General features: G+C 32.8%; 1 protein-coding gene and 4 pseudogenes across 1 annotated transcript; all 5 read right to left on the bottom strand.

Annotated features, from left to right (window-relative positions):
- Positions 1-1,701: 1,701 nt before the first annotated feature.
- LOC120162931 (senescence-specific cysteine protease SAG39-like) lies at positions 1,702-2,812 on the bottom strand. Its single transcript, XM_039172976.1, has 2 exons — positions 2,380-2,812; positions 1,702-2,305 (listed from the first exon to the last, which is right to left on the bottom strand). Exons 1-2 carry the CDS (start codon positions 2,810-2,812, stop codon positions 1,713-1,715), a joined length of 1,026 nt encoding a protein of 341 aa, XP_039028907.1. The 3' UTR covers positions 1,702-1,712.
- An 18,070-nt stretch (positions 2,813-20,882) lies between these two features.
- On the bottom strand, positions 20,883-28,676 carry LOC120162930 (annotated as a pseudogene).
- Positions 28,677-45,087: 16,411 nt separating this feature from the next.
- Positions 45,088-50,316, bottom strand: LOC120162929 (annotated as a pseudogene).
- A 116-nt stretch (positions 50,317-50,432) lies between these two features.
- LOC120162940 lies at positions 50,433-51,679 on the bottom strand (annotated as a pseudogene).
- A 9,396-nt stretch (positions 51,680-61,075) lies between these two features.
- On the bottom strand, positions 61,076-67,845 carry LOC120162928 (annotated as a pseudogene).
- Positions 67,846-72,089: the final 4,244 nt, after the last annotated feature.

The raw sequence follows: 72,089 nt of genomic DNA, 5'->3' as shown, positions 1-72,089 counted from the left end.
GAATCATGGCTGAAGACATGGGCATGACGATGTCTGACGTGGTAGATTCTGGCAATCCAATCAACAAGAGTTTCAAGAAGACAATCTAGTCGGCAGTTTCTAGAAGAATTTCAGACGATTATGTTGGAATTATTTGAAATTTAAAATACTTTGGGGTTGTTTTTATTTTTAATTCTATTATCTTAGGATTTTTTTTTATTTATTTGTTATCTTTAGGGCTTTAAAAAGACTATAAATACCCCTTTAAGGTGTTGACTAAAATAGATACCTTATCACACCCATGTGATTGATTTGCATTTTCTCCTAACACTATTGCATATCCCTACAGTTCAGTAATCATTTTTAAGGTCACATAATTTCAACAATGCATATCCCCATGTTATTCTTTCAGGTAGCTAAAACGATTCCAACAATTTTTCCATCTTCAAGAAGATTTCCTCGAGTAATTCCAATACTGCTCCTCAAGTAACCTGAAAAGCTCGTCGTCAAGAATCTCAAACAAGAACCATCGGCCTCCCGTACTTTTTATCTTTGGTTCTCCAAGACCCCATCTATGTAACCTCTCCATCACACTATCAGGACCACATACAGTCGCCATTGTGCCGATTAGACACTTATTCATCCTTCACAAGGTCTCTTTCTATACGTGACCCTGGAATTTTTTTGAAGCCTTCCTGTTCAGATTACTTTGATCTCCAATACCATTTTTATACTACTTCCACATTCCTAAATGACTATTTCCATAATTGGTTTCCTCCATTTTTTTGGGTGTCTGTTGTTATACCTTATTATTCCTCCGATTGATCGTTACTTTCTTTCATGTTATTCTGGATTTTCCTCCAATAGGATGTTCTTCCCTTGAACATTGCAAACGAGACAAATAAGACCATTCAAGCTGAACCCATTCAATCTTTCAATGGCTCTAAAGGCATCTTGTTTGTTGGAGAATCTCACAAAACCAAATTGCTTTCCTTTTCTATCCAACTTCTTTACTACAACTGAATCCACCACAACCCGTCTACAAAAAAGTTTCGCGCAAACCAGTTCCTCTCGGCGATAAGTTACTCATGTGCAGAGTGATTGTTCCTCTCTTAGAACACTCACGGTGCTCCATTAGATTATAGTTACACATAAACTAGCATGGTTTTCCCCTTTTTTTTCTTTGCTTGTTAATTCATCAAGACAAGTAATACTTAATTGTGATAAAAGGAGAAACATCATTTTCATTTGATGGTGCATCAGTTTTATTCTCATATTTAGTACAGGTGTTACAACATATTCTATATATCTCATATTATAGTTAATGTCAGGAAAAAATACAAGTAAAAATGACAAAGAGATGGCTTGTCCCTTTGGATTTTTGTTTTGTTTCCTTGTTTTAATGAGTATTTTTATATTATATAGTGTTTATATGATAACCACGATATTGATAGTAAAGATGTATGAATCTTTCCTTAAGTTAATGTGTCTCGTCATCATTTCGTTAAGGTGGGATAGTCAAGGGTGGAGTAATGATATTTGATTTTTTTAGGGTTGGATGACAAAGAGGAAAGCTTACACGAATTTTGTACTAATTGTGTAATTTACTCAATTTGAAAGAAACTAATTTTCAATTTAACAAGTAATTATTTAGTTTGAAATTTTAGATGCAGTACATTCATATATATGACATGAGGATAGGAATGGGCGATTATATATAGCGTAAGTTTTGTTTATGCCGTGGGGTACGATGCTTGCATTGCTATGCCACAAAGACCTTCCTTTGCATCAACATCCCTTTGCATCCTAATGTACCCTTGTTCACCCCAGCTACTGCCCCACGAGTTCTTCACCAACCAATACTTAGTCCCATCGTCATCCTCTCCATATCCAACGGCGGTCACTCCGTGATCGAGTTGCGTGCCACAGGATCCCGTAAATACACCACTGGAGTAGAACTGGAAGTCGAACCCCCCGGCATCGATGGCAACCGAAACGGGTTGGTTCGCAACGGCCTTCTGCAGTGCATCTTCACTATTGGCGGGCACATCTTGGAAGCCATTTATGGTAGCTGCATGGTTGGCTTCTTCGTTGGTATTGCAAGTGCCATCAACTCCCTTGTAGGGGTAGTTGGATTCGGTTGTTAGGCCTTTGTTCTTTAGGATGAACTGGAAGGCATCGTCCATTAAACCACCTTGGCAGCCTTGATCCTCACCTTTGGTGTCGCAGTCGACCAGTTCTTGCTCAGACAAGGAAATCAACGTACCTTTTGTTAGCTTAGTAACCCCTTCCATGGCTGCCACAGCTGAAAACGCCCAACAGCATCCTGTGAATTAGATCAACACAATTAGAACATTAGCAAAAGCAAAACAATGGTTAATATTTCAGATTAGAGCAGACCGCATTGGCCTTGGTCTTTGATAGGTGTCACAGCCCCTTTGTTTCTCCAATCCACAGAAGAAGGCAATGCGGTGACGTTTTCGTATTTGAAAGTAGTAGCCTTGTTGGAACACATATGGCCCTTGAACCCATTTCGAGAAGCAGTGAACTCTTCATTTGTTAGATCTGCGAACTGATTGACAGCAAGCTTGTAAGGCTTGTTATTGGCGTTGTTGAAAGAGTCAATGAGCTCCACGTTTTGTTTGAAAATGTTGAAACGCTTTTGCCTCTCATTGTTGTCACTGTAAACTCGTTCAAATTGGGACATCCATTGTCTATGCCTTTCGTACATTGATGCATCTTCAAGACTAGTGCGGGAGGTGGCTTCACACACTAAGTTGGCCCCCAATAATACTATCAAGGCCAAATATGTGAATTGGAATTTGGAACCCATTTTTCTATGAAAATTGATGGATGAATGAGGAAAATGATGATGAATTCTTCCTCTTATATACTCCATTTCCCTCCCTCTATCTCCCTGCCCTGCAAGCAAAGTCTTTGAAAATTTAACTCACTGTGATGATTTCTTATACACTCCAAAACTTGGGTCAAATTATGCTTTTTGTCCCTCTACTTATCATGTACATATTTGAGCTGCGGTGCTTGTATAAATTCAGTCGTAGACTTGTAGTTTATCGTATTACTGCAGCAGCAAAATGGGAAATTGGGAGGAGTCTGGTTTTGTATTCAAATACCCTCCCCTGCATCAATCAAACCAAACTAAAATGCTATCTCACCGTGCCGTTTCCTTCATACATCAAATTCCTTTTAAATTGACTTTCTGCCAAGCTAGAATTAGAGTAATCAGCTAGGGGAGGGTTATAATGGGTGAAAAATATGGGAAATTTTCTTTAAGCTCCTTAAAAGGTTTTGAAATTTTCAATTTTGTAACACCCAAAACCTTACTCCAAAGAATCTAACGGATCCAAACTATTATATTGGTCATTAGAACGACTAACTTATAGAATTATTTCCACATTTTAAAACAATTTAAAACTCGAAAGATTGTATCAAAATATAAATGCATAGATAAACCAAAACAACTATTGTGGGTTATTTAAATAGAACTATGACATTTACCTAAAATATGAAATAGTAAAAACTTTAATAGAATTTACAAATCAAAGGTTAATACAATTACACATGTCCACTTGAGAAAGTAAAGGTAATATATAAATAGTCAAAGTTGAAACTCATTCGGTGATGCTACTATTCGTACTTTATCACATAAGCTATGAACCTACGCATGAAGAATAACTCTGAATATTAAGTTTTGTTGAGCTCAATAATACACAATTACTCTATTATACCACATGGGAATGATAATCTCAACAAACATGCAAAAGAAGACAATTATATTAACACAATTACCATATTTCTACAATCATGCATTTTGAATTACCGAAAGTCATATCAATACAATAAAATCCATTCATCAAAAGATCAATTCAATGCTCATTATTGACACTCACATCTTTGCAACGAATATCAAACCACTTATATACATAGTTTGACATTAAATATTTTATCATTTCGAGCTAACCAGATACTCCTTCATGCAACAACAATTGGAATGAGTCAAAGTTTTCTCGTCAAACTTGACCAAGAGGTGCTAAGATAAAAAGATAGTAAATAAGCAATCACAAGAGGATTGAGCTAAGTTGCATTCCACCAGATGCAAAAATTCTTTCAAAAACAACAAATGATCTGCAATTTACAAATAAATTATTAGCACTCTCTTCACCCACCCCACACCAAGGGCAACTATCGTTTGGATAATCTAGCTTCACCCTTCTTATCATAAGGAAATCTTTAGTCGGAACTCTATTTATCTTCAGCATCCAAAGAAAATTCTTAACCTTTGGAGGAACTTTCATTACCAGATTTTATCAAAATCAAAATTTGGTTCTTCTATCTCTATGTTCAATAAAATTTTTGATTGCCTTCCAACTGAAAAACGACCGACACGATCATATATCCATATTATTCATTTCCCTAGAATAGAATGGATCAACCTTATTTGGACGTCCATTAAGCATATTATTTGTTTGATCATTCCCAACAATGTCATCCCAGCTAGGCCTAGCTATCGATTTTGGTCTTTTAGTTGTAATAGCCTGTTCTACCTCATTGATATGCTCCTCAAGATTTTGAATTCTTGGTAGATACCATCTCAACCGATTGAACATCGAGCCTAATACACAATAACTCTTCCCCTAATGAGTCTATTCTTTTCTCTTTCCATATCTACATCATCGTTATGGGACATTCCCCTACTCAATGTATTAATATTTTCAATTATCCCAAGGAGATTGTCTCTTGATCTAATCGATTTCTCTCTGACCAGAACCCGCCGTCAACTCTGTTTAGCTTACCATTATCACTAAACATGTTTTGTTCTTAAACTTAATTCATGTACTTGCTTGTTTGTTCCCACATACAATTGTTGTTAGACAAAATGTTAATCCGATATAAAAATAATAATAATAATAAACATATATTATTATTGAATCTAACAGATGAAAATAAATAAAGAATTTAAATAGAGGAATGTAGACACGAAGTTAATGAGTAGAGTAAGATAAACGAAGAATGATTTTTTGTTGAGGCAAATATGAACAGTTTCCTTAAGACAGATTCGTCCTCTCCTTGGTACTTTGAGTAAAGTTGAACGCCGGTCTCGCAGGATACAACAACAAATGATCACAACAATATGCACAATTTGTAGTGATCATTCGAAAACAATTTTGCCATTCTTTATCACAGGAAATAACAAATTTGGAAGGAACTTTCTAAGTGTTTTCCTAATTCAACAATGTGAATTGTGTCTCAAGGTTGTCACTAGGATTTGTGCCTTAACTAGCCTATTTATAGAGGGAGAAATGGATTGAAGGGTTAAGACCTTTCGGTGAAAGGGCTTAACCTTTATATGAAAGGATTTAATCTTGTTGAATAGGTATGATTGAATGGATGTAACATTAAACCAAAAAATTAAGTTCATTCACCAAGATAAATGACTTATTATTAATTAGTTATAAATAACATTAATTCATTAAACTATTTTTCCAACAATCCCCTACATGAATGAACTTAAAGGTTCAAACACTGACTCGATATGTTGATAGATTCTACGTTTGATATTTGCATAGGATAGGTAGACATCCCCCTTTGAACCTTCCCTTGTGAAAATATGTTGATCTTACTGTTTGTCCAGTAGACGTGATGTCCTTCAATTTTCCTTTTGTTTGTGTAAGAGATGACATACCACACAGAAATATCTCACTAATAAGAATTTGGTTCTCATGGTTATGTCCATATAGCCGTGGAGATCTCCTGGTTTTGCAAGAGTTTAGAAAACTATGCCCCACTAGTCTCTTTGAAGCGGCTCAACTTCACTCTCACATAGGCAACTTATGTTGTACGGCTCAACGAAACACATAGTGGTCATTAAAAGCATTGCTTAACATTTTCCACATTTAGTCATTGTTTTCATCATAGGGATGGACTTTGGATAAGAACCCATACAGTGACCTAACAAGGTCTATGTAAGTAGGTTGTCCCAATTGAACCTAGATCTTGGCATCTCCAGTCAACTAGGTTGGGTATTCCTTCACATAGCGCCTTAAATATTTATGTGCTTGGGTCACTTCCTTTCTATCTTTATCAACTTGATCTCGATTCAACTCATTGGATAGCAGATCCACAATATTATCTTTTGATCTTAAAAAATCAATGAAGATTACTCTAATTCAGCTCAGTTATCTAAAGGTATTATGTCGACGACTAATGTGTCTCGACATGTCAGTATAAATTATACAAGACACCCTACACTTTTATGTAGTTGTAGTAAGGTTTTCTTCTATTCCATTTCCATAACTCATATGATGTCTTGTCCATTTTCTTGTGCGTTACCTTATTTAAAGGTAATTTGCTGATAAAATAGTTTCTCCCACATATTTTGTGACAACTCAGAACATGACCAAATGTCATTCTTAATTCTTTAATAGTCTTATGGATACTATATACTTAATACAATGTATCCGACAATCCATTCAAATATAGTTCCTCCATCGAAAGTCAAAATCTTTCCAAATTTTCAACAACGGTGGATATGGAAACAACGTTTTCTCATCCTCTCTAATAATAGGAGGATCATCATATATTTGACCATATTTTGATCAAAGCATCAGCTAGTTTGATTCTGTGTTACCATGACCAACGTTCACTAATTAAGTTTGCTTTAGAAGTCGAAAACTATATAACAGTTATATCACAGTGATCGAAGTTAAACAACTATGATTTTTCATGAACAAAGTTATCTAATTAAACAATTGTTTACGTTGCTCCATGTCCAAGAATCATGCAAAATGCATTAAACAGATTCTAGAAATTTTAATTCAAAATTAGTGAGGAAAAAAAACTCACTTCATTAATGATTGGAGCATTAATGTACATATTAGTTGACCGCCTGGGAGCCTTTCACGTTGAATGCCCTTTCCCTTGTAAAATATAATCTTCAATAAGTGGGGATATACCATTAGAATTTGCAGAGCCACCTGAACTTTTAAATTGTAGATTCACTCTCCAATATGCATAAGACGAGGCAAATTGCACTCTAACTTGCAAAATTGCTTTTGGGGTTAATGTTAACTTCAGTTACCATATTCAACATGATCAAATTTAACAACATCTTATGTTGTCATGTCTTAAAATCATATTCATAGAATTTCAAAGACTTCTCGTTGTAGCTCTCGACCACCGGAAACTGTTGTATTTTGATTCGAAGTCACAATATTGTTTCAGTACCTTATTTATTGCAATGAATTTTAGTCAAAAACTAAAATTTAACAATTGAATAATTTCTATTAAATAGAGAAAATTTAGTAAAACTAAAATCTGAAATAAAAATTCAAAATCAACACTATTCTGTTGAATCCGTTAAACGTCAGGATTTAGTAAAACTAAAATCCAAGATAACAATGGAATTAAAACCCAAAATAGTAGTATAATCTCAATGTATAAATATTATAAAAGATATTGAATGGATACGCATACCTTTTCGATTTCTTGATCGAAAGTCACCTTTCATTACCGAAAAATAAAACATACGAGCTTTATCAAGTTACACCAAGGCTTGTCCTTAATATTGAGACTTGCATTATGTTTCATCCTAAACCTGAAAAGATTTTTCAAAAGGTTTCATATGTACCTTATCATCGATTCATCAAGTATTTAACCATCAACAGGCGAAACAATTAAAAAAAATTCTGCACGGGATGCAAATTGAAATTACTTTTAGAATATACTTTGACATGCAACCTGCAAAGGTATACCAACGTGTCTTATCATTGCACAAGGGTTATTGAACATAAACACATATGCCTTTGCAATTTAGTGATTCATGCAAAAGCAATATCATTTGCAAGTTTTCCACGTAAGTTATCCATGTAAACTAGAAGTTCTGCCAATTCACTCGACCTAGGTCTTCAAGGTTGGTTTCAATGATGACGCTCGAAGACTCGACATAACAATGGAATATCTAGTTTGAATTCCAATGTTGTTGCAAACCGTGCTAACCAACAATTCCGAATGAGTTGTAAATGTCTCCCTCTAATGTTTATTTTGATTTAATAAATCATTCGCTCATATATCTTGGATTAGAATAAAAAAATCGTATAATCTATCTTAATATTGTTAGATAAAATATTAAACCGAGATAAAATAATAATAATAATAATAATAAGCATATATTATTATTGAATCGAACGAACAAAAATAAGTAAAGAATCAAAATAGAGGAACATGATTTGTTTAATCGTATATAGACACGAAGTCGAATGAATAGAGTAAGATAAACCGAAGAAGAAGTTTTTGTTGAAGCATGGATGAACAGTTTCCTTAAGACAAATTCATCCTCTCCTAGGTGCTTTAAGCAACGCTGAACGTCGATCTCCCAAGATACAACAACAAACAATCACAACAATAAGAACAACTGTAATGATCAGTCGAACACAATCTTGTCTTTCTTTATCACCGGAAAGAACGAATTTGAAAGGAACTTCCTAAGTGTTTTCCAGATTTAACATTGTGAATTGTGTCTCAAGGTTGTCTCTAGGTTTTGTGGCTTAACTAAGTCCTTTCATTTAGTGCTTTCAGGCTTGCTTGGGTGCCAAAATGTCCATGGGTTATTCCGAGGCATCTAAGGCTGCACATGTTCCACGGTGACCCTAGATTCTTTTTGAAGCCTTCATGTTCAGATTGCTTTGATCTCTAATATCATTTTTATACTCACTACAGTAAAATGAGTTTATAGCCACATTTTTAAAACAAAAGAAACAAAATAACAAATTTCACGACGTTTTGATAGAAACACATTAATTTTATGCATATCGGGGTGTTTTAAACAAAAACACCGACACAGACTCAAACTTTAGTGGCGTTTTATAAAAAAGTCGCTATAGACAAGTACTTTAGTGGCGTTTCTATATAAACGCCGCTAAAGACTCGTACATTAGTTTCGTTTGTATACAAATGCTAGTAAAGACTCATAATTTAGTGGCGTTTTTATACAAACTCCGAAATAGGAAACATATATAATGGCATTTTTGAAAAAACGTTGTAAGAGATTCATATTGTAATGGCATTTTTTGAATAAATGTCACAATTTATCAGTACAATAGAGGCGATTGTATACAAATGCCGCTAAAGACTCATAGTTTAGTGGCATTTTTATATAAATGTCGCTATAGACTCGTACATTAGTGGCGTTTTTATACAAACGTCGCTATAGAATCGTACTTTAGTGGCGTTTATGTTTACAAATGTCGTAAGTTTACAATTTCTAAGTCTCGCACCCTTTAACCCTTTTTCATTTTTCTCCTTGACCTATTTTTTTTCATTCCCGTCGTTTACCCAAACTCGCCCCATTAACCCTTTTTCATTTTTTCCCCTTGACCTATTTTTTCATTCCCTCCGTTTACCCAAACTCATTTGTTGCTGCTTCTCCAATGGAGGGCTTTTCTTCTTAGTCCTTCGATCATCATCAAACAGCATCTGGCGCTTTAAAGTTTTTATACAACCTTCCCTCTCGGGCCACTTCTCCACCATCATCTCCTTCAATATGGTTTTTACCCATTTCTTCGCACTCGCTTATTTAATGAATTTCATTTCTTTTTAAAATGTTTTGGATCTTAATACTTTGATCAAATGTGAAATTTTAAGAATTATTTGTCTGTGAAATTCATTTTCTTATAATACTAAGGGTCCGTTTGTTTCACGTAAAACATTTTCCGGAACACGTTTTCCTCACTTTTCAGTGTTTGGTTAGAGGAAAACAAATTGGTCAATGTAAAACATTTTCTTGGTCAACAGAATTTCCTTTACATTTTCTGGAAAATGACTTACTGTTTAATTTTTCGTAAGTCATTTTTCCAAACTTTTCACTTCAAAGCATAAATACACTAAATAATATTATTTTATAAATTTAATATTAATATGATATTTTAGTATCATTTTAATAAAAATATTAATTATTAACATAATTAAAATATATTTATTAATATTTTTAATAATTTAATATAATAATAATATTATACAATAATATACTCAATTATATTATAATAATATATGATACTATTATATTCTTATTTTAATAATATATAAAAAATTATTAATAAAAGTTATATTATTTATTAATTTCTTATAAGTATTATTATTGAATTATTAATAGTGAATAATTTATTTATGTATTTAATATTAACATAATAGTCTAATAATATTATAAAAATTCCTTAAAATATATTTATTAATAATTTTAAAATATAATATAATACTTTTATTTTTATAGATATTCAATATAATTAATAGTATTTTTATTTTACTAGAATATAGAGAGTTAATATTTTTATTAATAAAATTATAGAAATAATATTTTAATAATAATATTAGTATTAAATAAATTATTCTAATATTTTTACAATAATAATTTTAAGTTTTTATAATAAATAATATTATTATAAAATGTTTTCAGTGAAACAAACAAACCCTAATTAAATAGAAGAGACAAAAAAAAAAAAAAACCTCGTCTCTTCCCTACAGGGCAGGCAACTTGGAGTTAATAATCTTTGTGGAGCCCACATCGAAGCTGAAGCATCTTGGAAAGTGGCCAGAGGTAATGGGAGTGGAGACGTTGGAAACCATCGAGAGGTAAAACAACGAATCTAAGTTGTTAGGTTCCACAACTGATATTAGCCCAATGCCTGGTACATATCAACTGCTAGATACGCTCGTCTCTGGCGAATTTAAGCCACTGTTTGCTAACGCATGGCGTCATTGCTAGAGTCATCGTTCAACATGTTTCAAGACCTCGTACAACATTTTTTCATATAAAATCATCAACCATGTTTCTTCTTCTTTTATTTTCTTCATTTTTAGTTGGGGGAACTGAGCAATTGGGGAACATCATTTCATTGGCTGAAGTTGAAACCTTGATTTTGGGTTTGTTTGAATGGATTTGTGTCTCAAGGATTTAATCTTTTCATGAAGAGAATTGTTGAATAGGTATGATTGAATGGATGTATCATTAAACCAAAAATTAAGTTCATTCACCAAGTGAAATGACTTATTATTAATTAGTTCTAAATAACATTAATTCATTCAACTATTTTTCCAACAATCCCCTACGTGAATGAACTTGATGGTTCAAGACTGACTCGATATGTTGATAGATTCTACATTTGATATTTGCATATGATAGGTAGACGTCCACTTTTGAACCTTCCCTTGTGAAAATATGTTTATCTTACTAGTTGTCCAGTAGACGTGATGTCCTTCAATTGTCATTTTGTTTGTGTAAGAGATGACATACCACATAGAAATATCTCATTAATAAGAATTTGGTTCTCATGGTTATGTCCATAGAGCCGTGGAGATCTCATGGTTTTGCAAGAGTTTATAAAACTATGCCCCACTAGTCTCTTTGAAGCGGCTCAACTTCACTCTCACATAGGCGACTTATGTTGTACGGCTTAACGAAACACATAGTTTTCATTAAAAGCATTGCTTAACATTTTCAACATTTTAGTCATTGTTTTCATCATAGGGATGGACTTGGGATAAGAACCCATACAGTGACCTAACAAGCTCTATGTAAGTAGGTTGTCCCAATTGAACCTAGATCTTGGCATCTCCAGTCAACTAGGTTGGGTATTCCTTCACATAGCGCCTTAAATATTTATGTTCTTGGGTCACTTCCTTTAGATCTTTATCAACTTGATCTCGATTCAACTCATTGGATAGCAGATCCGCAATATTATCTTTTGATCTTAAAAAACCAATGAAGATAAGTCTAATTGAGCTCAGTTATCTAAAGGTATTATGTCGACAACTCATGTGTCTCGACATGTCATTATACATTATACAAGACACCCTACACTTTTATGTAGTTGTAGTAAGGTTTTCTTCTATTCCATTTCCTTAACTCATATGATGTCTTGTCCCTTTTCTTGTACGTTACCTTATTTAAAGGTAATTTGCTGATAAAACAGTTTCTCCCACATATTTTGTGACAACTCAGAACATGACCAAATGTCATTCTTAATTCTTTAGTAGTCTTATGGATACTATATACTTAATACAATGTATCCGATAATCCATTCAAAATATAGTTCCTCCATCGAAAGTCAAAATCTTTCCAAATTTTCAACAACGGTGGATATGGAAACAACGTTTTCTCATCCTTTCTAATAATAGGAGGATCATCATATATTTGACCATATTTTGATCAAAGCAAAGCATTGCTTAACATTTTCCACATTTTAGTCATTGTTTTCATTATAGGGATGGACTTGGGATAAGAACCCATACAGTGACCTAACAAGGTCTATGTAAGTAGGTTGTCCCAATTGAACCTAGATCTTGGCATCTCCAGTCAACTAGGTTGGGTATTCCTTCACATAGCGCCTTAAATATTTATGTGCTTGGGTCACTTCCTTTAGATCTTTGTCAACTTGATCTCGACTCAACTCATTGGATGGCAGATCCGCAATATTATCTTTTGATCTTAAAAAACCAATGAAGATAACTCTAATTGAGCTCAGTTATCTAAAGGTATTATGTCGACAACTCATGTGTCTCGACATGTCATTATACATTATACAAGACACCCTACACTTTTATGTAGTTGTAGTAATATGATGTCTTGTCCATTTTCTTGTGCGTTACCTTATTTAAAGGTAATTTGCTTATAAAACAGTTTCTCCCACATATTTTGTGACAACTCAGAACATGACCAAATGTCATTCTTAATTTTAGTAGTCTTATGGATACTATATACTTAATACAATGTATCCGACAATCCATTCAAATATAGTTCCTCCATCAAAAGTCAAAATCTTTCCAAATTTTCAACAACAGTGGATATGGAAACAATTTTCTCATCCTCTCTAATAATAGGAGGATCATCATATATTTTACCATATTTTGATCAAAGCATCAGCTAGTTTGATTCTTTGTTACCACGACCAACGTTCACTAATTAAGTTTGCTTTAGAAGTCGAAAACTATATAACAGTTATATCACAGTGATCGAAGTTAAACAACTATGATTTTTCATGAACAAGTTATCTAATTAAACAATGGTTTACGTTGCTCCATGTCCAAGAATCATGCAAAATGCATTAAACATATTCTAGAAATTTTAATTCAAAGTTAGTGAGGAAAAAAACTCACTTCATTAATGATTGGAGCATGAATGTACATATCAGTTGACCGCCTGGGAGCCTTTCACGTTGGATGCCCTTTCCCTTGTAATATATAATCTTAAATAAGTGGGGATATACCATTAGAATTTGCAGAGCCACCTGAACTTTTAAATTGTAGATTCACCCTCCAATATGCATAAGACGAGGCAAATTGCACTCTAACTTGCAAATTGCTTTTGGGGTGAATGATAACTTCAGTTAACATATTCAACATGATCAAATCTAACAACATCTTATGTTGTCATGTCTTAAATCATATTCATAGAATTTCAAATACTTTTCGTTGTAGCACTCGACCACCGGAAACTGTTGTATTTTGATTCGAAGTCACAATTTTGTTTCAGTACCTTATTTATCGCAATGAATTTTAGTCAAAACTAAAATTTAACAATTGAATAATTCTATTAAATAGCGAAAATTTAGTAAAACTAAAATCCAAAACAAAAATTCACAATCAACAATATTCTGTTGAATCCGTTAAACGTCAGGATTTAGTAAAACTAAAATCCGAGATAACAATGGAATTAAAACCCAAAATAGTAGTATAATCTCAATGTATAAATATTATAAAGTTATTGAATGGATACGCATACCTTTTCGATTTCTTGGTCGAAAGTCACCTTTCATTACCGAAAAAAAACATACGAGCTTTATCAAGTTACACCAAGGCTTGTCCTTAATATTGAGACTTGCTTTATGTTTCATCCTAAACCTGAAAAGGTTTTGCAAAAGGTTTCATATGTACCTTATCATCGAATCATCAAGTATTTAACCATCAACAGGCGAAACATTAAAAAAAATACTGCACGGGATGCAAATTGAAAATTACATTTAGAATATAATTTGACATGCAACCTGCAAAGGTATACTAACGTGTCTTATCATTGCACAAGGGTTATTGAACATAAACACATATGCCTTTGCAATTTAGTGATTCATGCAAAAGCAATATCATTTGCAAGTTTTCCACGTAAGTTATCCATGTAAACTAGAAGTTCTGCCAATTCACTCGACCTAGGTCTTCAAGGTTGGTTTCAATGACGTCGCTCGTAGACTCGACATAACAATGGAATATCTAGTTTATTTTGATTTAATAAATCATTCGCTCATATATCTTGGATTAGAATAAAAAAATCATATAATCTATCTTAATATTGTTAAATAAAATATTAACCCGAGATAATAATAATAATAATAATAATAATAATAATAATAATAAGCATATATATTATTGAATCGAATGAACAAAACTAAGTAAGAATCAAAATAGAGGAACATGATTTGTTTACTCGTATATAGACACGAAGTCGAATGAATAGAGTAAGATAAACCGAAGAAGAATTTTTTGTTGAAGCATGGATGAACAGTTTCCTTAAGACAAATTCGTCCTCTCCTAGGTGCTTTGAGTAACGCTAGACATCGTTCTCCCATGATACAACAACAAACGATCACAACAATAAGCACAACTGTAATGATCAGTCGAACACAATCTTGTCTTTCTCTATCACCGGAAAGAACAAATTTGAAAGGAACTTCCTAATTATTTTCCATATTTAACATTGTGAATTGTGTCTCAAGGTTGTCTCTAGGATTTGTGGCTTAACTAAGTCCTTTCGTTTAGTGCTTTCAGGCTTGCTTGGGTGCCAAAATGTCCATGGGTTATTCCGAGGCATCTAAGGCTGCACATGTTCCAAAGTGACCCTAGATTCTTTTTGAAGCCTTCCTGTTCAGATTGCTTTGATCTCTAATATCATTTTTATACTCACTACAGCAAAATGAGTTTATAACCATATTTTTAGAAGAAAATCCACAAAATAACAAATTTCGCGACGTTTTGATAGAAACACACTAATTTATGCATATCGTGGTGTTTTAAGCAAAAACGCCGGCAAAGACTCGAACTTTAGTGACTTTTTATAAAAAAATCACTATAGACAAGTACTTTAGTGGCGTTTCTATAAACGCCGCTAAAGACTCGTACATTAGTGTCGTTTTATACAAATGTCAGTAAAGACTCGTAATTTAGTGGCATTTTTATATAAATGTCGCTATAGACTCGTACATTAGTGGCGTTTTTATACAAACGTCGCTATAGAATCGTACTTTAGTGGCGTTTATGTTTACAAATGCCATAAGTTTACAATTTTTAAGTCTCGCGCCCTTTAACCCTTTTTCATTTTTTCCCCTTGACCTATTTTTTTTCCATTCCCGCCGTTTACCCAAAGTCGCCCCTTTAACCCTTTTTCATTTTTTCCCCTTGACCTATTTTTTCATTCCCGTAATTTACCCAAACTCATTTGCTGTTTCTTCTCCAAGGAGGACTTTTCTTCCTAGTCAATCGATCATCATCAAACAACATCTGGCGCCTCTAAGTTTTATCCAACCTTCCCTCTCGCGGCCACCTCTCCACCATCATCTCCTCCAATATGGTTTTTAACCATTTCTTCTCACTCGCTTATTTAATGAATTTCATTTCTTTTGAAAATGTTTTGGATCTTAATACTTTGATCAAATGTGAAATTTTGAGAATTATTTGTCTGTGAAATTCATTTTCTTATAATACTAAGGGTCCGTTTGTTTCACGTAAAACATTTTCAGGAACACGTTTTCCACACTTTTTAGTGTTTGGTTAGAGGAAAACAGATTGGTCAATGTAAAACATTTTCCTGGTCAACAGAATTTCTTTTGCATTTTCTGGAAAATGACTTACGGTTTAATTTTCCGTAAGTCATTTTTCCAAACTTTTCACTTCAAAGCATAAATACACAAAATAGTATTATTTTATAAATTTAATATTAATATGATATTTCAGTATCATTTTAATAAAAATATTAATTATTAACATAATTAAAATATATTTATTAATATTTTAATATATATAATAATAATATTATTACAATAATATACTCAATTATTATAATATATGATACTATTATATTCTTATTTTAATAATATATAAAAAATTATTAATAAAAGTTATATTATTTATTAATTTCTTAAAATAATATTATTGAATTATTAATAGTGAATACTTTTATTTATGTATTTAATATTAATATAATAGTCTAATAATATTATAAAAATTCCTTAAAATATATTTATTAATAATTTTAAAATATAATATAATATTTTTATTTTTATAGATATTCAATATAATTTAGCGTATTTTTATTTTAATAGAATATACGAGAGTTAATATTTTTATTTATAAAATTATAGAAATAATATTTTATTAATAATATTGTAATAAATAGTATTAAATAAATTATTCTAATATTTTGAAAATAATAATTTTAAGTTTTATAATAAATAATATTATTTATTATATTTTATATTTACAACAAATAATTTCTAAAAAATTTATCAACTAATGAAAAATGGTTTACCCAACAACTTTCAAAATCCATAAAACATTTTTCAAAAATTATTTTCTAGAACATATAATTCATTTTACGAAAAATATTTTCTAAAAAATATTTTCAGTGAAACAAACCAACCCTAATTAAAGAGAGGAGAAAAAAATAACCTCGTTTTTTCCCTACAAGACAGGTAACTTGGAGTTAATAATCTTTGTGGAACCCACATCGAAGCTGAAGCAGCTTGGAAAGCGGCTAGAGGTAATGGGAGTGGAGACGTTGGAAACCATCGAGAGGTAAAACGACGAATCTAAGTTGTTAGGTTCCACAACTGGTATTAGCCCAATGCCTGGTACATATCAACCCCCAGATACGCTCGTCTCTGGCGAATTTGAGCCACTGTTTGCTAACGCATGGTTTCATTGCTAGAGTCATCGTTTCAACGTGTTTCAAGACCTCGTACAACATTTTTTCATATAAAATCATCAACCATGTTCCTTCTTTTATTTTTTTCATTTTTAGTTGGGGGAACTAAGCAATTGGGGAACTTCGTTTCATTGGCTGAAGTTGAAACCTTGATTTTGGGTTGGTTTGTTTTTGTTGAGATGGAGAATGGGAAATAACGAAAGGGCGTTGGTGGGATGGGTGGGAGTAATCGAAGCTTATTTTGTTGGCTTTCAAAGAAGACAAACAAGATAAAGGAAAATGGTGGTGGGGTCGGTTCCTCTACTTTCTTTTTATGTTTTTTTCTTACCTATTGAATTATCATGGTATCTTGGGTTGTTTCTTATTTCTTTGTTTTTCCGAAGCAATTTTGAGAACATTGGATTTTTGAATTATCATGGTATATTGGGTTGTTTCTACTATTAGCTAATGTAAGTTGTATTGTGAATGAAAGATAATGGTTGTCATGTTATTCCTGTAATTTTACTGTTGCTAAATTTAACACATTTCAGAGGAAATTTAAGTTTGTAGTTTCTCAGTGTCATCGGTTTGCTTGCATGTCCATGAGTGGTTAGTAGCATTTTAAGATACCATACATTTTTCTGTTATCATGCTAAGAACCCCATTTTGTTTTTGTGAAAATTGTTTTGGTTTCCGTAGTATAGAGAATTACCTTTTGCCGGAGGTGATTTGTGGTTTGAACCAACATTTGGTGAGAACATAGGAGGTCATGTACTAGAACTTTCTGTATTATCCGTCATGGATCTGTTCTCTGTTAGGCTCCTAAGACATGAAGTTTCTGTGTTGTGTTATGAATCAATTACATCAAGCTCCAGTTTTTGCATATTATTTCTTTAGAATGGTATAGTTAAACTTGATTCTTAAATTATGATTTCAATTTAATTAACTTTCGGGCTTCGTTTTGATGGAATGTCTGAGAGAAAAGGTTGAGCACTTGTTGCTTATTTCTGGGATGGAAAAGTCTGCTGCATTTCTAGATTCTTCAAATTTACTAAAATGTAAGCTTGGTGAGGTGATGAGCATTGAACAGGTAAATGAAAGTATTTTACAAAAAGGAAGGAATTTGTGAAAAGGTATGTTTAAAGATTATCCATTTGAATTTAGATTTCCTATTAAGTTTAATGATCATTTTTCAATTCCTTGATTTCCTGTGATTATTTTGTTTGAAATATAAGAATTTGTTGATATTGGATTTGCTGTTAATAAGATGCGGCTGCCACTCCAATGTGTGTTATTTAGATGTTGTTTTTACTATGTGTTAATTTCATGATGGGTCGTTTTTACTGTTGTTTATTCTAGTTAACAATGTTGAACTACATTACATTTTATGTTAATGTAAACTTTAATTTATTATTATGGATTTCAAGTTTCTTGTTATGGATTTGAAGTTTGTTATTACGGATGTCTAGTTTATTGGATAATGCTACAGGTTAAATTAGGATAATAAAAGAGTAGAAAATAGTATTTGAAAAATTAGTTTTAATTGTATAAAAAAATACCACTAAAATATAAAGTCAATACCGACGTTTTTGAAAAACGCCACTAAAATTCTAGATCTTTTGCGGCGTTTATATAGAAAACGTCACAATATACGAAGCCAATAGTGACGTTTTACATTCACAAACGCCACTATATGACATAACATATAGCGGCGTTTTTCGGAACAAACGCCATTATATGTCAGAACATTTAGTGGCGTTTTTGGGACAAAACCTCACAAAACAAAAGATAAAAAGCGGTGTTTGGAAAAAATGCCGCTAAATATCATAACCTTTAGTGACGTTTGTTAAAAATGCCGCTAAAAAACATAACCTTTAGTTGCGATCGTAAACGACAAACACCGCTACCATTTGCGGCGTTTGTTTCAGTGGTGCTTTTTGTGGCGTTTGTTTCAGTGCTACTTTTTGTGGCGTTTGTTATTTGACTAATTTGTTTTTTCGGGTTACATTGTGGGATGAAAGAAGGCAACATGAGAGTTTGATATTTGATTTACACATGAGTGAGGATAAACATTGAATAAGTCACGGAGAATTTGATGAATGCTTTATTTTGTTGTTAAATACTCTTTGTTGTCTTTTTGATACTGCTGATTTTTGTTGTTTTATTCAATTCTGTGTTGGTTTGTAATTTAAAGAAAACAACACTAAAAGAGAAAATTATGCAGTTTTTTTTGGAATCATGGCTGAAGATATGGGCATGACGATGTCTGACGTGGTAGATTCTGGCAATTCAATCAACAAGAGTTTCAAGAAGACAATCTAGTCGGCAGTTTCTAGAAGAATTTCAGACGATTATGTTGGAATTATTTGAAATTTAAAATACTTTGGGGTTGTTTTTATTTTTAATTCTATTATCTTAGGATTTATTTTTTTTTATTTATTTGTTATCTTTAGGGCTTTAAAAAGACTATAAATACCCCCTTTAAGGTGTTGACTAAAATAGATACCTTATCACACCCATGTGATTGATTTGCATTTTCTCCTAACACTATTGCATATCCCTACAGTTCAGTAATCATTTTTAAAGTCACATAATTTCAACAATGCATATCCCCATATTATTCTTTCAGGTAGCTAAAACGATTCCAACAATTTTTCCATCTTCAAGAAGATTTCCTCGAGTAATTCCAATACTGCTCCTCAAGTAACCTGAAAAGCTCGTCGTCAAGAATCTCAAACAAGAACCATCGGCCTCCCGTACTTTTTATCTTTGGTTCTCCAAGACCCCATCTATGTAACCTCTCCATCACACTATCAGGACCACATACAGTCGCCATTGTGCCGATTAGACACTTATTCATCCTTCACAAGGTCTCTTTCTATACGTGACCCTGGAATTTTTTTGAAGCCTTCCTGTTCAGATTACTTTGATCTCCAATATCATTTTTATACTACTTCCACATTCCTAAATGACTATTTCCATAATTGGTTTCCTCCATTTTTTTGGGTGTCTGTTGTTATACCTTATTATTCCTCCGGTTGATCGTTACTTTCTTTCATGTTATTCTGGATTTTCCTCCAATAGGATGTTCTTCCCTTGAACATTGCGAACGAGACAATAAGACCATTCAAGCTGAACCCATTCAATCTTTCAATGGCTCTAAAGGCATCTTGTTTGTTGGAGAATCTCACAAAACCAAATTGCTTTCCTTTTCTATCCAACTTCTTTACTACAACTGAATCCACCACAACCCGTCTACAAAAAAGTTTCGCGCAAACCAGTTCCTCTCGACGATAAGTTACTCATGTGCAGAGTGATTGTTCCTCTCTTAGAACACTCACGGTGCTCCATTAGATTATAGTTACACATAAACTAGCATGGTTTTCCCCTTTTTTTCTTTGCTTGTTAATTCATCAAGACAAGTAATACTTAATTGTGATAAAAGGAGAAACATCATTTTCATTTGATGGTGCATCAGTTTTATTCTCATATTTAGTACAGGTGTTACAACATATTCTATATATCTCATATTATAGTTAATGTCAGGAAAAAATACAAGTAAAAATGACAAAGAGATGGCTTGTCCCTTTGGATTTTTGTTTTGTTTCCTTGTTTTAATGAGTATTTTTATATTATATAGTGTTTATATGATAACCACGATATTGATAGTAAAGATGTATGAATCTTTCCTTAAGCTAATGTGTCTCGTCATCATTTCGTTAAGGGATAGTCAAGGGTGGAGTAATGATTTGATTTTTTTAGGGTTGGATGACAAAGAGGAAAGCTTACACGAATTTTGTACTAATTGTGTAATTTACTCAATTTGAAAGAAACTAATTTTCAATTTAACAAGTAATTATTTAGTTTGAAATTTTAGATGCAGTACATTCATATATATGACATGAGGATAGGAATGGGCGATTATATATAGCGTAAGTTTTGTTTATGCCGTGGGGTACGATGCTTGCATTGCTATGCCACAAAGACCTTCCTTTGCATCAACATCCCTTGCATCCTAATGTACCCTTGTTCACCCCAGCTACTGCCCACGAGTTCTTCACCAACCAATACTTAGTCCCATCGTCATCCTCTCCATATCCAACGGCGGTCACTCCGTGATCGAGTTGCGTGCCACAGGATCCCGTAAATACACCACTGGAGTAGAACTGGAAGTCGAACCCCCGGCATCGATGGCAACCGAAACGGGTTGGTTCGCAACGGCCTTCTGCAGTGCATCTTCACTATTGGCGGGCACATCTTGGAAGCCATTTATGGTAGCTGCATGGTTGGCTTCTTCGTTGGTATTGCAAGTGCCATCAACTCCCTTGTAGGGGTAGTTGGATTCGGTTGTTAGGCCTTTGTTCTTTAGGATGAACTGGAAGGCATCGTCCATTAAACCACCTTGGCAGCCTTGATCCTCACCTTTGGTGTCGCAGTCGACCAGTTCTTGCTCAGACAAGGAAATCAACGTACCTTTTGTTAGCTTAGTAACCCCTTCCATGGCTGCCACAGCTGAAAACGCCCAACAGCATCCTGTGAATTAGATCAACACAATTAGAACATTAGCAAAAGCAAAACAATGGTTAATATTTCAGATTAGAGCAGACCGCATTGGCCTTGGTCTTTGATAGGTGTCACAGCCCCTTTGTTTCTCCAATCCACAGAAGAAGGCAATGCGGTGACGTTTTCGTATTTGAAAGTAGTAGCCTTGTTGGAACACATATGGCCCTTGAACCCATTTCGAGAAGCAGTGAACTCTTCATTTGTTAGATCTGCGAACTGATTGACAGCAAGCTTGTAAGGCTTGTTATTGGCGTTGTTGAAAGAGTCAATGAGCTCCACGTTTTGTTTGAAAATGTTGAAACGCTTTTGCCTCTCATTGTTGTCACTGTAAACTCGTTCAAATTGGGACATCCATTGTCTATGCCTTTCGTACATTGATGCATCTTCAAGACTAGTGCGGGAGGTGGCTTCACACACTAAGTTGGCCCCAATAATACTATCAAGGCCAAATATGTGAATTGGATTTTGGAACCCATTTTGCTATGAAAATTGATGGATGAATGAGGAAAATGATGATGAATTCTTCCTCTTATATACTCCATTTCCCTCCCTCTATCTCCCTGCCCTGCAAGCAAAGTCTTTGAAAATTTAACTCACTGTGATGATTTCTTATACACTCCAAAACTTGGGTCAAATTATGCTTTTTGTCCCTCTACTTATCATGTACATATTTGAGCTGCGGTGCTTGTATAAATTCAGTCGTAGACTTGTAGTTTATCGTATTACTGCAGCAGCAAAATGGGAAATTGGGAGGAGTCTGGTTTTGTATTCAAATACCCTCCCCTGCATCAATCAAACCAAACTAAAATGCTATCTCACCGTGCCGTTTCCTTCATACATCAAATTCCTTTTAAATTGACTTTCTGCCAAGCTAGAATTAGAGTAATCAGATAGGGGAGGGTTATAATAGGTGAAAAATATGGGAAATTTTCTTTAAGCTCCTTAAAAGGTTTTGAAATTTCAATTTTGTAACACCCAAAACCTTACTCCAAAGAATCTAACGGATCCAAACTATTATATTGGTCATTAGAACGACTAACTTATAGAATTATTTCCACATTTTAAAACAATTTAAAACTCGAAAGATTGTATCAAAATATAAATGCATAGATAAACCAAAACAACTATTGTGGGTTATTTAACTAGAACTATGACATTTACCTAAAATATAAATAGTAAAAACTTTAATAGAATTTACAAATCAAAGGTTATTACAATTACACATGTCCACTTGAGAAAGTAAAGGTATATATAATAGTCAAAGTTGAAACTCATTCGGTGATGCTACTATTCGTACTTTATCACATAAGCTATGAACCTACGCATGAAGAATAACTCTGAATATTAAGTTTTGTTGAGCTCAATAATACACAATTACTCTATTATACCACATGGGAATGATAATCTCAACAAACATGCAAAAGAAGACAATTATATTAACACAATTACCATATTTCTACAATCATGCATTTTGAATTACCGAAAGTCATATCAATACAATAAAATCCATTCATCAAAAGATCAATTCAATGCTCATTATTGACACTCACATCTTTGCAACGAATATCAAACCACTTATATACATAGTTTGACATTAAATATTTTATCATTTCGAGCTAACCAGATACTCCTTCATGCAACAACAATTGGAATGAGTCAAAGTTTTCTCGTCAAACTTGACCAAGAGGTGCTAAGATAAAAAGATAGTAAATAAGCAATCACAAGAGGATTGAGCTAAGTTGCATTCCACCAGATGCAAAATTCTTTCAAAAACAACAAATGATCTGCAATTTACAAATAAATTATTAGCACTCTCTTCACCCACCCCACACCAAGGGCAACTATCGTTTGGATAATCTAGCTTCACCCTTCTTATCATAAGGAAATCTTTAGTCGGAACTCTATTTATCTTCAGCATCCAAAGAAAATTCTTAACCTTTGGAGGAACTTTCATTACCAGATTTTATCAAAATCAAAATTTGGTTCTTCTATCTCTATGTTCAATAAAATTTTTGATTGCCTTCCAACTGAAAAACGACCGACACGATCATATATCCATATTATTCTCGATATTATTCATTTCCCTAGAATAGAATGGATCAACCTTATTTGGACTTCCATTAAGCATATTATTTGTTTGATCATTCCCAACAATGTCATCCCAGCTAGGCCTAGCTATCGATTTTGGTCTTTCAGTTGTAATAGCCTGTTCTACCTCATTGATATGCTCCTCAAGATTTTGAATTCTTGGTAGATACCATCTCAAACGATTGAACATCGAGCCTAATACACAATAACTCTTCCCCTAATGAGTCTATTCTTTTCTCTTTCCATATCTACATCATCGTTATGGGACATTCCCCTACTCGATGTATTAATATTTTCAATTATCCCAAGGAGATTGTCTCTTGATCTAATCGTCTCTCTGACCAGAACCCGCCGTCAACTCTGTTTAGCTTACCATTATCACTAAACATGTTTTGTTCTTAAACTTAATTCATGTACTTGCTTGTTTGTTCCCACATACAGTTGTTGTTAGACAAAATGTTAATCCGATATAAAAATAATAATAATAATAAACATATATTATTATTGAATCTAACAGATGAAAATAAATAAAGAATTTAAATAGAGGAATGTAGACATGAAGTTAATGAGTAGAGTAAGATAAACGAAGAATGAGTTTTTGTTGAGGCATATATGAACAGTTTCCTTAAGACAGATTCGTCCTCTCCTTGGTACTTTGAGTAAAGTTGAACGCCGGTCTCGCAGGATACAACAACAAATGATCACAACAATACGCACAATTTGTAGTGATCATTCGAAAACAATTTTGCCACTCTTTATCACAGGAAATAACGAATTTGGAAGGAACTTTCTAAGTGTTTTCCTAATTCAACAATGTGAATTGTGTCTCAAGGTTGTCACTAGGATTTGTGCCTTAACTAGCCTATTTATAGAGGGAGAAATGGATTGAAGGGTTAAGACCTTTCGGTGAAAGGGCTTAACCTTTATATGAAAGGATTTAATCTTGTTGAATAGGTATGATTGAATGGATGTAACATTAAACCAAAAAATTAAGTTCATTCACCAAGTGAAATGACTTATTATTAATTAGTTATAAATAACATTAATTCATTAAACTATTTCTCCAACAATCCCCTACATGAATGAACTTAAAGGTTCAAACACTGACTCGATATGTTGATAGATTCTACGTTTGATATTTGCATAGGATAGGTAGACATCCCCCTTTGAACCTTCCCTTGTGAAAATATGTTGATCTTACTGTTTTTCCAGTAGACGTGATGTCCTTCAATTTTCCTTTTGTTTGTGTAAGAGATGACATACCACACAGAAATATCTCACTAATAAGAATTTGGTTCTCATGGTTATGTCCATATAGCCGTGGAGATCTCCTGGTTTTGCAAGAGTTTAGAAAACTATGCCCCACTAGTCTCTTTGAAGCGGCTCAACTTCACTCTCACATAGGCAACTTATGTTGTACGGCTCAACGAAACACATAGTGGTCATTAAAAGCATTGCTTAACATTTTCCACATTTTAGTCATTGTTTTCATCATAGGGATGGACTTGGGATAAGAACCCATACAGTGACCTAACAAGGTCTATATAAGTAGGTTGTCCCAATTGAACCTAGATCTTGGTATCTCCAGTCAACTAGGTTGGGTATTCCTTCACATAGCGCCTTAAATATTTATGTGCTTGGGTCACTTCCTTTCGATCTTTATCAACTTGATCTCGATTCAACTCATTGGATAGCAGATCCGCAATATTATCTTTTGATCTTAAAAAATCAATGATGATTACTCTAATTCAGCTCAGTTATCTAAAGGTATTATGTCGACGACTCATGTGTCTCGACATGTCATTATACATTATACAAGACACCCTACACTTTTATGTAGTTGTAGTAAGGTTTTCTTCTATTCCATTTCCATAACTCATATGATGTCTTGTCCATTTCTTGTGCGTTACCTTATTTAAAGGTAATTTGCTGATAAAATAGTTTCTCCCACATATTTTGTGACAACTCAGAACATGACCAAATGTCATTCTTAATTCTTTAATAGTCTTATGGATACTATATACTTAATACAATGTATCCGACAATCCATTCAAATATAGTTCCTCCATCGAAAGTCAAAATCTTTCCAAATTTTCAACAACGGTGGATATGGAAACAACGTTTTCTCATCCTCTCTAATAATAGGAGGATCATCATATATTTGATCATATTTTGATCAAAGCATCAGCTAGTTTGATTCTGTGTTACCATGACCAACGTTCACTAATTAAGTTTGCTTTAGAAGTCGAAAACTATATAACAGTTATATCACAGTGATCGAAGTTAAACAACTATGATTTTTCATGAACAAAGTTATCTAATTAAACAATGGTTTACGTTGCTCCATGTCCAAGAATCATGCAAAATGCATTAAACAGATTCTAGAAATTTTAATTCAAAATTAGTGAGGAAAAAAACTCACTTCATTAATGATTGGAGCATTAATGTACATATTAGTTGACCGCCTGGGAGCCTTTCACGTTGAATGCCCTTTCCCTTGTAAAATATAATCTTCAATAAGTGGGGATATACCATTAGAATTTGCAGAGCCACCTGAACTTTTAAATTGTAGATTCACTCTCCAATATGCATAAGATGAGGCAAATTGCACTCTAACTTGCAAAATTGCTTTTGGGGTTAATGTTAACTTCAGTTACCATATTCAACATGATCAAATTTAACAACATCTTATGTTGTCATGTCTTAAAATCATATTCATAGAATTTCAAAGACTTCTCGTTGTAGCTCTCGACCACCGGAAACTGTTGTATTTTGATTCAAAGTCACAATTTTGTTTCAGTACCTATTTATTGCAATGAATTTTAGTCAAAAACTAAAATTTAACAATTGAATAATTTCTATTAAATAGAGAAAATTTAGTAAAACTAAAATCTAAAATAAAATTCACAATCAACACTATTCTGTTGAATCCGTTAAACGTCAGGATTTAGTAAAACTAAAATCCAAGATAACAATGGAATTAAAACCCAAAATAGTAGTATAATCTCAATGTATAAATATTATAAAAGATATTGAATGGATACGCATACCTTTTCGATTTCTTGATCGAAAGTCACCTTTCATTACCGAAAAATAAAACATACGAGCTTTATCAAGTTACACCAAGGCTTGTCCTTAATATTGAGACTTGCATTATGTTTCATCCTAAACCTGAAAAGATTTTTCAAAAGGTTTCATATGTACCTTATCATCGAATCATCAAGTATTTAACCATCAACAGGCGTAACAATTAAAAAAAATTCTGCACGGGATGCAAATTGAAAATTACTTTTAGAATATACTTTGACATGCAACCTGCAAAGGTATACCAACGTGTCTTATCATTGCACAAGGGTTATTGAACATAAACACATATGCCTTTGAAATTTAGTGATTCATGTAAAAGCAATATCATTTGCAAGTTTTCCACGTAAGTTATCCATGCAAACTAGAAGTTCTTCCAATTCACTCGACCAAGGTCTTCAAGGTTGGTTTCAATGATGATGCTCGAAGACTCGAATAACAATGGAATATCTAGTTTGAATTCCAATGTTGTTGCAAACCGTGCTAACCAACAATTCCGAATGAGTTGTAAATGTCTCCCTCTAATGTTTATTTTGATTTAGTAAATCATTCGCTCATATATCTTGGATTAGAATAAAAAATCGTATAATCTATCTTAATATTGTTAGATAAAATATTAAACCGAGATAAAATAATAATAATAATAATAATAATAATAATAATAATAATAATAATAATAATAAGCATATATTATAATTGAATCGAACGAACAAAACTAAGTAAAGAATCAAAATAGAGGAACATGATTTGTTTACTCGTATATAGACACGAAGTCGAATGAATAGAGTGAGATAAACCGAAGAAGAAGTTTTTGTTGAAGCATGGATGAACAGTTTCCTTAAGACAAATTCATCCTCTCCTAGGTGCTTTAAGCAACGCTGAACGTCGTTCTCCCAAGATACAACAACAAACAATCACAACAATAAGAACAACTGTAATGATCAGTCGAACACAATCTTATCTTTCTCTATCACCGGAAAGAACGAATTTGAAAGGAACTTCCTAAGTGTTTTCCAGATTTAACATTGTGAATTGTGTCTCAAGGTTGTCTCTAGGATTTGTGGCTTAACTAAGTCCTTTCGTTTAGTGCTTTCAGGCTTGCTTGGGTGCCAAAATGTCCATGGGTTATTCCGAGGCATCTAAGGCTGCACATGTTCAGATTGCTTTGATCTCTAATATCATTTTTATACTCACAGTAAAATGAGTTTATAGCCACATTTTTAAAACAAAAGACACAAAATAACAAATTTCGCGACGTTTTGATAGAACACATTAATTTATGCATATCGGGGTGTTTTAAACAAAAACACCGACACAGACTCAAACTTTAGTGGCGTTTTATAAAAAAGTCGCTATAGACAAGTACTTTAGTGGCGTTTCTATATAACGCCGCTAAAGACTCGTACATTAGTGTCGTTTGTATACAAATGCTAGTAAAGACTCATAATTAGTGGCGTTTTTATACAAACTCCGAAATAGGAAACATATATAATGGCATTTTTGAAAAAACGCTGTAAGAGATTCATATTGTAATGGCATTTTTTGAATAAATGTCACAATTTATCAGTACATTAGAGGCGATTGTATACAAACGCCGCTAAAGACTCATAATTTAGTGGCATTTTTATATAAATGTCGCTATAGACTCGTACATTAGTGGCGTTTTTATACAAACGTCGCTATAGAATCGTACTTTAGTGGCGTTTATGTTTACAAATGCCGTAAGTTTACAATTTCTAAGTCTCGCACCCTTTAACCCTTTTTCACTTTTCTCCTTGACCTATTTTTTTTCATTCCCGTCGTTTACCCAAACTCGCCCCATTAACCCTTTTTCATTTTTTCCCCTTGACCTATTTTTTCATTCCCTCCGTTTACCCAAACTCATTTGTTGCTGCTTCTCCAATGGAGGGCTTTTCTTCTTAGTCCTTCGATCATCATCAAACAGCATCTGGCGCCTCAAAGTTTTTATACAACCTTCCCTCTCGGGCCACTTCTCCACCATCATCTCCTTCAATATGGTTTTTACCCATTTCTTCGCACTTGCTTATTTAATGAATTTCATTTCTTTTTAAAATGTTTTGGATCTTAATACTTTGATCAAATGTGAAATTTTAAGAATTATTTGTCTGTGAAATTCATTTTCTCATAATACTAAGGGTCCGTTTGTTTCACGTAAAACATTTTCCGGAACACGTTTTCCTCACTTTTCAGTGTTTGGTTAGAGGAAAACAGATTGGTCAATGTAAAACATTTTCTTGGTCAACAGAATTTCCTTTGCATTTTCTGGAAAATGACTTACTGTTTAATTTTTCGTAAGTCATTTTTCCAAACTTTTCACTTCAAAGCATAAATACACTAAATAATATTATTTTATAAATTTAATATTAATATGATATTTTAGTATCATTTTAATAAAAATTAATTATTAACATAATTAAATATATTTATTAATATTTTTAATAATTTAATAATATAAAATATTATTACAATATATACTCAATTATATTATAATAATATGATACTATATTCTTATTTTAATAATATAAAAAATTATTAATAAAAGTTATATTATTTATTAATTTCTTATAAGTAATATTATTGAATTATTAATAGTGAATAATTTATTTATGTATTTAATATTAACATAATAGTCTAATAATATTATAAAAATTCCTTAAAATATATTTATTAATAATTTTAAAATATAATATAATACTTTTATTTTTATAGATATTCAATATAATTTATCGTATTTTTATTTTAATAGAATATACGAGAGTTAATATTTTTATTTATAAAATTATAGAAATAATATTTTAATAATAATATTAGTATTAAATAAACTATTCTAATATTTTTAAAATAATAATTTTAAGTTTTTATAATAAATAATATTATTATAAAATGTTTTCAGTAAAACAACAAACCCTAATTAAAGAGAAGAGACAAAAAAATAAACCTCGTCACTTCCCTATAGGGCAGGCAACTTGGAGTTAATAATCTTTGTGGAGCCCACATCGAAGCTGAAGCATCTTGGAAAGTGGCCAGAGGTAATGGGAGTGGAGACGTTGGAAACCATCGAGAGGTAAAACGACGAATCTAAGTTGTTAGGTTCCACAACTGATATTAGCCCAATGCCTGGTACATATCAACTCCTAGATACGCTCATCTCTGGCGAATTTGAGCCACTGTTTGCTAACGATTGGTGTCATTGCTAGAGTCATCGTTTCAACGTGTTTCAAGACCTCGTACAACATTTTTTCATATAAAATCATCAACCATGTTTCTTATTCTTTTATTTTCTTCATTTTTAGTTGGGGGAACTAAGCAATTGGGGAACATCATTTCATTGGCTGAAGTTGAAACCTTGATTTTGGGTTGGTTTGAATGGATTTGTGTCTCAAGGATTTAATCTTTTCATGAAGAGAATTGTTGAATAGGTATGATTGAATGGATGTATCATTAAACCAAAAATTAAGTTCATTCACCAAGTGAAATGACTTATTATTAATTAGTTCTAAATAACATTAATTCATTCAACTATTTTTCCAACAATCCCCTACGTGAATGAACTTGATGGTTCAAGACTGACTCGATATGTTGATAGATTCTACATTTGATATTTGCATATGATAGGTAGACGTCCACTTTTGAACCTTCCCTTGTGAAAATATGTTTATCTTACTAGTTGTCCAGTAGACGTGATGTCCTTCAATTGTCTTTTTGTTTGTGTAAGAGATGACATACCACATAGAAATATCTAATTAATAAGAATTTGGTTCTCATGGTTATGTCCATAGAGCCGTGGAGATCTCATGGTTTTGCAAGAGTTTATAAAACTATGCCCCACTAGTCTCTTTGAAGCGGCTCAACTTCACTCTCACATAGGCGACTTATATTGTACGGCTTAACGAAACACATAGTTGTCATTAAAAGCATTGCTTAACATTTTCCACATTTTAGTCATTGTTTTCATCATAGGGATGGACTTAGGATAAGAACCCATACAGTGACCTAACAAGCTCTATGTAAGTAGGTTGTCCCAATTGAACCTAGATCTTGGCATCTCCAGTCAACTAGATTGGGTATTCCTTCACATAGCGCCTTAAATATTTATGTGCTTGGGTCACTTCCTTTAGATCTTTATCAACTTGATCTCGATTCAACTCATTGGATAGCAGATCCGCAATATTATCTTTTGATCTTAAAAAACCAATGAAGATAACTCTAATTGAGCTCAGTTATCTAAAGGTATTATGTCGACAACTCATGTGTCTCGACATGTCATTATACATTATACAAGACACCCTACACTTTTATGTAGTTGTAGTAAGGTTTCTTCTATTCCATTTCCTTAACTCATATGATGTCTTGTCCCTTTTCTTGTACGTTACCTTATTTAAAGGTAATTTGCTGATAAAACAGTTTCTCCCACATATTTTGTGACAACTCAGAACATGACCAAATGTCATTCTTAATTCTTTAGTAGTCTTATGGATACTATATACTTAATACAATGTATCCGAAAATCCATTCAAAATATATTTCCTCCATCGAAAGTCAAAATCTTTCCAAATTTTCAACAACGGTGGATATGGAAACAACGTTTTCTCATCCTTTCTAATAATAGGAGGATCATCATATATTTGACCATATTTTGATCAAAGCAAAGCATTGCTTAACATTTTCCACATTTTAGTCATTGTTTTCATTATAGGGATGGACTTGGGATAAGAACCCATACAGTGACCTAACAAGGTCTATGTAAGTAGGTTGTCCCAATTGAACCTAGATCTTGGCATCTCCAGTCAACTAGGATGGGTATTCCTTCACATAGCGCCTTAAATATTTATGTGCTTGGGTCACTTCCTTTAGATCTTTGTCAACTTGATCTCGACTCAACTCATTGGATGGCAGATCCGCAATATTATCTTTTGATCTTAAAAAACCAATGAAGATAACTCTAATTGAGCTCAGTTATCTAAAGGTATTATGTCGACAACTCATGTGTCTCGACATGTCATTATACATTATACAAGACACCCTACACTTTTATGTAGTTGTAGTATGATGTCTTGTCCATTTCTTGTGCGTTACCTTATTTAAAGGTAATTTGCTTATAAAACAGTTTCTCCCACATATTTTGTGACAACTCAGAACATGACCAAATGTCATTCTTAATTCTTTAGTAGTCTTATGGATACTATATACTTAATACAATGTATCCGACAATCCATTCAAAATATAGTTCCTCCATCGAAAGTCAAAATCTTTCCAAATTCTCAACAACAGTGGATATGGAAACAACGTTTTCTCATCCTCTCTAATAATAGGAGGATCATCATATATTTTACCATATTTTGATCAAAGCATCAGCTAGTTTGATTCTTTGTTACCACGACCAACGTTCACTGATTAAGTTTGCTTTAGAAGTCAAAAACTATAACAGTTATATCACAGTGATCGAAGTTAAACAACTATGATTTTTCATGAACAAAGTTATCTAATTAAACAATGGTTTACGTTGCTCCATGTCCAAGAATCATGCAAAATGCATTAAACAGATTCTAGAAATTTTAATTCAAAATTAGTGAGGAAAAAAACTCACTTCATTAATGATTGGAGCATTAATGTACATATTAGTTGACCGCCTGGGAGCCTTTCACGTTGAATGACCTTTCCCTTGTAAAATATAATCTTCAATAAGTGGGGATATACCATTAGAATTTGCAGAGCCACCTGAACTTTTAAATTGTAGATTCACCCTCCAATATGCATAAGACGAGGCAAATTGCACTCTAACTTGCAAAATTGCTTTTGGGGTTAATGATAACTTCAGTTAACATATTCAACATGATCAAATATAACAACATCTTATGTTGTCATGTCTTAAAATCATATTCATAGAATTTCAAATACTTCTCGTTGTAGCACTCGACCACCGGAAACTGTTGTATTTTGATTCGAAGTCACAATTTTGTTTCAGTACCTATTTATTGCAATGAATTTTAGTCAAAAACTAAAATTTAACAATTGAATAATTTCTATTAAATAGGGAAAATTTAGTAAAACTAAAATCTAAAATAAAAATTCACAATCAACACTATTCTGTTGAATCCGTTAAACGTCAGGATTTAGTAAAACTAAAATCCAAGATAACAATGGAATTAAAACCCAAAATAGTAGTATAATCTCAATGTATAAATATTATAAAAGATATTGAATGGATACGCATACCTTTTCGATTTCTTGATCGAAAGTCACCTTTCATTACCGAAAAATAAAACATACGAGCTTTATCAAGTTACACCAAGGCTTGTCCTTAATATTGAGACTTGCATTATGTTTCATCCTAAACCTGAAAAGATTTTTCAAAAGGTTTCATATGTACCTTATCATCGAATCATCAAGTATTTAACCATCAACAGGCGTAACAATTAAAAAAAATTCTGCACGGGATGCAAATTGAAAATTACTTTTAGAATATACTTGACATGCAACCTGCAAAGGTATACCAACGTGTCTTATCATTGCACAAGGGTTATTGAACATAAACACATATGCCTTTGAAATTTAGTGATTCATGTAAAAGCAATATCATTTGCAAGTTTTCCACGTAAGTTATCCATGCAAACTAGAAGTTCTTCCAATTCACTCGACCAAGGTCTTCAAGGTTGGTTTCAATGATGATGCTCGAAGACTCGACATAACAATGGAATATCTAGTTTGAATTCCAATGTTGTTGCAAACCGTGCTAACCAACAATTCCGAATGAGTTGTAAATGTCTCCCTCTAATGTTTATTTTGATTTAATAAATCATTCGCTCATATATCTTGGATTAGAATAAAAAAATCGTATAATCTATCTTAATATTGTTAGATAAAATATTAAACCGAGATAAAATAATAATAAAATAATAATAATAATAATAATAATAATAATAATAATAAGCATATATTATTATTGAATCGAACGAACAAAAATAAGTAAAGAATCAAAATAGAGGAACATGATTTGTTTACTCGTATATAGACACGAAGTCGAATGAATAGAGTGAGATAAACCGAAGAAGAAGTTTTGTTGAAGCATGGATGAACAGTTTCCTTAAGACAAATTCATCCTCTCCTAGGTGCTTTAAGCAACGCTGAACGTCGTTCTCCCAAGATACAACAACAAACAATCACAACAATAAGAACAACTGTAATGATCAGTCGAACACAATCTTGTCTTTCTCTATCACCGGAAAGAACGAATTTGAAAGGAACTTCCTAAGTGTTTTCCAGATTTAACATTGTGAATTGTGTCTCAAGGTTGTCTCTAGGATTTGTGGCTTAACTAAGTCCTTTCGTTTAGTGCTTTCAGGCTTGCTTGGGTGCCAAAATGTCCATGGGTTATTCCGAGGCATCTAAGGCTGCACATGTTCAGATTGCTTTGATCTCTAATATCATTTTTATACTCACTACAGTAAAATGAGTTTATAGCCACATTTTTAAAACAAAAGACACAAAATAACAAATTTCGCGACGTTTTGATAGAAACACATTAATTTTATGCATATCGGGGTGTTTTAAACAAAACACCGACACATACTCAAACTTTAGTGGCGTTTTATAAAAAGTCGCTATAGACAAGTACTTTAGTGGCGTTTCTATATAAACGCCGCTAAAGACTCGTACATTAGTGTCGTTTGTATACAAATGCTAGTAAAGACTCATAATTTAGTGGCGTTTTTATACAAACTCCGAAATAGGAAACATATATAATGGCATTTTTGAAAAAACGCTGTAAGAGATTCATATTGTAATGGCATTTTTGAATAAATGTCACAATTTATCAGTACATTAGAGGCGATTGTATACAAACGCCGCTAAAGACTCATAATTTAGTGGCATTTTATATAAATGTCGCTATAGACTCGTACATTAGTGGCGTTTTTATACAAACGTCGCTATAGAATCGTACTTTAGTGGCGTTTATGTTTACAAATGCCGTAAGTTTATAATTTCTAAGTCTCGCACCCTTTAACCCTTTTTCATTTTTCTCCTTGACCTATTTTTTTCATTCCCGTCGTTTACCCAAACTCGCCCCATTAACCCTTTTTCATTTTTCCCCTTGACCTATTTTTTCATTCCCTCCGTTTACCCAAACTCATTTGTTGCTTCTTCTCCAATGGAGGGCTTTTCTTCTTAGTCCTTCGATCATCATCAAACAGCATCTGGCACCTCAAAGTTTTTATACAACCTTCCCTCTCGGGCCACTTCTCCACCATCATCTCCTTCAATATGGTTTTTACCCATTTCTTCGCACTCGCTTATTTAATGAATTTCATTTCTTTTTAAAATGTTTTGGATCTTAATACTTTAATCAAATGTGAAATTTTAAGAATTATTTGTCTGTGAAATTCATTTTCTCATAATACTAAGGGTCCGTTTGTTTCACGTAAAACATTTTCCGGAACACGTTTTACTCACTTTTCAGTGTTTGGTTAGAGGAAAACAGATGGTCAATGTAAAACATTTTCTTGGTCAACAGAATTTCCTTTGCATTTTCTGGAAAATGACTTACTGTTTAATTTTTCGTAAGTCATTTTTCCAAACTTTTCACTTCAAAGCATAAATACACTAAATAATATTATTTTATAAATTTAATATTAATATGATATTTAGTATCATTTTAATAAAAATATTAATTATTAACATAATTAAAATATATATTAATATTTTTAATAATTTAATATAATAATAATATTATTACAATAATATACTCAATTATATTATAATATATATGATACTATTATATTCTTATTTTAATAATATATAAAAAAATTATTAATAAAAGTTATATTATTATTAATTTCTTATAAGTAATATTATTGAATTATTAATAGTGAATAATTTATTTATGTATTTAATATTAACATAATAGTCTAATAATATTATAAAAATTCCTTAAAATATTTATTAATAATTTTAAAATATATATAATACTTTTATTTTTATAGATATTCAATAATTTATCGTATTTTTATTTTAATAGAATATACGAGAGTTAATATTTTATTTAAAAATTATAGAAATAATATTTTAATAATATTATTAGTATTAAATAAACTATTCTAATATTTTTAAAATAATAATTTTAAGTTTTTATAATAAATAATATTATTATAAAATGTTTTCAGTGAAACAAACAAACCCTAATTAAAGAGAAGAGACAAAAAAAATAAACCTCGTCACTTCCCTATAGGGCAGGCAACTTGGAGTTAATAATCTTTGTGGAGCCCACATCGAAGCTGAAGCATCTTGGAAAGTGGCCAGAGGTAATGGGAGTGGAGATGTTGGAAACCATCGAGAGGTAAAACGACGAATCTAAGTTGTTAGGTTCCACAACTGATATTAGCCCAATGCCTGGTACATATAAACTCCTAGATACGCTCATCTCTGGCGAATTTGAGCCACTGTTTGCTAACGCATGGTGTCATTGCTAGAGTCATCGTTTCAACGTGTTTCAAGACCTCGTACAACATTTTTTCATATAAAATCATCAACCATGTTTCTTATTCTTTTATTTTCTTTATTTTTAGTTGGGGGAACTAAGCAATTGGGGAACATCATTTCATTGGCTGAAGTTGAAACCTTGATTTTGGGTTGGTTTGAATGGATTTGTGTCTCAAGGATTTAATCTTTTCATGAAGAGAATTGTTGAATAGGTATGATTGAATGGATGTATCATTAAACCAAAAATTAAGTTCATTCACCAAGTGAAATGACTTATTATTAATTAGTTCTAAATAACATTAATTCATTCAACTATTTTTCCAACAATCCCCTACGTGAATGAACTTGATGGTTCAAGACTGACTCGATATGTTGATAGATTCTACATTTGATATTTGCATATGATAGGTAGACGTCCACTTTTGAACCTTCCCTTGTGAAAATATGTTTATCTTACTAGTTGTCCAGTAGACGTGATGTCCTTCAATTGTCTTTTTGTTTGTGTAAGAGATGACATACCACATAGAAATATCTAATTAATAAGAATTTGGTTCTCATGGTTATGTCCATAGAGCCGTGGAGATCTCATGGTTTTGCAAGAGTTTATAAAACTATGCCCCACTAGTCTCTTTGAAGCGGCTCAACTTCACTCTCACATAGGCGACTTATATTGTACGGCTTAACGAAACACATAGTTGTCATTAAAAGCATTGCTTAACATTTTCCACATTTTAGTCATTGTTTTCATCATAGGGATGGACTTAGGATAAGAACCCATACAGTGACCTAACAAGCTCTATGTAAGTAGGTTGTCCCAATTGAACCTAGATCTTGGCATCTCCAGTCAACTAGGTTGGGTATTCCTTCACATAGCGCCTTAAATATTTATGTGCTTGGGTCACTTCCTTTAGATCTTTATCAACTTGATCTCGATTCAACTCATTGGATAGCAGATCCGCAATATTATCTTTTGATCTTAAAAAACCAATGAAGATAACTCTAATTGAGCTCAGTTATCTAAAGGTATTATGTCGACAACTCATGTGTCTCGACATGTCATTATACATTATACAAGACACCCTACACTTTTATGTAGTTGTAGTAAGGTTTTCTTCTATTCCATTTCCTTAACTCATATAATGTCTTGTCCCTTTTCTTGTACGTTACCTTATTTAAAGGTAATTTGCTGATAAAACAGTTTCTCCCACATATTTTGTGACAACTCAGAACATGACCAAATGTCATTCTTAATTCTTTAGTAGTCTTATGGATACTATATACTTAATACAATGTATCCGACAATCCATTCAAAATATATTTCCTCCATCGAAAGTCAAAATCTTTCCAAATTTTCAACAACGGTGGATATGGAAACAACGTTTTCTCATCCTTTCTAATAATAGGAGGATCATCATATATTTGACCATATTTTGATCAAAGCAAAGCATTGCTTAACATTTTCCACATTTTAGTCATTGTTTTCATTATAGGGATGGACTTGGGATAAGAACCCATACAGTGACCTAACAAGGTCTATGTAAGTAGGTTGTCCCAATCAACAATATTCTGTTGAATCCGTTAAACGTCAGGATTTAGTAAAACTAAAATCCGAGATAACAATGGAATTAAAACCCAAAATAGTAGTATAATCTCAATGTATAAATATTATAAAAGTTATTGAATGGATACGCATACCTTTTCGATTTCTTGGTCGAAAGTCACCTTTCATTACCGAAAAATAAAACATACGAGCTTTATCATGTTACACCAAGGCTTGTCCTTAATATTGAGACTTGCTTTATGTTTCATCCTAAACCTGAAAAGGTTTTTGCAAAAGGTTTCATATGTACCTTATCATCGAATCATCAAGTATTTAACCATCAACAGGCGAAACAATTAAAAAAAATTCTGCACGGGATGCAAATTGAAAATTACTTTTAGAATATAATTTGACATGCAACCTGCAAAGGTATACTAACGTGTCTTATCATTGCACAAGGGTTATTGAACATAAACACATATGCCTTTGCAATTTAGTGATTCATGCAAAAGCAATATCATTTGCAAGTTTTCCACGTAAGTTATCCATGTAAACTAGAAGTTATGCCAATTCACTCGACCTAGGTCTTCAAGGTTGGTTTCAATGATGTCGCTCGTAGACTCGACATAACAATGGAATATCTAGTTTATTTTGATTTAATAAATCATTCGCTCATATATCTTGGATTAGAATAAAAAAATCGTATAATCTATCTTAATATTATTAAATAAAATATTAACCCGAGATATAATAATAATAATAATAATAATAATAATAATAATAAGCATATATTATTATTGAATCGAATGAACAAAACTAAGTAAAGAATCAAAATAGAGGAACATGATTTGTTTACTCGTATATAGACACGAAGTCGAATGAATAGAGTAAGATAAACCGAAGAAGAATTTTTTGTTGAAGCATGGATGAACAGTTTCCTTAAGACAAATTCGTCCTCTCCTAGGTGCTTTGAGTAACGCTAGACATCGTTTTCCCATGATACAACAATAAACGATCACAACAATAAGCACAACTGTAATGATCAGTCGAACACAATCTTGTCTTTCTCTATCACCGGAAAGAACAAATTTGAAAGGAACTTCCTAATTGTTTTCTAGATTTAACATTGTGAATTGTGTCTCAAGGTTGTCTCTAGGATTTGTGGCTTAACTAAGTCCTTTCGTTTAGTGCTTTCAGGCTTGCTTGGGTGCCAAAATGTCCATGGGTTATTCCGAGGCATCTAAGGCTGCACATGTTCCAAAGTGACCCTAGATTCTTTTTGAAGCCTTCCTGTTCAGATTGCTTTGATCTCTAATATCATTTTTATACTCACTATAGCAAAATGAGTTTATAACCGTAGTTTTAGAACAAAAGCCACAAAATAACAAATTTCGTGACGTTTTGATAGAAACACACTAATTTTATGCATATCGTGGTGTTTTAAGCAAAAACGCCGGCAAAGACTCGAACTTTAGTGACTTTTTATAAAAAAATCACTATAGAAAAGTACTTTAGTGGCGTTTCTATATAAACGCCGCTAAAGATTCGTACATTAGTGTCCTTTTTATAAAAATGTCAGTAAAGACTCGTAATTTAGTGGCATTTTTATACAAACTTCGTAATAGGAAACATATATAATGGAATTTTTGAAAAAACGCTGTAAGATATTCATATTGTAATGGAATTTTTTGAACAAACGCCGTAATTTACCAGTACATTAATGGCGATTGTATACAAACGCCGCTAAAGACTCATAATTTAGTGGCATTTTTATATAAATGTCGCTATAGACTCATACATTAGTGGCGTTTTTATACAAACGTCGCTATAGAATCGTACTTTAGTGGCGTTTATGTTTACAAATGTCATAAGTTTACAATTTCTAAGTCTCGCACCCTTAACCCTTTTCATTTTTCCCCTTGACCTATTTTTTTTCCATTCCCGCCGTTTACCCAAAGTCGCCCCTTTAACCCTTTTTCATTTTTTCCCCTTGACCTATTTTTTCATTCCCGTCATTTACCCAAACTCATTTGCTGTTTCTTCTCCAAAGGAGGACTTTTCTTCTTAGTTAATCGATCATCATCAAACAACATCTGGCGCCTCTAAGTTTTTATCCAACCTTCCCTCTCGCGGCCACCTCTCCACCATCATCTCCTCCAATATGGTTTTTAACCATTTCTTCTCACTCGCTTATTTAATGAATTTCATTTCTTTTTAAAATGTTTTGGATCTTAATACTTTGATCAAATGTGAAATTTTGAGAATTATTTGTCTGTGAAATTCATTTTCTTATACTACTAAGGGTCCGTTTGTTTCATGTAAAACATTTTCAGGAACACGTTTTCCACACTTTTCAGTGTTTGGTTAGAGGAAAACAGATTGGTCAATGTAAAACATTTTCCTGGTCAACAGCATTTCTTTTGCATTTTCTGGAAAATGACTTACGGTTTAATTTTCCGTAAGTCATTTTTCCAAACTTTTTCACTTCAAAGCATAAATACACAAAATAGTATTATTTTATAAATTTTATATTAATATGATATTTCAGTATCATTTTAATAAAATATTAATTATTAACATAATTAAAATATATTTATTAATATTTTTAATAATATAATATAATAATAATATTATTACAATAATATACTCAATTATATTATAATAATATATGATACTATTATATTCTTATTTTAATAATATATAAAAAATTATTAATAAAATTTATATTATTTATTAATTTCTTAAAATAATATTATTGAATTATTAATAGTGAATACTTTTATTTATGTATTTAATATTAATATAATAGTCTAATAATATTATAAAAATTCCTTAAAATATATTTATTAATAATTTTAAAATATAATATAATAATTTTATTTTTATAGATATTCAATATAATTTAGCGTATTTTTATTTTAATAGAATATACGAGAGTTAATATTTATATTTATAAAATTATAGAAATAATATTTTATTAATAATATTGTAATAAATAGTATTAAATAAATTATTCTAATATTTTGAAAATAATAATTTTAAGTTTTTATAATAAATAATATTATTTATTATATTTTATATTTACAACAAATAATTTCTAAAAAATTTATCAACTAATGAAAAAATAGTTTACACAACAACTTTCAAACTCCATAAAACATTTTTCAAAAATTATTTTCCAGAACATATAATTTATTTTACGAAAAATATTTTCTAAAAAATATTTTCAGTGAAACAAACCAACCCTAATTAAAGAGAAGAGAAAAAAAAATAACCTCGTCTTTTCCCACATCGAAACTGAAGCAGCTTGGAAAGCGGCTAGAGGTAATGGGAGTGGAGACGTTGGAAACCATCGAGAGGTAAAACGACGAATCTAAGTTGTTAGGTTCCACAACTGGTATTAGCCCAATGCCTGGTACATATCAACCCCCAGATACGCTCGTCTCTGGCGAATTTGAGCCACTGTTTGCTAACGCATGGTGTCATTGCTAGAGTCATCGTTTCAACGTGTTTCAAGACCTCGTACAACATTTTTTCAAATAAAAGCATCAACCATGTTTCTTCTTCTTTTATTTCTTCATTTTTAGTTGGGGGAACTGAGCAATTGGGGAACTTCGTTTCATTGGCTGAAGTTGAAACCTTGATTTTGGGTGGTTTGTTTTTGTTGAGATGGAGAATGGGAAATAACGAAAGGGCGTTGGTGGGATGGGTGGGAGTAATCGAAGCTTATTTTGTTGGCTTTCAAAGAAGACAAACAAGATAAAAGAAAATGGTGGTGGGGGTGTTCGGTTCCTCTACTTTCTTTTTAGGCTTTTTTCTTACCTATTGAATTATCATGGTATCTTGGGTTGTTTCTTATTTCTTTGTTTTTCCGAAGCAATTTTGAGAACATTGGATTTTTGAATTATCATGGTATATTGGGTTGTTTCTACTATTAGCTAATGTAAGTTGTATTGTGAATGAAAGATAATGGTTGTCATGTTATTCCTGCAATTTTACTGTTGCTAAATTTAACACATTTCAGAGGAAATTTAAGTTTGTAGTTTCTCAGTGTCATTGGTTTGCTTGCATGTCCATGAGTGGTTAGTAGCATTTTAAGATACCATACATTTTTCTGTTATCATGCTAAGAACCCCTTTTTGTTTTTGTGAAAATTGTTTTGGGTTTCCGTAGTATAGAGAATTACCTTTTGCCGGAGGTGATTTGTGGTTTGAACCAACATTTGGTGAGAACATAGGAGGTCATGTACTAGAACTTTCTGTATTATCCGTCATGAATCTGTTCTCTGTTAGGCTCCTAAGACATGAAGTTTCTGTGTTGTGTTATGAATGAATTACATCAAGCTCCAGTTTTTGCATATTATTTCTTTAGAATGGTATAGTTAAACTTGATTCTTAAATTATGATTTCAATTTTATTAACTTTCGGGCTTCGTTTTGATGGAATGTCTGAGAGAAAAGGTTGAGCACTTGTTGCTTATTTCTGGGATGGAAAAGTCTGCTGCATTTCTAGATTCTTCAAATTTACTAAAATGTAAGCTTGGTGAGGTGATGAGCATTGAACAGGTAAATGAAAGTATTTTACAAAAAGGAAGGAATTTGTGAAAAGGTATGTTTAAAGATTATCCATTTGAATTTAGATTTCCTATTAAGTTTAATGATCATTTTTCAATTCCTTGATTTCCTGTGATTATTTTGTTTGAAATATAAGAATTTGTTGATTTTGGATTTGCTGTTAATAAGATGCGGCTGCCACTCCAATGTGTGTTATTTAGATGTTGTTTTTACTATGTGTTAATTTCATGATGGGTCGTTTTTACTGTTGTTTATTCTAGTTAACAATGTTGAACTACATTACATTTTATGTTAATGTAAACTTTAATTTATTATTATGGATTTCAAGTTTCTTGTTATGGATTTGAAGTTTGTTATTACGGATGTCTAGTTTATTGGATAATGCTACAGGTTAAATTAGGATAATAAAAGAGTAGAAAATAGTATTTGAAAAATTAGTTTTAATTGTATAAAAAAATACCACTAAATATACAGTCAATACCGACGTTTTTGAAAAACACCACTAAAATTCTAGATCTTTTGCGGCGTTTATATAGAAAGCGTCACAATATATGAAGTCAATAGTGACGTTTTACATTCACAAACGCCACTATATGACATAACATATAGCGGCGTTTTTCGGAACAAACGCCATTATATGTCAGAACTTTTAGTGGCGTTTTTGGGACAACCTCACAAAAGAAAAGATAAAAAGCGGTGTTTGGAAAAAATGCCGCTAAATATCATAACCTTTAGTGACGTTTGTTAAAAATGACGCTAAAAAACGTAACCTTTAGTTGCGATCGTAAACGACAAACACCGCTACCATTTGCGGCGTTTGTTTCAGTGGTTTTTTTGTGGCGTTTGTTTCAGTGCTACTTTTTGTGGCATTTGTTATTTGACTAATTTGTTTTTTCGGGTTACATTGTGGGATGAAAGAAGGCAACATGATAGTTTGATATTTGATTTACACATGAGTGAGGACAAACATTGAATAAGTCACGAAGAATTTGATGAATGCTTTATTTTGTCACTATTTTGTTTTTAAATACTCTTTGTTGTCTTTTTGATACTGCTGATTTTTGTTGTTTTATTCAATTCTGTGTTGGTTTGTAATTTAAAGGAAACAACACTAAAAGAGAAAATTATGCAGTTTTTTTTGGAATCATGGCTGAAGACATGGGCATGACGATGTCTGACGTGGTAGATTCTGGCAATCCAATCAACAAGAGTTTCAAGAAGACAATCTAGTCGGCAGTTTCTAGAAGAATTTCAGACGATTTTGTTGGAATTATTTAAAATTTAAAATACTTTGGGGTTGTTTTTATTTTTAATTCTATTATCTTAGGATTTATTTTTATTTTATTTATTTGTTATCTTTAGGGCTTTAAAAAGACTATAAATACCCCTTTAAGGTGTTGACTAAAATAGATACCTTATCACACCCATGTGATTGATTTGCATTTTCTCCTAACACTATTGTATATCCCTATAGTTCAGTAATAATTTTTAAGGTCACATAATTTCAACAATGCATATCCCCATGTTATTCTTTCAGGTAGCTAAAACGATTCCAACAATTTTTCCATCTTCAAGAAGATTTCCTCGAGTAATTCCAATACTGCTCCTCAAGTAACATGAAAAGCTCGTCGTCAAGAATCTCAAACAAGAACCATCGGCCTCCCGTACTTTTTATCTTTGGTTCTCCAAGACCCCATCTATGTAACCTCTCCATCACACTATCAGGACCACATACAGTCGCCATTGTGCCGATTAGACACTTATTCATCCTTCACAAGGTCTCTTTCTATACGTGACCCTGGCATTTTTTTGAAGCCTTCCTGTTCAGATTACTTTGATCTCCAATATCATTTTTATACTACTTCCACATTCCTAAATGACTATTTCCATAATTGGTTTCCTCCATTTTTTTGGGTGTCTGTTGTTATACCTTATTATTCCTCCGGTTGATCGTTACTTTCTTTCATGTTATTCTGGATTTTCCTCCAATAGGATGTTCTTCCCTTGAACATTGCGAACGAGACAAATAAGACCATTCAAGCTGAACCCATTCAATCTTTCAATGGCTCTAAAGGCATCTTGTTTGTTGGAGAATCTCACAAAACCAAATTGCTTTCCTTTTCTATCCAACTTCTTTACTACAACTGAATCCACCACAACCCGTCTACAAAAAAGTTTCGCGCAAACCAGTTCCTCTCGGCGATAAGTTACTCATGTGCAGAGTGATTGTTCCTCTCTTAGAACACTCACGGTGCTCCATTAGATTATAGTTACACATAAACTAGCATGGTTTTCCCCTTTTTTTCTTTGCTTGTTAATTCATCAAGACAAGTAATACTTAATTGTGATAAAAGGAGAAACATCATTTTCATTTGATGGTGCATCAGTTTTATTCTCATATTTAGTACAGGTGTTACAACATATTCTATATATCTCATATTATAGTTAATGTCAGGAAAAAATCCAAGTAAAAATGACAAAGAGATGGCTTGTCCCTTTGGATTTTTGTTTTGTTTCCTTGTTTTAATGAGTATTTTTATATTATATAGTGTTTATATGATAACCACGATATTGATAGTAAAGATGTATGAATCTTTCCTTAAGCTAATGTGTCTCGTCATCATTTCGTTAAGGGATAGTCAAGGGTGGAGTAATGATATTTGATTTTTTTAGGGTTGGATGACAAAGAGGAAAGCTTACACGAATTTTGTACTAATTGTGTAATTTACTCAATTTGAAAGAAACTAATTTTCAATTTAACAAGTAATTATTTAGTTTGAAATTTTAGATGCAGTACATTCATATATATGACATGAGGATAGGAATGGGCGATTATATATAGCGTAAGTTTTGTTTATGCCGTGGGGTAGGATGCTTGCATTGCTATGCCACAAAGACCTTCCTTTGCATCAACATCCCTTTGCATCCTAATGTACCCTTGTTCACCCCAGCTACTGCCCCACGAGTTCTTCACCAACCAATACTTAGTCCCATCGTCATCCTCTCCATATCCAACGGCGGTCACTCCGTGATCAAGTTGCGTGCCACAGGATCCCGTAAATACACCACTGGAGTAGAACTGGAAGTCGAACCCCGGCATCGATGGCAACCGAAACGGGTTGGTTCGCAACGGCCTTCTGCAGTGCATCTTCACTATTGGCGGGCACATCTTGGAAGCCATTTATGGTAGCTGCATGGTTGGCTTCTTCGTTGGTATTGCAAGTGCCATCAACTCCCTTGTAGGGGTAGTTGGATTCGGTTGTTAGGCCTTTGTTCTTTAGGATGAACTGGAAGGCATCGTCCATTAAACCACCTTGGCAGCCTTGATCCTCACCTTTGGTGTCGCAGTCGACCAGTTCTTGCTCAGACAAGGAAATCAACGTACCTTTTGTTAGCTTAGTAACCCCTTCCATGGCTGCCACAGCTGAAAACGCCCAACAGCATCCTGTGAATTAGATCAACACAATTAGAACATTAGCAAAAGCAAAACAATGGTTAATATTTCAGATTAGAGCAGACCGCATTGGCCTTGGTCTTTGATAGGTGTCACAGCCCCTTTGTTTCTCCAATCCACAGAAGAAGGCAATGCGGTGACGTTTTCGTATTTGAAAGTAGTAGCCTTGTTGGAACACATATGGCCCTTGAACCCATTTCGAGAAGCAGTGAACTCTTCATTTGTTAGATCTGCGAACTGATTGACAGCAAGCTTGTAAGGCTTGTTATTGGCGTTGTTGAAAGAGTCAATGAGCTCCACGTTTTGTTTGAAAATGTTGAAACGCTTTTGCCTCTCATTGTTGTCACTGTAAACTCGTCCAAATTGGGACATCCATTGTCGATGCCTCTCGTACATTGATGCATCTTCAAGACTAGTGCGGGAGGTTGCTTCACACACTAAGTTGCCCCCAATAATACTATCAAGGCCAAATATGTGAATTGGATTTTGGAACCCATTTTGCTATGAAAATTGATGGATGAATGAGGAAAATGATGACGAATTCTTCCTCATAATATACTCCATTTCCCTCCCTCTATCTCCCTGCCCTGCAAGCAAAGTCTTTGAAAATTTAACTCACTGTGATGATTTCTTATACACTCCAAAACTTGGGTCAAATTATGCTTTTTGTCCCTCTACTTATCATGTACATATTTGAGCTGCGGTGCTTGTATAAATTCAGTCGTAGACTTGTAGTTTATCGTATTATTGCAGCAGCAAAATGGGAAATTGGGAGGAGTCTGATTTTGTATTCAAATACCCTCCCCTGCATCAATCAAACCAAACTAAAATGCTATCTCACCGTGCCGTTTCCTTCATACATCAAATTCCTTTTAAATTGACTTTCTGTCAAGATAGAATTAGAGTAATCAGCTACGGGAGGGTTATAATGGGTGAAAAATATGGGAAATTTTCTTTAAGCTCCTTAAAAGGTTTTGAAATTTTCAATTTTGTAACACCTAAAACCTTACTCCAAAGAATCTAACGGATCCAAACTATTATATTGGTCATTAGAACGACTAACTTATAGAATTATTTCCACATTTTAAAACAATTTAAAACTCGAAAGATTGTATCAAAATATAAATTCATAGATAAACCAAAATAACTATTGTGGGTTATTTAACTAGAACTATGACATTTACCTAAAATATGAAATAGTAAAAACTTTAATAGAATTTACAAATCAAAGGTTAATACAATTACACATGTCCACTTGAGAAAGTAAAGGTACTATATAAATAGTCAAAGTTGAAACTCATTCGGTGATGCTAGTATTCGTACTTTATCACATAAGCTATGAACCTACGCATGAAGAATAACTCTGAATATTAAGTTTTATTGATCTCAATAATACTCAATAACTCTATTATACCACATGGGAATGATAATCTCAACAAACATGCAAAAGAAGACAATCATATTAACACAATTACCATATTTCTATAATCATGCCTTTTGTATTACCGAAAGTCATATCAATACTATAAAATACATTCATCAAAAGATCAATTCAATGCTCATTATTGACACTCACATCTTTGCAACGAATATCAAACCACTTATAGACATAGTTTGACATTAAATATTTTATCATTTCGAGCTAACCAGATGCTCCTTCACGCAACAACAATTGGAATGAGTCAAAGTTTTCTCGTCAAACTTGACCAAGTGGTGCTAAGATAAAAAGATAGTAAATAAGAAATCACAAGAGGATTGAGCTAAGTTGCATTGCACCAGATGCAAAAATTCTTTCAAAAACAACAAATGAATCTGCAATTTACAAATAAATTATTAGCACTCTCTTCACCCACCCCACACCAAGGGCAACTATCTTTTGGATAATCTAGCTTCACCCTTCTTATCCTAAGGAAATCTTTAGTCGGAACTCTATTTATCTTCAGCATCCAAAGAAAATTCTTAACCTTTGGAGGAACTTTCATTACCAGATTTTATCAAAATCAAAATTTGGTTCTTCTATCTCTGTGCTAAATTTTTTTTTGATTGCCTTCCAACTGAAAAACGACCGACACGATCATATATCCATATTATTCTCCATATTATTCATTTCCCTAGAATAGAATGGATCAACCTTATTTGGACTTCCATTAAGCATATTATCTGCTTGATCATTCCCAACAATGTCATCCCAGCTAGGCCTAGCTATCGATTTTGGTCGTTCAGTTGTAATAGCCTGTTCTACCTCATTGATATGCTCCTCAAGTTTTTGAATTCTTGGTAGATACCATCTCAACCGATTGATCATCGAGCCTAATACACAATAAATCATCCTCTAATGAGTCTATTCTTTTCACTTTCCATATCTACATCATCGTCGTTATGGGACATTCCCCTACTCAATGTATTAATATTTTCATTTATCCCAGGGAGATTGTCTCTTGATCTAATCGATTTCTCTCTGACCAGAACCCGCTGTCAACTCTGTTTAGCTTACCATTATTACTAAACATGTTTGTTCTTAAACTTACTTCCTGTACTTGCTTGTTTGTTCCACATACAGTTATTTTTAGACAAAATGTTAATCCGATATAAAAATAATAATAATAATAAACATATATTATTATTGAATCTAACAGATGAAAATAAATAAAGAATTTAAATAGAGTAATGTAGACACGAAGTTATGAGTAGAGTAAGATAAACGAAGAATGATTTTTTGTTGAGGCATATATGAACAGTTTCCTTAAGACAGATTCATCCTCTCCTTGGTACTTTGAGTAACGTTGGACGCCGGTCTCGCAGGATACAACAACAAATGATCACAACAATACGCACAATTTGTAGTGATCATTCGAAAACAATTTTTCCATTCTTTATCAAAGGGAATAACGAATTTGGAAGGAACTTTCTAAATGTTTTCCTAATTCAACAATGTGAATTGTGTCTCAAGGTTGTCACTAGGATTTGTGCCTTAACTAGCCTATTTATAGAGGGAGAAATGGATTGAAGGGTTAAGACCTTTCGAATTCCAATGTTGTTGCAAACCGTGCTAATCAACAATTCCGAATGAGTTGTAAATGTCTCCCTCTAATGTTTATTTTGATTTAATAAATCATTCGCTGGTATATCTTGGATTAGAATAAAAATATCGTATAATCTATCTTAATATTGTTAGATAAATATTAAACCGAGATAATAATAATAATAATAATAATAATAATAATAATAAGCATATATTATTATTGAATCGAACGAACAAAAATAAGTAAAGAATCAAAATAGAGGAACATGATTTGTTTACTCGTATATAGACACGAAGTCGAATGAATAGAGTAAGATAAACCGAAGAAGAAGTTTTTGTTGAACCATGGATGAACAGTTTCCTTAAGACAAATTCGTCCTCTCCTAGGTGCTTTAAGTAACGCTGAACGTCGTTCTCCCAAGATATAACAACAAACAATCACAACTGTAATAATCAGTCGAACACAATCTTGTCTTTCTCTATCACCGGAAAGAACGAATTTGAAAGGAACTTCCTAATTGTTTTCCAGATTTAAGATTGTGAATTGTCTCAAGGTTGTCTCTAGGATTTGTGGCTTAACTAAGTCCTTTCGTTTAGTGCTTTCAGGCTTGCTTGGGTGCCAAAATGTCCATGGGTTATTCCGAGGAATCTAAGGCTGCACATGTTCCACGGTGACCCTAGATTCTTTTTGAAGCCTTCCTGTTCAGATTGCTTTGATCTCTAATATCATTTTTATACTCACTACAGCAAAATGAGTTTATAGCCACATTTTTAAAACAAAAGCCATAAAATAACAAATTTCACGACGTTTTGATAGAAACACATTAATTTTATGCATATCGGGGTGTTTTAAACAAAAACACCGACACAGACTCGAACTTTAGTGGCGTTTTATAAAAAAGTCTCTATAGACAAGTACTTTAGTGGCGTTTCTATATAAACGCCGCTAAAGACTCGTACATTAGTGTCGTTTGTATACAAATGCTAGTAAAGACTCGTAATTTAGTGGCGTTTTTATACAAACTCCGTAATAGGAAACATATATAATGGCATTTTTGAAAAAACGTTGTAAGAGATTCATATTGTAATGGCATTTTTTGAATAAATGTCACAATTTATCAGTATATTAGAGGTGATTGTATACAAACGTCGCTAAAGACTCATAATTTAGTGGCATTTTTATATAAATGTCGCTATACACTCGTACATTAGTGGCGTTTTTATACAAACGTCGCTATAGAATCGTACTTTAGTGGCGTTTATGTTTACAAATGCCGTAAGTTTACAATTTCTATGTCTCGCACCCTTTAACCCTTTTTCATTTTTCTCCTTGACCTATTTTTTTTCATTCCCGCCATTTACCCAAACTCGCCCCTTTAACCCTTTTTCATTTTTTCCCCTTGACCTATTTTTTCATTCCCTCCGTTTACCCAGTCATTTGTTGCTGCTTCTCCAATGGAGGGCTTTTCTTCTTAGTCCTTTGATCATCATCAAACAGCATCTGGCGCCTCAAAGTTTTTATACAACCTTCCCTCTCGGGCCACTTCTCCACCATCATCTCCTTCAATATGGTTTTTACCCATTTCTTCGCACTCGCTTATTTAATGAATTTCATTTCTTTTTAAAATTTTTTGGATCTTAATACTTTGATCAAATGTGAAATTTTAAGAATTATTTGTCTGTGAAATTCATTTTCTCATAATACTAAGGGTCCGTTTGTTTCACGTAAAACATTTTCCGGAACACGTTTTCCTCACTTTCTAGTGTTTGGTTAGAGGAAAACAGATTGGTCAATGTAAAACATTTTCTTGGTCAACAGAATTTCCTTTGCATTTTTTGGAAAATGACTTACGGTTTAATTTTTCGTAAGTCATTTTTCCAAACTTTTCACTTCAAAGCATAAATACACTAAATAATATTATTTTATAAATTTAATATTAATATGATATTTTAGTACCATTTTAATAAAAATATTAATTATTAACATAATTAAAATATATTTATTAATATTTTTAATAATTTAATATAATAATATTATTACAATAAAATACTCATATTATAATAATATATGATACTATATATTCTTATTTTAATAATATATAAAAAAATTATTAATAAAAGTTATATTATTTATTAATTTCTTATAAGTAATATTATTGAATTATTAATAGTGAATACTTTTATTTATGTATTTAATATTAATATAATGGTCTAATAATATTATAAAAATTCCTTAAAATATATTTATTAATAATTTTAAAATATATATAATACTTTTATTTTTATAGATATTCAAATAATTTATCGTATTTTTATTTTAATAGAATATACGAGAGTTAATATTTTTATTTATAAAATTATAGAAATAAAATTTTAATAATAATATTGGTATAAATAGTATTAAATAAATTTTTCTAATATTTTAAAATAATAATTTTAAGATTTTATAATAAATAATATTATTATAAAATGTTTTCAGTGAAACAAACAAACCCTAATTAAAGAGAAGAGATAAAAAATGAACCTCGTCTCTTCCCTACAGGGCAGGCAACTTGGAGTTAATAATCTTTGTGGAGCCCACATCGAAGCTGAAGCAGCTTGGAAAGTGGCCAGAGGTAATGGGAGTGGAGACGTTGGAAACCATCGAGAGGTAAAACGACGAATCTAACTTGTTAGGTTCCACAACTGATATTAGCCCAATGCCTGGTACATATCAACTCCTAGATACGCTCGTCTCTGGCGAATTTGAGCCACTATTTGCTAACGCATGTTGTCATTGCTAGAGTTATCGTTTCAACGTGTTTCAAGACCTCGTACAACATTTTTTCATATAAAATCATAAACCATGTTTCTTCTTCTTCTTTTATTTTCTTAATTTTTAGTTGGGGGAACTGAGCAATTGGAGAACTTCATTTCATTGGCTGAAGTTGAAACCTTGATTTTTGGTTGATTTGAATGGATTTGTGTCTCAAGGATTTAATATTTTCATAAAGAGAATTGTTGAATAGGTGTGATTGAATGGATGTATCATTAAACCAAAAATTAAGTTCATTCACCAAGTGAAATGACTTATTATTAATTAGTTCTAAATAACATTAATTCATTCAACTATTTTTCCAACAATCCCCTACATGAATGAAATTGATGGTTCAAGACTGACTCGACATGTTGATAGATTCTACGTTTGATATTTGCATATGATAGGTAGACGTCCCCTTTTGAACCTTCCCTTGTGAAAATATGTTTATCTTACTAGTTGTCCAGTAGAATTGATGTCCTTAAATTGTCCTTTTGTTTGTGTAAGAGATGACATACCACATAGAAATATCTCATTAATAAGAATTTGGTTCTCATGGTTATGTCCATAGAGCCGTGGAGATCTCATGGTTTTATAGCAGTTTAGAAAACTATGCCCCACTAGTCTCTTTGAAGCGACTCAACTTCACTCTCACATAGGCGACTTATGTTGTATGGCTCAACGAAACACATAGTTTTCATTAAAAGCATTGCTTAACATTTTCCACATTTTAGTCATTGTTTTCATTATAGGGATGGACTTGGGATATGAACCCATACAGTGACCTAACAAGCTCTATGTAAGTAGGTTGTCCCAATTGAACCTAGATCTTGGCAACTCCAGTCAACTAGGTTAGGTATTCCTTCACATAGCGCCTTAAAAATTTATGTGCTTGGGTCACTTCCTTTAGATCATTATCAACTTGATCTCGATTCAACTCATTGGATTGCAGATCCGTAATATTATCTCTTAATCTTAAAAAACCAATGAAGATAATTCTAATTGAGCTCAGTTATCTAAAGGTATTATGTCGACAACTCATGTGTCTCGACATGTCATTATACATTATACAAGACACCTACACTTTTATGTAGTTGTAGTAAGGTTTTCTTCTATTCCATTTCCATAACTCATATGATGTCTTGTCCATTTTCTTGTGCGTTACCTTATTTAAAGGTAATTTGCTGATAAAACAGTTTCTCCCACATATTTTGTGACAACTCAGAACATGACCAAATGTCATTCTTAATTCTTAATTCAAAATATAGTTCCTCCATCGAAAGTCAAAATCTTTCCAAATTTTCAACAACGGTGGATATGGAAACAACGTTTTCTCATCCTCTCTAATAATAGGAGGATCATCATATATTTGACCATATTTTGATCAAAGCATCAGCTAGTTTGATTCTTTGTTACCACGACCAACGTTCACTAATTAAGTTTGCTTTAGAAGTCGAAAACTATATAACAGTTATATCACAATGATCGACGTTAAACAACTATGATTTTTCATGAACAAAGTTATCTAATTAAACAATGGTTTACGTTGCTCCATGTCCAAGAATCATGCAAAATGCATTAAACATATTCTAGAAATTTTAATTCAAAATTAGTGAGGAAAAAAAACTCACTTCATTAATGATTGGAGCATGAATGTACATATCAGTTGACCGCCTGGGAGCCTTTCACGTTGGATGCCCTTTCCCTTGTAATATATAATCTTCAATAAGTGGGGATATACCATTAGAATTTGCAGAGCCACCTGAACTTTTAAATTGTAGATTCACCCTCCAATATGCATAAGACGAGGCAAATTGCACTCTAACTTGCAAAATTGCTTTTGGGGTTAATGATAACTTCAGTTAACATATTCAACATGATCAAATATAACAACATCTTATGTTGTCATGTCTTAAAATCATATTCATAGAATTTCAAATACTTCTCGTTGTAGCACTCGACCACCGGAAACTGTTGTATTTTGATTCGAAGTCACAATTTTGTTTCAGTACCTTATTTATCGCAATGAATTTTAGTCAAAAACTAAAATTTAACAATTGAATAATTTCTATTAAATAGCAAAAATTTAGTAAACTAAAATCCAAAACAAAAATTCACAATCAACAATATTCTGTTGAATCCGTTAAACGTCAGGATTTAGTAAAACTAAAATCCGAGATAACAATGGAATTAAAACCCAAAATAGTAGTATAATCTCAATGTATAAATATTATAAAAGTTATTGAATGGATAAGCATACCTTTTCGATTTCTTGGTCGAAAGTCACCTTTCATTACCGGAAAATAAAACATACGAGCTTTATCAAGTTACACCAAGGCTTGTCCTTAATATTGAGACTTGCTTTATGTTTCATCCTAAACCTGAAAAGGTTTTGCAAAAGGTTTCATATGTACCTTATCATCGAATCATCAAGTATTTAACCATCAACAGGCGAAACAATTAAAAAAAATTCTGCACGGGATGCAAATTGAAAATTACTTTTAGAGTATAATTTGACATGCAACCTGCAAAGGTATACTAACGTGTCTTATCATTGCACAAGGGTTATTGAACATAAACACATATGCCTTCGCAATTTAGTGATTCATGCAAAAGCAATATCATTTGCAAGTTTTCCACGTAAGTTATCCATGTAAACTAGAAGTTCTGCCAATTCACTCGACCTAGGTCTTCAAGGTTGGTTTCAATGATGTCGCTCGTAGACTCGACATAACATTGGAATATCTAGTTTATTTTGATTTAATAAATCATTCGCTCATATATCTTGGATTAGAATAAAAAAATCGTATAATCTATCTTAATATTGTTAGATAAAATATTAACCCGAGATATAATAATAATAATAATAATAATAATAATAATAATAATAATAATAATAAGCATATATTATTATTCAATCGAATGAACAAAACTAAGTAAAGAATCAAAATAGAGGAACATGATTTGTTTACTCAAATATAGACACGAAGTCGAATGAATAGAGTAAGATAAACCGAAGAAGAATTTTTTGTTGAAGCATGGATGAACAGTTTCCTTAAGACAAATTCGTCCTCTCCTAGGTGCTTTGAGTAACGCTAGACATCGTTCTCCCATGATACAACAACAAACGATCACAACAATAAGCACAACTGTAATGATCAGTCGAACACAATCTTGTCTTTCTCTATCACCGGAAAGAACAAATTTGAAAGGAACTTCCTAATTGTTTTCCAGATTTAACATTGTGAATTGTGTCTCAAGGTTGTCTCTAGGATTTGTGGCTTAACTAAGTCCTTTCGTTTAGTGCTTTCAGGCTTTCTTGGGTGCCAAAATGTCCATGGGTTATTCCGAGGCATCTAAGGCTGCACATGTTCTAAAGTGACCCTAGATTCTTTTTGAAGCCTTCCTGTTCAGATTGCTTTGATCTCTAATATCATTTTTATACTCACTACAGCAAAATGAGTTTATAACCGTATTTTTAGAACAAAAGCCACAAAATAACAAATTTCGCGACGTTTTGATAGAAACACACTAATTTTATGCATATCGTGGTGTTTTAAGCAAAAACGCCGGCAAAGACTCGAACTTTTGTGACTTTTTATAAAAAATCACTATAGACAAGTACTTTAGTGGCGTTTCTATATAAACGCCGCAAAAGACTCGTACATTAGTGTCGTTTTTATACAAATGTCAGTAAAGACTCGTAATTTAGTGGCATTTTTATACAAACTCCGTAATAGGAAACATATATAATGGCATTTTTGAAAAAACACTGTAAGATATTCATATTGTAATGGCATTTTTTGAATAAACGCCGCAATTTATCAGTAAATTAGTGGCGATTGTATACAAACGCCGCTAAAGACTCATAATTTAGTGGCATTTTTATATAAATGTCGCTATAGACTCGTACATTAGTGGAGTTTTTATACAAACGTCGCTATAGAATCGTACTTTAGTGGCGTTTATGTTTACAAATGCCATAAGTTTACAATTTCTAAGTCTCGCGCCCTTTAACCCTTTTTCATTTTTCCCCTTGACCTATTTTTTTCCATTCCCATCGTTTACCCAAACTCGCCCCTTTAACCCTTTTTCATTTTTTCCCCTTTACCTATTATTTCATTCCCGTCATTTACCCAAACTCATTTGCTGCTTCTTCTCCAAAGGAGGACTTTTCTTCTTAGTCATTCGATCATCATCAAACAACATTTGGCGCCTCTAAGTTTTTATCCAACCTTCCCTATCGCGGCCACCTCTCCACCATCATCTCCTCCAATATGGTTTTTAACCATTTCTTCTCACTCGCTTATTTAATGATTTCATTTCTTTTTAAAATGTTTTGGATCTTAATACTTTGATCAAATGTGAAATTTTGGGAATTATTTGTCTGTGAAATTCATTTTCTTATAATACTAAGGGTCCGTTTGTTTCACGTAAAACATTTTCTGGAACACGTTTTCCTCACTTTTCAATCTTTGGTTAGAGGAAAACAGATTGGTCAATGTAAAACATTTTCCTGGTCAACAGAATTTCTTTTGCATTTCTTGGAAAATGACTTACGGTTTAATTTTTCGTAAGTCATTTTCCAAACTTTCCACTTCAAAGCATAAATAAACAAAATAATATTATTTTATAAATTTAATATTAATATGATATTTTTAGTATCATTTTAATAAAAATATTAATTATTAACATAATTAAAATATATTTATTAATGTTTTTAATAATATAATATAATAATAATATTATTACAATAATATACTCAATTATATTATAATAATATATGATACTATTATATTCTTATTTTAATAATATATAAAAAATTATTAATAAAATTTATATTATTTATTAATTTCTTAAAATTATATTATTGAATTATTAATAGTGAATACTTTTATTTATGTATTTAATATTAATATAATAGTTATTAATATTATAAAAATTCCTTAAAATATATTTATTAATAATTTTAAAATATAATATAATATTTTTATTTTTATAGATATTCAATATAATTTATCTTATTTTTATTTTAATAGAATATACGAGAGTTAATATTTTTATTTATAAAATTATAGAAATAATATTTTATTAATAATATTGTAATAAATAGTATTAAATAAATTATTCTAATATTTTGAAAATAATAATTTTATGTTTTTATAATAAATAATATTATTTATTATATTTTATATTTACAACAAATAATTTCTAAAAAATTTATCAACTAATGAAAAATGGTTTACACAACAACTTTCAAACTCCATAAAATATTTTTCAAAAATTATTTTTCAGAACATGTAATTCATTTTACGAAAAATGTTTTCTAAAAAATATTTTCAGTGAAACAAACCAACCCTAATTAAAGAGAAGAGAAAAAAAAATAACCTCGAAGCTGAAGCAGCTTGGAAAGCGGCCAGAGGTAATGGGAGTGGAGACGTTGGAAACCATCGAGAGGTAAAACGACGAATCTAAGTTGTTAGGTTCCACAACTGATATTAGCCCAATGCCTAGTACATATCAACTCCCAGATACGCTCGTCTCTGGCGAATTTGAGCCACTGTTTGCTAACGCATGGTGTCATTGCTAGAGTCATCGTTTCAACGTGTTTCAAGACCTCATACAACATTTTTTCATATAAAATCAGCAACCATGTTTCTTCTTCTTTTATTTTCTTCATTTTTAGTTAGGGGAACTAAGCAATTGGGGAACTGAGCAATTGGGGAACTTCGTTTCATGGGCTGAAGTTGAAACCTTGATTTTGGGTTGGTTTGTTTTTGTTGAGATGGAGAATGTGAAATAACGAAAGGGCGTTGGTGGGATGGGTGGGAGTAATCGAAGCTTATTTTGTTGGCTTTCAAACAAGACAAACAAGATAAAAGAAAATGGTGGTGGGGGTGTTCGGTTCCTCTACTTTCTTTTTAGGCTTTTTTCTTACCTATTGAATTATCATGGTATCTTGGGTTGTTTCTTATTTCTTTATTTTTACGAAGCAATTTTGAGAACATTGGATTTTTGAATTATCATGGTAGATTGGGTTGTTTCTACTATTAGCTAATGTAAGTTGTATTGTGAATGAAAGATAATGGATGTCATGTTATTCCTGCAGTTTTACTGTTGCTAAATTTAACACATTTCAGAGGAAATTTAAGTTTGTAGTTTCTCAGTGTCATTGGTTTGCTTGCATGTCCATGAGTGGTTAGTAGCATTTTAAGATACCGTACACTAAACCTCAATTTGATACATTTTTCTGTTATCATGCTAAGAACCCCTTTTTGTTTTTGTGAAAATTGTTTTGGGTTTCCGTAGTATAGAGAATTACCTTTTGCCGGAGGTGATTTGTGGTTTGAACCAACATTTGGTGAGAACATAGGAGGTCATGTACTAGAACTTTCTGTATTATCCGTCATGAATCTGTTCTCTGTTAGGCTCCTAAGACATGAAGTTTCTGTGTTGTGTTATGAATCAATTACATCAAGCTCCAGTTTTTGCATATTATTTCTTTAGAATGGTATAGTTAAACTTGATTCTTAAATTATGATTTCAATTTTATTAACTTTCGGGCTTCGTTTTGATGGAATGTCTGAGAGAAAAGGTTGAGCACTTGTTGCTTATTTCTGGGATGGAAAAGTGTGCTGCATTTCTAGATTCTTCAAATTTACTAAAATGTAAGCTTGGTGAGGTGATGAGCATTGAACAGGTAAATGAAAGTATTTCATTTACAAAAAAGAAGGAATTTGTGAAAAGGTATGTTTAAAGATTATCCATTTGAATTTAGATTTCCTATTAAGTTTAATGATCATTTTTCAATTCCTTGATTTCCTGTGATTATTTTGTTTGAAATATAAGAATTTGTTGATATTGGATTTGCTGTTAATAAGATGCGGATGCCACTCCAATGTGTGTTATTTAGATGTTGTTTTTACTATGTGTTAATTTCATGATGGGTCGTTTTTACTGTTGTTTATTCTAGTTAACAATGTTGAACTACATTACATTTTATGTTAATGTAAACTTTAATTTATTATTATGGATTTTAAGTTTCTTGTTATGGATTTGAAGTTTGTTATTACGGATGTCTAGTTTATTGGATAATGCTACAGGTTAAATTAGGATAATAAAAGAGTAGAAAATAGTATTTGAAAAATTAGTTTTAATTGTATAAAAAAATGCCACTAAATACACAGTCAATACCGACGTTTTTGAAAAACGCACTAAAATTCTAGATCTTTTGCGGCGTTTATATAGAAAACGTCACAATATACGAAGTCAATAGCGACGTTTTACATTCACAAAAGCCACTATATGACATAACATATAGCGGCGTTTTTCGGAACAAACGCCATTATATGTCATAACATTTAGTGGCGTTTTTGGGACAAAACCTCACAAAAGAAAATATAAAAAGCGGTGTTTGGAAAAAATGCCGCTAAATATCATAACCTTTAGTGACGTTTGTTAAAAATGCCGCTAAAAAACGTAACCTTTAGTTGCGTTCGTAAACGACAAACACCGCTACCATTTGCGACGTTTGTTTCAGTGGTGCTTTTTGTGGCGTTTGTTTCAGTGCTGCTTTTTGTGGCGTTTGTTATTTGACTAATTTGGTTTTCTGGGTTACATTGTGGGATGAAAGAAGGCAACATGAGAGTTTGATATTTGATTTACACATGAGTGAGGACAAACATTGAATAAGTCACGGAGAATTTGATGAATGCTTTATTTTGTCACTATTTTGTTGTTAAATACTCTTTGTTTTCTTTTTGATACTGATGATTTTTGTTGTTTTATTCAATTCTGTGTTGGTTTGTAATTTCAAGAAAACAACACTAAAAGAGAAAAGTATGCAGCTTTTTTTTTGGAATCATGGCTGAAGACATGGGCATGACGATGTCTGACGTGGTAGATTCTGGCAATCCAATCAGCAAGAGTTTCAAGAAGACAATCTAGTCGGCAGTTTCTAGAAGAATTTCAGAAGATTATGTTGGAATTATTTGAAATTTAAAATACTTTGGGGTTGTTTTTATTTTTAATTCTATTATCTTAGGATTTATTTTTATTTTATTTATTTGTTATCTTTAGGGCTTTAAAAAGACTATAAATACCCCTTTAAGGTGTTGACTAAAATAGATACCTTATCACACCTATGTGATTGATTTGCATTTTCTCCTAACACTATTGCATATCCCTACAGTTCAGTAATCATTTTTAAGGTCACATAATTTCAACAATGCATATCCCCATGTTATTCTTTCAGGTAGCTAAAACGATTCCAACAATTTTTCCATCTTCAAGAAGATTTCCTCGAGTAATTCAATACTGCTCCTCAAGTAACCTGAAAAGCTCGTCGTCAAGAATCTCAAACAAGAACCATCGGCCTCCCGTACTTTTTATCTTTGGTTCTCCAAGACCCCATCTATGTAACCTCTCCATCACACTATCAGGACCACATACAGTCGCCATTGTGCCGATTAGACACTTATTCATCCTTCACAAGGTCTCTTTCTATACGTGACCCTGGAATTTTTTCGAAGCCTTCCTGTTCAGATTACTTTGATCTCCAATATCATTTTTATACTATTCCACATTCCTAAATGACTATTTCCATAATTGGTTTCCTCCATTTTTTTGGGTGTCTGTTGTTATACCTTATTATTCCTCCGGTTGATCGTTACTTTCTTTCATGTTATTCTGGATTTTCCTCCAATGGGATGTTCCTCCCTTTAACATTGCGAACGAGACAAATAAGACCATTCAAGCTGAACCCATTCAATCTTTCAGTGGCTCTAAAGGCATCTTGTTTGTTGGAGAATCTCACAAAACCAAATTGCTTTCCTTTTCTATCCAACTTTTTTACTACAACTGAATCCACCACAACCCGTCTACAAAAAAGTTTTGCGCAAACCAGTTCCTCTCGGCGATAAGTTACTCATGTGCAGAGTGATTGTTCCTCTCTTAGAACACTCACGGTGCTCCATTAGATTATAGTTACACATAAACTAGTATGGTTTTCCCCTTTTTTTCTTTGCTTGTTAATTCATCAAGACAAGTAATACTTAATTGTGATAAAAGGAGAAATATCATTTTCATTTGATGGTGCATCAGTTTTATTCTCATATTTAGTACAGGTGTTACAACATATTCTATATATCTCATATTATAGTTAATGTCAGGTAAAAATACATGTAAAAATGACAAAGAGATGGCTTGTCCCTTTGGATTTTTGTTTGTTTCCTTGTTTTAATGAGTATTTTATATTATATAGTGTTTATATGATAACCACGATATTGATAGTAAAGATGTATGAATCTTTCCTTAAGCTAATGTGTCTCGTCATAATTTCGTTAAGGGATAGTTAAGGGTGGAGTTATGATATTTGATTTTTTTAGGGTTGGATGACAAAGAGGAAAGCTTACACGAATTTTGTACTAATTGTGTAATTTACTCAATTTGAAAGAAACTAATTTTCAATTTAACAAGTAATTATTTAGTTTGAAATTTTAGATGCAGTACTTCATATATATGATATGAGGATAGGAATGGGCGATATATATAGCGTAAGTTTTGTTTATGCCGTGGGGTAGGATGCTTGTATTGCTATGCCACAAAGACCTTCCTTTGCATCAACATCCCTTTGCATCCTAATGTACCCTTGTTCACCCCAGCTACTGCCCTACGAGTTCTTCACCAACCAATACTTAGTCCCATCGTCATCCTCTCCATATCCAACGGCGGTCACTCCGTGATCGAGTTGCGTGTCACAGGATCCCGTAAATACACCACTGGAGTAGAACTAGAAGTCGAACCCCCCGGCATCGATGGCAACCGAAACGGGTTGGTTCGCAACGGCCTTCTGCAGTGCATCTTCACTATTGGCGGGCATATCTTGGAAGCCATTTATGGTAGCTGCATGGTTGGCTTCTTCGTTGGTATTGCAAGTTCCATCAACTCCCTTGTATGGGTAGTTGGATTCGATTGTTAGGCCTTTATTCTTTAGGATGAACTGGAAGGCATCGTCCATTAAACCACCTTGGCAGCCTTGATCCTCACCTTTGGTGTTGCAGTCGACCAGTTCTTGCTCAGACAAGGAAATCAACGTACCTTTTGTTAGCTTAGTAACCCCTTTGTTGAAAATTAGAAAAAACTGAGATTGAATAATTCTGCTTATATTAGAATGAGTATAATACAAGTATATATACAGTTTTAATCTAACTAACTAACTGACAATTAGTTATAATTAAAACAGAAAATAACAAATTTAACTTCTAATACTCCCCCTCAAGTTAGAGAGTAAAAGATATCTTTTACACCAAACTTGGATACAAGATATTCATTTGTTGAACACCAAGAGATTTAGTAAATATATCTGCTAATTGTTCTGAAGAAGACACAAATTCTGTCTTGATAAGCCCTTCTTGTATTTTCTCTCTTACAAAGTGGCAGTCAATCTCTATATGCTTTGTGCGCTCATGATAAACTGGATTTGCAAGAGCAGCCTTGTTATCACAATATAGCTTGATCGGATATTTTCTTTCCAACCCAAGCTCGTTGGCCAAACCATTTAACCAAGTCAATTCTGTTGATGCAACAGCCATGCTTCTATATTATGCTTCAGCAGATGATCTGGCTATAATATTTTGCTTCTTAGATTTCCATGAAATCAGAGAACTTCCAAACTTGATGAAAAAACCAGAAACATACCATCTCGTGATAGGACACGCAGCCCAATCTGAATCACAATATGCTTCAAGTTCATTGCTGCTGTTTGAATTCATCAATATCCCTTGACCTGGATTCTTTTTAATGTACCTCACTATCCTCAAAGCAGAAAACAAGTGAGATTCCTTAGGCAGTTGCATAAATTGGCTCAAGTAATGTACAACAAAGGTTATATCAGGTCTAGTATGTGTGAGGTAAATGAGTCTTCCAATAAGTCTTTAATAAACACTCTTGTCAACTAACAATTCATCTACTTTATTACTCCCTGGTGTGCACAACTTATCATATTCTGTAGTAGTAAGCCTAATGTTCTATTCAAGAGGTGTTTTTGCTGGTTTTGAACCACTCATTCCTATTTCCTCAATCAACTCAAGTGCATACTTACGTTGATTAACTAGAATTCCTTCTTTTGATCTCATAATCTCAAGACCCAAAAAATACTTTAGTTCACCAAGATCTTTCATTTTAAATTTCTTGTTCAAAAGACTCTTCAAATCATCAATCAAACAATTATCATTGCCAGTGATCAACAAGTCATCAACATAAATCAGCAAAACTACAATCTTTTTATCCTTTCTCAATGTGAACAAAGAATAATCAAACTTACTTTGTTCATAACCAACCCCTAAAAGAGCCTCAGTTAACTTCAAATTCCACTGCCTAGATGCTTGTTTCAAACCATAAAGGGATTTTTGCAGTCTACATACCATATTCTCCCCCTGACTGCAAAAACCAGGAGGAAGTTCCATAAACACTTCCTCAGACAAATCTCCTTGTAAAAAAGCATTATACACATCAAGCTGAAACAGAGGCCAATCAAAAACATAAGCAATGGCAAGGAGAAAATGAACAGTGACCAACTTAACCACTGGTGAGAAGGTATCCACATAGTCTACACCCTACTTCTGACTATAGTCTTTGGCTACCAACCTGGCCTTAAACCTTTCTATAGTACCAGCAGCATTTTATTTAATCCTATAGACCCATTTGCAGCCAATAGGGACTTTTCCAGGAGGTAAAGATACAACTGACCAAGTTTTATTTGTTTCAAGGGAAGAATTTCATCTTTCATAGCATGTACCCACTCTGGATGTTGAATTTCCTCATGATAGGATGTAGGTTCAACAGATTTTGAAATAGAAGAAACAAAGGATTGTGTACCAAAAGGAAGATGCTGATAGGAAATATAATCTGAAATGGGATAGTTGGAAGTAGAAATAGAATTACAAATGAAATCAGTTAACCATTGAGGTTGTTTAGAAACCCTAGTAGATTTCCTAACCAAGACTGGAGCTACTGGACCTATAGGATTTTCTAGCTGTTGTGATGATTGCCTAGATTCAAAACTGGAAGAAGAATCAGATGAAGCAACAGGAACAAGTTGTTGCCCAAAAGAGATGTCTAAAAATTCAGAATCATGAATGAAATGAGTAGAAGAAAAGAAAGAATCACTTTGAACAGGAAAGTGAAAGGGAAATACCTGTTCATGAAAAATAACATTCCTATTGACAAAAAATTTCTTAGAGGTAAGATCAAACAAGAGATAGCCTTTTTGAGTGTTTGAGTATCCCATAAAAACAGAAGGCAAAGCTCTAGGAGCAAACTTATCAGTTTGTTTAGGAACAGTAGCATAACATAAGCAACCAAAAACTTTCAGAATAGACATCGTTTTTAAGCCTTAAGAGATAGACCCAAGTCATTCTAGTGCAATCATCAACAATAGTCAAGAAAAACCTATGACCACTATGAGTAGATATCCTATAAGGACCCCATAAATCTATATGAATTAATTCAAAAGGTTTTGATAACCTAGTAGTACTGAGATGAAATGGTAATCTGGTCTGTTTTGCTAAAGGACACACACTGCAAGTATGAATAGACTTTATATCAAATTTATCAGAAACATAAGAGGACAATTTTTTCATAGAAGAAGCAGATGCATGCCCAAATCTAGCATGCCAAAGACTAATTTTATTGAAATCAGAAACAGTAGGTACATGATGAAAACAAGAATTAACCCCAGAACCAATCAAAGAATTAGAAATCAAACCAGTAGCTCCTTTAGTAGACTCAAAAATATAAAGGCCATTAAGCTTTCTACCAATCCCCTTGATCATGCCACTGTAAAGATCCTGCAAGATACAAATGTCAGGATGAAAGGAAAAAATACAGGCATGATCTTTGACAAGCTGAGAAACATAAAGTAAGTTGTGAGCAAAACTGGGAACAAACAAAACATTAGACAAAACCAGATCAGATGTTAACCTATGAGACCCTATATGAGACACAAGTTCAGTTTGACCATTAGGAAGATGAACATAACGATGGGCAGAACATAAAATTGGAAATTGCAAACCCTTGAAATCAGACACAATGTGGTCAGTAGCACCAGTATCAACTATCCAACGAATGCAAGCAGTACTGGAAGCAGGTAAACTACAGGCAACAGTACCTGCAAGATTCACTCTGGAATCTACGGTGGAGCTTTTGTTCAATAGATGCAAAATCTGATTGTATTACTCAGAAGTAAAGGTGGGAACAGCTGATACAAGAGAGGAAACCGTCAAAGCATTCTCAGACTCTCCATCCACAGTGTGTACAGAATTGGCTGTCATAGAAACTGGAGGAGGCTTCTTTCTGTTGAACTTGAAGTCTGGTGGAAAACCAATGAGTCGATAACATCGATCACGGCTGTGTCCCTTGATCTTACAGTAATCACACGTCCCATTGAAATGCCTTCGTTCATTCCCTTTGGAAGTGGCCGTGAACATAACAGAAGTTTCAAGAGGTGTAGCAGACAACTGAATTCGATCTAATTCCTCTTGAGTTATCATGGAATATGCCTGATTGACGGTAGGAAGGGGCTTCATGATAAGGATCAGACTCCGAATCGCAGAGTAGGTCTCATTGAGGCCCATCGGAAATTGAAAAAGACGTTGTTGAGCCACATGCACTAAATTTTGTTGTGCAGCGTCACAATTGCAGGAAGTGAAGGGGACAAGATCAGTGTATTCATCCCAAAGGAGCTTGAGACGAGTGAAATAAACGGATACAGATGAGTCACCTTAACGAGGGTAGCAATCGACCGATGTAAATAAAAAACCCTAGAACCATCGATCTTGTCAAAGCGCTCCGTAAGGTCCTTCCAAACAGATTCTACGGTCGAGGCAAAAACGATGCCAACAGAGAGATCGTTGCTGACACAATTTAGGATCCATGAGAGTACAAGAGCGTTGCAACGCTCCCATTGAGACTGCATTGGACCGGCATAATCATTTCGTCGACAGCTTCCATCGATAAAGCCAAGCTTGTTCTTGGCCAGAAGAGCGATGCACATGGAACGGCTCCAGAGACTATAATTTTCAACGCCAGTGAGCTGAAGAGACACCAATTGAACACCAGGTGTATCAGAAGGATGCAAGAAGAGTGGGTGATTTAGATCAAGTGTGATCGCCATGAACCCTAAAAGAAAAAGATTTGGGGAAAAGAAACGAAATGAGAAATCTGCTGGAATGAAAAAGATGCTGCTGCTGAAGGGATACGGGCCAAAACGTTTTAGTGAGAAATGGGCCAAACAGAGAACCCAGGAAGGAACTGCCTGGAAACTGATAGCATGTTGAAAATTAGAAAAAACTGAGATTGAATAATTCTGCTTATATTAGAATGAGTATAATACAAGTATATATACAGTTTTAATCTAACTAACTAACTGACAATTAGTTATAATTAAAACAGAAAATGACAAATTTAACTTCTAACACCCTTCCATGGCTGCCACAGCTGAAAACGCCCAACAACATCCTGTGAATTAGATCAACACAATTAGAACATTAGCAAAATCAAAACAATGGTTAATATTTTAGATTAGAGCAGACCGCATTGGCCTTGGTCTTTGATAGGTGTCACAGCCCCTTTGTTTCTCCAATCCACAGAAGAAGGCAATACGGTGATGTTTTCGTATTTGAAAGTAGTAGCCTTGTTGGAACACATATGGCCCTTGAACCCATTTCGAGAAGCAGTGAACTCTTCATTTGTTATATCTACGAACTGATTGACAGCAAGCTTGTAAGGCTTGTTATTGGCGTTGTTGAAAGAGTCAATGAGCTCCACCTTTTGTTTGAAAATGTTGAAACGCTTTTTCCTCTCATTGTTGTCACTGTAAACTCATCCAAATTGGGACATCCATTGTCGATGCCTCTCGTACATTGATGCATCTTCAAGACTAGTGCGGGAGGTGGCTTCACACACTAAGTTGGCCCCCAATAATACTATCAAGGCCAAATATGTGAATTGGATTTTGGAACCCTTTTTCCTATAAAATTGATGGATGAATGAGGAAAATGATGATGAATTATTCCTCTTATATACTCCATTTCCCTCCCTCTATCTCCCTGCCCTGCAAGCAAAGTCTTTGAAAATTTAACTCACTGTGATGATTTCTTATACACTCCAAAACTTAGGTCAAATTATGCTTTTTGTCCCTCTAGAATTAGAGTAATCAGCTAGGGGAGGGTTATAATGGGTGAAAAATATGGGAAATTTTCTTTAAGCTCCTTAAAAGGTTTTGAAATTTTCAATTTTGTAACACCCAAAACTTTACTCCAAAGAATCTAACGGATCCAAACTATTATATTGGTCATTAGAACGACTAACTTATAGAATTATTTCCACATTTTAAAACAATTTAAAACTCGAAAGAATGTATCAAAATATAAATGCATAGATAAACCAAAACAACTATTGTGGGTTATTTAACTAGAACTATGACATTTACCTAAAATATGAAATAGTAAAAACTTTAATAGAATTTACAAATCAAAGGTTAATACAATTATACATGTCCACTTGAGAAAGTAAAGGTACTATATAAATAGTCAAAGTTGAAACTCATTCGGTGATGCTACTATTCGTACTTTATCACATAAGCTATGAACCAACGCATGAAGAATAACTCTGAATATTAAGTTTTATTGATCTTAATAATACACAATTACTCTATTATACCACATGGGAATGATAATCTCAACAAACATGCAAAAGAAGAAAATCATATTAACACAATTACCATATTTCTCTAATCATGCCTTTTGTATTACCGAAAGTCATATCAATACTATAAAATCCATTCATCAAAAGATCAATTCAATGCTCATTATTGACACTCACATCTTTGCAACGAATATCAAACCACTTATAGACATAGTTGGACATTAAATATTTTATCATTTCGAGCTAACCAGATGCTCCTTCACGCAACAACAATTGGAATGAGTCAAAGTTTTCTCGTCAAACTTGACCAAGAGGTGCTAAGATAAAAATATAGTAAATAAGCAATCACAAGAGGATTGAGCTAAGTTGCATTCCACCAGATGCAAAAATTCTTTTAAAAACAGCAAATGAATCTGCAATTTACAAATAAATTATTAGCACTCTCTTCACCCACCCCACACCAAGGAAACTATCGTTTGGATAATCTAGCTTCACCCTTCTTATCCGAAGGAAATCTTTAGTCGGAACTCTATTTATCTTCAGCATCCAAAGAAAATTCTTAACCTTTGGAGGAACTTTCATTACCAGATTTTATCAAAATCAAAATTTGGTTCTTCTATCTCTGTGTTCAATAAAATTTTTGATAGCCTTCCAACTGAAAAACGAGCGACACGATCATATATCCATATTATTCATTTCCCTAGAATAGAATGGATCAACCTTATTTGGACTTCCATTAAGCATATTATTTGTTTGATCATTCCCAACAATGTCATCCCAGCTAGGCCTAGCTATCGATTTTGGTCTATTAGTTGTAATAGCCTCTTCTACCTCATTGATATGCTACTCAAGATTTTGAATTCTTTATAGATATACCATCTCAACCGATTAAACATCGAGCCTAATACACAATAACTCTTCCTCTAATGAGTCTATTCTTTTCTCTTTCAATATCTACATCATCATCGTTATGGGACATTCCCCTACTCGATGCATTAATATTTTCATTTATCCCAAGGAGATTGTCTCTTGATCTAATCGATTTCTCTCTGACCAGAACCCGCCGTCAACTCTGTTTAGCTTACCATTTTCACTAAACATGTTTTGTTCTTAAACTTACTTCCTGTACTTGCTTGTTTGTTCCCTCATATAGTTGTTGTTAGACAAAATGTTAATCCGATATAAAAATAATAATAATAATAATAATATATTATTATTGAATCTAACAGTCAAAAATAAATAAAGAATTTAAATAGAGGAATGTAGACATGAAGTTAATTAGTAGAGCAAGATAAAACGAAGAATGATTTTTTGTTGAGGCATGTATGAACAGTTTCCTTAAGACATATTTGTCCTCTCCTTGGTACTTTGAGTAACGTTGGACGTCGGTCTCGCAGGATACAACAATAATTGATCACAACAATACGCACAATTTATAGTGATCATTCGAAAACAATCTTGCCTTTCTCTATCACATGAAATAACGACTTTGGAAGGAACTTTCTAAGTGTTTTCCTAATTCAATATTGTGAATTGTGTCTCAAGGTTGTCTCTAGGATTTTTGCCTTAACTAGCCTATTTATAGAGGGAGAAATGGATTGAAGGGTTAAGACCTTTCGGTGAAAGGGCTTAACCTTTACATGAAAGGATTTAATCTTTTCATAAAGATAGTTGTTGAATAGGTATGATTGAATGGATGTAACACTAAACCAAAAATTAAGTTCATTCACCAAGTGAAATGACTTATTATTAATTAGTTATAAATAAAATTAATTCATTCAACTATTTTTCCAACAATCTCCTACATGAATGAACTTGATGGTTCAAACACTGACTCGATATGTTGATAGATTCTACGTTTGATATTTGCATAGGTTAGGTAGACGTCCCCCTTTGAACCTTCCCTTGTGAAAATATGTTTATCTTACTGGTTGTCCAGTAGATGTGATGTCTTTCAATTGTCCTTTTGTTTGTGTAAGAGATGGCATACCACACAAAAATATCTCACTAATAAGAATTTGGTTTTCATGGTTATGTCCATATAGCCGTGGAGATCTCCTGGTTTTGGAAGAGTTTAGAAAACTATGCCCCACTAGTCTCTTTCAAGTGACTCAAATTCACTCTCACATAGGTGACTTATGTTGTACGGCTCAACGAAACACGTAGTGGTCATTAAAAGCATTGTTTAACATTTTCCATATTTTAGTCATTGTTTTCATCATAGGGATGGACTTGGGATAAGAACCCATACGGTGACCTAACAAGGTCTATGTAAGTAGGTTGTCCCAATTGAACCTAGATCTTGGCATCTCCAGTCAACTAGGTTGGGTATTCCTTCACATAACGCCTTAAATATTTATGTGCTTTGGTCACTTCCTTTCGATCTTTATCAACTTGATCTCGATTCAACTCATTGGATAGTATATCTGTAATATTATCTTTTGATCTTACAAAACCATTGAAGATAACTCTAATTGAGCTCAGTTATCTAAAGGTATTATGTCGATGACTCATGTGTCTCGACATGTCATTATACATTATACAAGACACCCTACACTTTTATGTAGTTGTAGTAAGGTTTTCTTCTATTCTATTTCTATAACTCATATGATGTCTTGTCCATGTTCTTGTGTGTTACCTTATTTAATGGTAATTTGCTGATAAAATAGTTTCTCCCACATATTTTGTGACAACTCAGAACATGACCAAATGTCATTCTTAATTCTTTAGTAGTCTTATGGATACTATATACTTAATACAATGTATCCGACAATCCATTCAAAATATAGTTCCTCCATTGAAAGTCAAAATCTTTCCAAATTTTCAACAACGGTGGATATGGAAACAATGTTTTCTCATCCTCTTAATAATAGGAACAACGGTGGATATGGAAACAATGTTTTCTCATCCTCTCTAATAATAGGAGGATCATCATATATTTGACCATATTTTGATCAAAGCATCAGCTAGTTTGATTCTGTGTTACCATGACCAACTTTCACTAATTAAGTTTGCTTTCGAAGTCGAAAACTATATAACATTTATATCACAGTGATCGAAGTTAAACAACTATGATTTTTCATGAAAAAAATTATCTAATTAAACAATGGTTTACAATGCTCCATGTCCAGGAATCATGCAAAATGCATTAAACAGATTCTAGAAATTTTAATTCAAGATTAGTGAGGAAAAAAAAACTCACTTCATTAATGATTGGACCATGAATGTACATATTAGTTGACCGCCTGGGAGCCTTTCACGTTGAATGCCCTTTCCCTTGTAATATATAATCTTCAATAAGTGGGGATATACCATTAGAATTTGCAGAGCCACCTGAACTTTTAAATTGTAGATTCATTCTCCAATATGCATAAGACGAGGCAAATTGCATTCTAACTTGCAAAATTGCTTTTGGGGTTAATGATAACTTCAGTTACCATATTCAACATGATCAAATTTAACAACATCTTATGTTGTCATGTCTTAAAATCGTATTCATAGAATTTCAAAGACTTCTCGTTGTAGCTCTCGACCACCGGAAACTGTTGTATTTTGATTCGAAGTCACAATTTTGTTTCAGTGCCTTATTTATCGCAATGAATTTTAGCCAAAAACTAAAATTCAATAATTGAATAATTTCTATTAAATAGCAAATATTTAGTAAAACTAAAATCCAAAACTAAAATTCACAATCAACACTATTCTGTTGAATCCATTAAACATCAGGATTTAGTAAAACTAAAATCCGAGATAACAATGGAATTAAAACCCAAAATCATAGTATAATCTCAATGTATAAATATTATAAAAGATATTGAATGGATACACATACCTTTTCGATTTCTTGATTGAAATTCACCTTTCATTATCGAAAAATAAAACATACGAGCTTTATCAAGTTACACCAAGGCTTGTCCTTAATATTGAGACTTGCATTATGTTTTATCCTAAACCTGAAAAGGTTTTGCAAAAGGTTTCATATGTACCTTATCATCGAATCATCAATTATTTAACCATCAACAGGCGTAACAATTAAAAAAAATTCTGCACGGGATGCAAATTGAAAATTACTTTTAGAATATACTTTGACATGCAACCTGCAAAGGTATACCAACGTGTCTTATCATTGCACAAGGGTTATTCAACATAAACACATATGCCTTTGCAATTTAGTGATTCATGCAAAAGATATATCATTTGCAAGTGGGGATCAGAATAGTCTTTCAACCTCCAATACAGCCACAAGGATTCCTAAAGATAAAAGTATTGGTGAAGAAGGCTCTGAGGCACACGAAAGTAGGAGGTGCAGGGCTATACAGAGGGTTATTAATGTTGATGTCGTTCGAAAACTTCAGAAAAGTATGGTAGGTACTATGGTGACGGTTTGTTCTTCGACTCAGGTGGAAGAAAGATTAAGTGCGGAGGTTTGGGAGATGTCAAGACAAAGTTTATGGGAGGGAGAGATTTCCTAATAGAAATTTTTGACGATGAGCTATATAGGATCATGAAGGAGAATAAATGGTCTTTCTTACTTGAAGTATTTTTGGAAGTTCATCCATGGACAGAATCTTACAGAGCGTCCGAAAGAGTAACCTGGATTAAATTAATTGGTGTGACGTTACATTGTCGGAATCATAACACATTCAAAAGGATAGTCGAGCAATAGGGAGATGTTTTAGCGATGGGTGAAAATGCTCTTTAGGAATTGGGATGTGAGGAGATGACGATCCTGATAGCAACAAGAAAAAAAGATTTGATAGATGAAGTGTTTGATTTGGAAGCAGGAAGGGATGTTTTTAAAATTAGAAGTGTGGAACAATCCACTA

The sequence above is a fragment of the Hibiscus syriacus genome, unplaced genomic scaffold (genome assembly GCF_006381635.1).
Source record: "Hibiscus syriacus cultivar Baekdansim isolate YM2019G1 unplaced genomic scaffold, ASM638163v2 tig00111410_pilon, whole genome shotgun sequence".
In the NCBI taxonomy this organism is placed as follows: Eukaryota; Viridiplantae; Streptophyta; class Magnoliopsida; order Malvales; family Malvaceae; genus Hibiscus; species Hibiscus syriacus.
The sequence above is the reverse complement of the archived record's forward strand: the minus strand, read 5'-3'. Positions and strand labels throughout refer to the sequence as shown.

Excerpts from the sequence above, each read along its gene's own strand:
- LOC120162931 (XM_039172976.1), bottom strand. The coding sequence starts at position 2,812 with ATGGGTTCCAAATTCCAATTCACATATTTGGCCTTGATAGTATTATTG. Across the intron at positions 2,306-2,379 it reads CAAAGACCAAGGCCAATGCG|GATGCTGTTGGGCGTTTTCA; the intron begins GTCTGCTCTAAT and ends TCTAATTCACAG.